General features: G+C 40.2%; 2 protein-coding genes across 3 annotated transcripts; one reads left to right on the top strand and one right to left on the bottom strand.

Moving 5' to 3' along the window:
- Nucleotides 1–18,686: 18,686 nt before the first annotated feature.
- LOC138953452 (spermatogenesis-associated protein 7 homolog) lies at nt 18,687–30,110 on the bottom strand. The gene is made up of 10 exons (XM_070325272.1): nt 29,956–30,110; nt 28,676–28,739; nt 27,341–27,430; nt 27,071–27,118; nt 26,516–26,628; nt 25,020–25,867; nt 23,751–23,795; nt 21,704–21,781; nt 21,120–21,177; nt 18,687–20,557 (listed from the first exon to the last, which is right to left on the bottom strand). Exons 2-10 carry the CDS (start codon nt 28,716–28,718, stop codon nt 19,901–19,903), a joined length of 1,980 nt encoding a protein of 659 aa, XP_070181373.1. The 5' UTR covers nt 28,719–28,739; nt 29,956–30,110; the 3' UTR covers nt 18,687–19,900.
- Nucleotides 30,111–30,198: 88 nt separating this feature from the next.
- LOC138953453 (E3 ubiquitin-protein ligase synoviolin A-like) lies at nt 30,199–50,835 on the top strand. Of its 2 annotated transcripts, none has more exons than XM_070325273.1 (14): nt 30,199–30,464; nt 34,722–34,814; nt 35,333–35,485; nt 36,230–36,278; nt 39,692–39,795; nt 40,231–40,357; nt 41,302–41,401; nt 41,863–41,928; nt 42,985–43,250; nt 43,890–43,976; nt 44,388–44,528; nt 45,427–45,607; nt 46,342–46,571; nt 47,568–50,835. In XM_070325273.1, exons 1-14 carry the CDS (start codon nt 30,336–30,338, stop codon nt 47,741–47,743), a joined length of 1,902 nt encoding a protein of 633 aa, XP_070181374.1. In that variant the 5' UTR covers nt 30,199–30,335; the 3' UTR covers nt 47,744–50,835. The 2 variants fall into 2 exon arrangements, with proteins under 2 accessions (XP_070181374.1, XP_070181375.1); XM_070325274.1 differs by having other exon boundaries at nt 30,210–30,464; nt 47,565–50,835.
- The last annotated feature ends 1,528 nt before the right edge of the window (nt 50,836–52,363 follow it).

Raw genomic sequence — 52,363 nt, 5'->3', positions numbered from 1 at the left:
CTCAGCGCAACGAATATCCCGCTCTTCTTGTCAATTCCACGGGCACTGCCTTTGCCACGGGCGGTGGAGTGACGATGCTACGAGTATACGGTCTTGCTGCGTTGCGTTGCGTTCAGTTTCATTCTGTGAGTTCGACAGCTACTTGACTAAATATTGTATTTTCGCCTTACGCGACTTGTTATTTCTTCGGACATCAAGGATAGGTTAAGATCTAGCAGAATATGAATGAACGACAGCCATGTGTGTGTGTGTGTGTGTGTGTGTGTCCTTAAAGCTAATAACGTCGGACACTATAATTAAAGACTGAGATTGTCGATGGAACCAGACGGAGCTTGACACTCCAACACTAGCAACCTGTCTCAGAATCAGCATGTAGCCTACAATACTCATTATACTGTACGTTGATACGATGGCCGCAATTTGGGGAAAATTTTGTGTATACAATTTTGTATTCATGATCTAGCCAGGTTTTGGAAATACTCAAAGAAGAGAATAGTCCACAATTCTATATATGAGGAAGTGAATTAAAGATTATTGTAATAAGTTAGTTTAAAACTTACAACAATATGTTGTTGTGATTTTTAAACAACACTAATGTTTGCACGTTCCATTTCTGCACAGTTTTATTAAAAACAGTCAGTACTTTAGAAAGGGACATAACTCTTGGACTCCGGATATAACATCACCCGCGCGTAAAAGTGACGTTATAACCGATGAACCGGATACAGCGTCACCGCGTATAACGTCGCTCAAAAACATCCCCCGAGGGGTGACGTAATATCCGGAGTCGACTGTATTTATTTCTGCCCAAACCATATGTAAATCTCACAGAACCCTTTAAAGTACACGTATTTAGCTGTTGATGTGCTCAAAGTGTGTTTAAGAGCTAGTTAGATGTGTTGATCCTAATTGGGAATTGTTTTTGCTTAAATTAACCTTTGCCGTGCTTCCTGGGTTCACCTGTACCCAGAGACACACTAAAATCATTGTAACTCTGGAACCATTAAAGGTATCGTTTTGAAATTTTAAGTATCTCTCACACACCTAATTTGCTCTCTGTCTGCAAATTTTTAGTGTGTACATGACAAAACATTAAAATTAATTGATTATGTTAATTAACATAAACACTACCGATTGCACGGGTTCACGCAAACCCATACTTTTAAAGAGTAGTAGTGATTGTAACTATCCCTCTGCCGACGGCGCGGGTTCTGCTACACCCATAATTACCAAAGCGGCGGAACAGTGTCTGTCTGCCTGTTTGTCTCCAAGAGACTCTCTGTCTGTCTGTCCGTATCTCTGTTGTCAGTTGCTCTGTCTGTCTGTCTGTCTATCCGACTGTCTGTCTCTCTCTCTCTCTCTGTCTCTGTCTTAGTCTCTCTCTCTCTCTTTCTTAGTCTCTCTCTCTCTCTTTCTTAGTCTCTTTCTCTGTCTCTCTCTCTCTTTTTCTTAGTCTCTCTCTCTCTCTTTCTTAGTCTCTCTCGCTCTCTCTCTTTGTCTCTCTCTCTCCGTCTCTCTCTCTCTTTCTTAGTCTCTCTCTTTCTTAGTCTCTCTCTCTCTCTTTCTTAGTCTCTCTCTCTCTCTTTCTTTTTCCTTTTTTTCTTTTTTTTTTCTTTCCCTTACACCTGTTCCTTGTCCCGGTGTGCTCTCACGCCGCCCCGTCCCTGCACTCGCTGCTCCATCCACATCTGAATTTCGTTCCGCTGCCAGACTTGTCGATTTTACAGACGCTCCAGGGAGGGATGTCGGGTCGTTGCGGTAGGCTACCCTCGGAAGATGACACTGCACTTCTGCTGAGTCACTTCGACGGTGTTCAGTAGTGGGTCTGTCCCGAGCTAACGGATGCAGCCCACTACCTACTATGCCCCCTACTAACGACATTGACTGCTAAGTCGCGGAGCCAGACTGAGTGAGGGTCCCCTCCAGAGAGCAGACCGCCACCACGTCCCTCCGTCGACCCCCCAGAACGTCACACGTTGAAGACTGACAGCAGAAGTACTATTCAGGGAAGGATGGAACAGGAACACTGAGACCAAGGTCACCATGAGAGCTCCGGGCATGAAGGGCCACAAGAGCAAGGACAATTTATAATTTTGGATGATTAATGAGATGAGGATGATTATAATGATGATGCTATGGATTTCCAATTTGGTTTGAGACTACGTGACAGGGCAGCACTCTACGCTTACTGTCATAATATATCCTGGTGTCAACCAGGCCCGAGAACTGCCGCACCTGCGGTGTTGGTCAGGTAAACAGAACCTGAGCACCCTCGAAGTCGCATTCGTTAAGTGAATGACACTCGGCTGTGTGATTCCAGCCTTCCCATAGGAACCATAGCACTTCCACTCTGGGTAGGAGCCGACCGTAGCCCGAAAAACCCACATGACCCTGATATGGGATTCGAACCCACGACCTCCCGGCCCACAGCCCGATGCGCCAACCACTGCGCTACGGGGGCCGGTCTCTTTCTTAGTCTCTCTCTCTCTCTTTGTCTCTCTCTTTCTTAGTCTCTCTCTCTCTTTCTTAGTCTCTCTCTTTCTTAGTCTCACTCTCTTTCTTAGTCTCTCTCTCTCTCTCTTAGTCTCTTTCTCTCTCTTAGTCTCTCTCTCTCTCTCTCTTTCTTAGTCTCTCTCTCTCTTTCTTAGTCTCTCAGTCTCTCCCTCTCACTCCCCCTCTCCCTCCCCTGCAAGAAGTCGGTGAAGGGAGAAACTCGATGCACCCACTGAAGTAGCGCTGTGGGTTTCCCTGAACCCACCCCGTCGTTAGAGAAATAAACGGTAAAAACCCTCTTTCAAATGTATGGGTTCAGACAAACCCGCATCGTCGGGCGTGCGGCATCCGGCAAAGGTTAAACAGATGTTTACGTTGCATAGTCTTATTTGCATTTTCATCATGATATACGGAACTTGGTCAGGGTATAAAGTGATCATAAAAGCGCAATATTTTGCAAAGACATAAATGCATAACATTTTACAAAGACTTTGTGACGTGCATGTTGACCACTTTGTCAGTGATGATTTGGTTGTTTGAAAAGTATTTATCCTCAATGAACTCATGTCAGAATAAACTATCTTGCTGAAACCGTCAACTGTTTTTTTCTCAAGTGCTCTGTATACAGTGGAACCCCACCCCCCGCGGGTTAGGGGGAAGAATTTACCCGATGCTCCCAGCATGTCGTAAGAGGCGACTAACGGATTCTGTTTCTCCTTTTACCCTTGTTAAGTGTTTCTTGTATAGAATATAGTCAATGTTTGTAAAGATTTTAGTCAAGCAGTATGTAAGAAATGTTAAGTCCTTTGTACTGAAAACTTGCATTCTCCCAGTAAGGTAATATATTGTACTACGTTGCAAGCCCCTGGAGCAAATTTTTCATTATCGCTTTTGTGAACAAGAAACAATTGACAAGTGGCTCTATCCCCTCTCCCCGTCGCGATATAACCGTCGTGGTTGAAAATGACGTTAAACACCAAATAAAGAAATAAAGAAAGTGGAACCGCCTTTTTATTTTTTTAACAATTAAAGGCAGAGTAAGCCTCCCGTAAACCATCACAGATACGGTCAGGCTTTTACACACAGTACAAACACCCTTTCATTTAAACACTCACCAATTGAGAACATCCTAGGTGCCCTCCGTAAAGAGCGAACAATTTTCAAAGAATTTATTTTTGCGTGGTTTATCTTACCCCTGAGCCATCGTGAACCCGTGTGATCCAGTTTTCCCTTTTCACAATGCAGTCGTCATAGTTAGTCATTTGAATGCGACTCGACGTGAGCTTATCTACAATAGCACGTTTTTTTATGCACGAAACAACGGCTGTGGTTCACAAGAACTCTAGCGATGGCTTTTGACTGTTGAGAGGAACGGCGATTTGCACTGATAAAACCGTCGTCTGCCACGACCCTTGCGTGACCCTGCTTCCGGGCTTTTCTTTTTTTAAACTTTCACAACTTCGAATTGTTCTGATCTTGTCTTGATGAAAAACGAATTCTTTTATTATTAAAGAATGTTTGTGTAACAAGCTGTCAATTTATTATTTAGATTTTAAAAGTTAGGTCTAGCGCAAAAACGAGGCGCCATTGTTCTTCAGGGCCAAGTCCACGAAAATAAATTCTTGGAAAATGTCTCACGCTCGACAGAAAGCAGCCAGGATGTTCCCGTTCGGTGAGCGTTCAAATGGAAGTATGCTTGTACTGTATTTAGACGCTCGGGGAGCTCTGTGATGGTTTACGGGAGGCTTACTGTGCCTTTAAAGACTCCCAACCTTTCCAGGCCTGATTTTCTCGGATTTGTGAAGGTCTTAAAAGGGGGGTTCCACAGTACTGTCTTCGGTTTGTCACCACTCATCACTCCTCACAAGCATTTAACCTTCACCGGATCACGCGTTGGACTACACAGTCCGGATGATGTGGGTCGTGTACGACCCATACTTCCCAAAGAAGGATTCAACGTAAAAAGTATGGGTTGAACACGACCCACGCCATCTGAATAGGGATAAACATTTTGCTGCCTCTTTGCAGAGTACATGTATGGGTCGTGTACGACCCACGCCATCCACAAGGATAAACAACGTAAAATTCCATACGCAATTCCAAAGATATGGGTGGACGACCCACATCATCCGGACTGTGTAGTTCAAATTACGTCATCGTTTGTTTGTTTGTTTACACTTTCTTTCTTTCTTTATTTGGTGTTTAACGTCGTTTTCAACCACGAAGGTTATATCGCGACGGGGAAAGGGGGGAGATGGGATAGAGCCACTTGTCAATTGTTTCTTGTTCACAAAAGCACTAATCACAAATTTGCTCCAGTACAATATATGACCTTACTGGGAGAATGCAAGTTTCCAGTACAAAGGACTTAACATTTCTTACATACTGCTTGACTAAAATCTTTACAAAAATTGACTATCTTCTATACAAGAAACACTTAACAAGGGTATAAAGAGAAACAGAATCCGTTAGTCACCTCTTACGACATGCTGGGGAGCATCAGGTAAATTCTTCCCCCTAACCCGCGGGGGGGTGGGGGGTGGGGGGTGTGGGGGGGGGGGTTTGTTTACACAGATATTCTTTCAAAAGTTGGGCAATGAGAAGGTCGTATGGTGATTAGAGATTACATGAAGTCTCAATTAAAAACTCCAAATAGTTTCAGAGATGAAGACGATTTTGTGAGGCTCTGGGTCGTCCACGACCCACGGTGAAGGTTAAATACACATGGAGAAGATGCAGCAAATGTCAATGAGGTCAAGGAAAGAACAGGCATGGGAATTGAAAAAAGTAAAAAAGGCTGAACATTTGTAAGAAATAGCAAAGTGGACAGCGCAAAGCGACAAGCCCTGCTAGGGGTGTTCGGGGGCATGCCCCCCCCCCCCCCCCCCCCCCCCTCCGGAATTTTTTTTTCGCTAAAGAACCCAAATGGTGCAATTTGGTGTCATATGACCTCCAAGTTTGCCATTAAATTCACTTTTTATAACCATTTTTGCCTCCCTCTTTTATTTTTTTGGCGGATACTTTTGCTTTTTCTGCGGAACAAAAAAAATACGGCGGAAATTTGCCTTTCGGCGGACAATTCCCATGCCTGAAAGAAGTGTATGTGCGTTGTCATGTGAGGGTGTGTTTATGTGGACAGAAAAAGACGTGTCATTGCAGGCCTCAATTAGAAAGTACATTTTTATTTTGTTTTATGTTTCACTTCTGCTTTCTCAGTCTATCACTTAGCTTTCAGTTTTTTTTCTCCAAGGTCAATGATGAATGCAAGTGCAACACGCTGGAATTCAAAATTATGTTGCAAAAAATTGCTTTCAAAATACCTTTATAAATGTTTAAAAAAAAGTGTTAAAGGCAGTCAGCCTCCCGTAAACTATCACAGACACCGTCAGGCTTTTGCACACTGTACAAACACCCTTTCATTTAAACACTCACCGCTTGAGAACATCCAAGGTGCCCCCCCGTAAGCGAGCAATTTTCAAAGAATTTATTTTTGCGTGGTTTCTTACCCCTGAGCCATCGTGAACCTGTGTGATCCAGTTTCATTTTTTTTCACAATTAAGTCGGTTTGTGATTTCAATGCGACTCGCTGAAAGCTTATTTGCAATAGCACGTTATTGTGTGCAAGTCACACGAACTAGAGCGGTGGCAGTTGACCGATCAGAGGAACTGGCGCTATGAACCGTCGTCTGCTATGAGAAAGAAGTTTGTGCACGATACGTTTCCAGGCTTTTCTTTTTTCAAACTTTCAATTGTACTGATCTAAGAATGTTTGTGTAACAAGCTGTCAATTTATTATTTAGATTTAAAAGTTAGGTCTAGCATCAAAACAGGGCTTTTCTTTTTTCAAACTTTCAAAACTTCGAATTGTATTGATCTTGTCTTGATGAAAAAAGAATTCTTTTATGATTTATGAATGTGTGTGTAAACAAGCTGTCAATTTATTATTTAGATTTTAAAAGTTAGGTCCAGCACCAAAACAAGGCGCCCACAAAAATAAATTCTTTGAAAATGTCTCACTCTCGACAGAAAGCAGCCAGGAAGTTCCCGTTCGGTGAGCGTTCAAATGGAAGTATGCTTGCACTGTATGTAGAGGCTCGGGGGGCTCAGTGATGGCTTACGGGAGGCTTACTGTGCCTTCAAGTCTATTCACTGTCAAATCACACTTTTACACTGGAACATGCACTTCTACCTTTTCAACGCTTATTCGCACGTCTACCAATCACTCTGCCTATTTTAGGTCAAGGTCAAGGTAATCAAAGAAGGTGCATACAGGGACCGACATCTATGCCCAAACCTTTTTGGATTTTCTTGAGTGTAAATGTTATATAGGATGAAAAACATTGCATTGGAAAATCAACCTTTGAACCAATCGCATCGAGTTCAAAGCAAAGGTCTGAATAAATTTGTTTGTTTATTTGTTGCTTAACGTCCAGCCGACTACGCAGAGCCATATCAGGACGAGGAAGGGGGGGATGAAGGGGGCCACTTGTCAAGCGATTCCTGTTTACAAATGCACTAACCCATTACTTGTGTCCCAGCAGGCTTTAGTAAAACTAAATTAATACCTACTGGAAGATTACCAGTTTCCAGTATGTTAAAATAGGCTTAACCTATCTACTGCTGGACTTACATCAGAACACTAACAGATTAAACTATACATGAATCGCGAGACAAGCGGCAAGAGAAGAGATTTTTGGAAAAAATACAGGTGAATGAGCAAGAAGGCAGAAAAAAGAAAAGAATTCATGAAGAAAAAGAGAGCATGACAGGAAAGAGGAACCAAAAATCTACCTAACAGCAAACTAGAAAGCTCCTGCGGTTCCAAAAACAGGAGGGGCCTTTAATTTCATAACCGCAGTGCCCCACTGCGGGAGTCTGAATAAAGATTATAGATATGTTGGCAGCTTATTAAAAAAATCAAATTGTGCTAATGTGCTTAGAACTGCAGTGTTAAAAACAACAAGTCGCGTAAGGCGAAAATACAACATTTAGTCAAGTAGCTGTCGAACTCACAGAATGAAACTGAACGCAATGCAACGCAGCAAGACCGTATACTCGTACTCGTAGCATCGTCAGTCCACCGCTCACGGCAAAGGCAGTGAAATTGACAAGAAGAGCGGGGTAGTAGTTGCGCTTAGAAGGATAGCACGCTTTTCTGTACCTCTCTTCGTTTTAACTTTCTGAGCGTGTTTTTAATCCAAACATATCATATCTATATGTTTTTGGAATCTGGAACCGACAAGGAATAAGATGAAAGTGTTTTTAAATTGATTTCGACAATTTAATTTTGATAATAATTTTTATATATTTAATTTTCAGAGCTTGTTTTTAATCCAAATATAACATATTTATATGTTTTTGGAATCAGCAAATGATGGAGAATAAGATGAACGTAAATTTGAATCGTTTTATACATTTTTTGGGTTTTTTACAATTTTCCGATTTTTAATGACCAAAGTCGTTAATTAATTTTTAAGCCACCAAGCTGAAATGCAATACCGTAGTCCGGGCTTCGTCGAAGATTACTTGACCAAAATTTCAACCAATTTGGTTGAAAAATGAGAGCATGACAGTGCCGCCTCAACTTTCACGAAAAGCCGGATATGACGTCATCAAAGACATTTATCAAAAAAATGAAAAAAACGTTCGGGGATATCATACCCAGGAACTCTCATGTCAAATTTCATAAAGATCGGTCCAGTAGTTTGGTCTGAATCGCTCTACACACACACACGCACAGACACACACACATACACCACACCCTCGTCTCGATTCCCCCCTCTACGTTAAAACATTTAGTCAAAACTTGACTAAATGTAAAAAGCAGCCAAGAAGTGTCTCCTGGCGCCCTAGTAAGGTTCATCACTTACATAAACAAGGGAAGCAACCCTGTGGAGATAACCCAAACTAAGCATCATAAATGCTCTTACTCTGCGTATTGTCCAACAGTTAAATAAAATTAAACACTTCTTTTTGCAAAGTGAAGGCAGTCCACTGCACAGCAGCATATTTGTAACGTAGAATCTCAATAGTATAATTTTAAAAGCGATTTAAGAGCCTTTTGCCATAGGTATTAATACTATTATTAGCACTTTAACCTTTGGTATATATGCAACAGGGGCAAATTATTCAATAGACCGACAGACGAAACACTCGCAACAGCATACAATACAGTCAGAGTGCATCTTTGACAAGCCAATGTGTTCGGCTGGCACCAGACCTACCCAGGCGTTTAACATTGCACCCACAGGATTCACCAAGTCCTTAGTCTGGCCAAGGGGCAGTTGGTGGACGATTTTAATTATTATAACAAATCATAGATAGGCAACCTTTATTTAGCGCTCGTGAAGAAATGTTGTCGAGGGTGACAAGTACTATCTTCTGTTAAAATGACTTGTTTCCAGCTTTCTCTCACACCCGAAACGAGCCCCACGCTAAATGTCACAGACCGGCCAACCCTGTGAAGCCTCAAATGTAGCAATTTAGAATTATTTTGACATTTCAGCAAAGGAAAGTGTTTAAGTAGCATTTTTGAGTCACTTGAGAAAAAGTGACTCTATGTAATCGGTCAGTGTTAGTCTGTCCGGCCGGCCGTCCGTCCGTAGACACCACCTTAACGTTGGACTTTTCTCGGAAACTATCAAAGCGATCGGGCTCATATTTTGTTTAGTCGTGACCTCCAATGACCTCTACACTTTAACAATGGTTTCGTTGACCTTTGACCTTTTTCAAGGTCACAGGTCAGCGTCAAAGGAAAAATTAGACATTTTATATCTTTGACAAAGTTCATCGGATGTGATTGAAACTTTGTAGGATTATTCTTTACATCAAAGTATTTACATCTGTAGCCTTTTACGAACGTTATCAGAAAAACAAGGGAGATAACTAGCCTTTTCTGTTCGGCAACACACAACTTAACGTTGGGCTTTTCTCGGAAACTATAAAAGTGACCGGGCTCAAATTTTATGTGAACGTGACTCATTGTGTTGTGAATAGCAATTTCTTCCTGTCCATCTGATGCCTCATATAATATTCAGAACTGCGAAAGTGACTCGATCGAGCGTTTGCTCTTCTTGTCTAAAAATGTATTCCACACCCGCATTTATGCAATCATGCAGCAGCACAATAGAAATTTTTTTGAAAGTTTCCTGAGAATGCAGGAAAATAATATGCCCATCAAGGAGTATCTGCAGCAAGTTTTCAGTGTGTAGATGTTACATGACCAATTTTGTGACAGCTACACAGAGAGAGGGAACTGTTGCAACTTGCATGCTTGTGATGCTATTTGCTTTGCAAAGCAATTGCTCTTAAAATGTAGCATGCTACGTTTAAAGCATAGCAGCTCTGATGTCACATTTTAATACAATCATTTGAACTCTGACGTTTCTAAAAACTGTCACCCTTACAGGACAGAACACAAACTATAAAGCAGAAGCAGAAGCTCTCATGCAGGCCGCCTCCTTGGTTCAGGACTCCGCAGACCCTTGCTACCAAGTTGTCTTCCTCTCGGATGCCCTTTCAGTCCTTCAGGCCCTAGAGAACGACAAACTCCCACAGCTGGCCAAAGCATTACAGATGGTCAGACAAACCAGAAGAGTTGTCCTCCAGTGGATACCAGCACACTGTGGGATACCAGGAAATGAAAGGGCAGATGAGCTGGCGAAAGAAGGAGCCGTGGAAGACCAACCTGAAAACAGTGTCAGCTTTAGTGAGCAGAAGACAATCATCAAGGCATTGATGAGGCCAGGGACAAACAGAGATGACTACCACACAATGTCCAGAGAGCAGCAAGTCAACCTCATCAGGCTGCGTACTGGCCACAACAGGCTCAATGCTCACATGAACCGAAAGTTCAAGCTGGCGCCATCACCAACCTGTGCCTGCGGTCAAGAAGACCAAACAGCGGAACACATCTTACAGCGATGTCCCTTACTAGATGAGGAACGAAAAGAAGTGTGGCCGTCACCAACTCCCTTGCAGACCAAACTATACGGCAGTCGACAGGAGTTGGAGAAAACGACAACATTTATCACCAGTGCTGGACTGATTGTGTAACCTCTGCGAACGCCAAGAAGAAGAAGAAGACAGGACAGAACCAGACAGGATTGCAGTGAAACGGAATTTGACAGGTGCATCCGGTACAGTAGAGGTCAGTGGGGTGCGTTACTGAAGCGTGTTCAGGGGTTGAAAATCACCTATTTCTTGTCAATTCACTCACAAATGTACTAATGTAGAGCAAAAACGATTAGGCATGTTACCATTTGAACACAAGATTGAACGAATTATCTTAAACAACTTTTCTTCTTTAGAACTACGCAAAAGTTGCTTTGATCTTTTCTAAATAATTAAAAATATCGAAGCCGTATAGCTTAGTAAGTACATGTCTCTGTGATGGAGATTTTTTTTAGGGTTTATCTTTCAGTTTCAGGCGAACAGATCGACTAAATGTTTTTATTTCGCTTCACGCAAATTGTTTTTATATGTGACCAATATGTTTTACTTACTCTCACTGCACTCACACATACGCTGCCACGCAAAATCAACACCATAAAGAAACTTTAAACGGACGCACTGTATTTACTACACATACACTTGGGATACTGTCAGGACTATGAAAAGTTCTGCATAAGCACTGTGCATGGTGGCATCTAAGGGTGTTTCATACTCCTCCAACAGAAGACCAAAGGTGTACATCAATCACATGCTTCAGGTGCTGACTGCAAGCTTCACAGCCTTGAGAGTATCCCTGGCTTGCAATCCTCTGTCCTGATCAGTCAAGCTGAAACACAAGAAACCAATGAGTAAGTTGCCACTGCCACAGGGTCATTGATATTAGGCAAAGTGGGTATTAACTACACAATAAGATCAGATCTGTTTCTTAAAGGTCCTTGTCTACATTTTTATACCGAAATCGCCATTTGACCATTAAAATGCAGAGTCTATTATCTACAATACACCCCCTTTCGATCAGGAAAGACGAAGCCAGTGTAGCCGTTTGAAAATTCATTGTAGTATTCCAGCGTAGTACTCATAGTAGGATATCCTTATTTGGAAAATGCCAAGCGCAAAACTCCTCAAATCCCGTGCATTTCGTGCGTTTAAAAAAAAGCGTGGACAGCGCTCCAGTGTCAAACTGTTGCTGCACTTGTTTGGGCGTGGCTATAAGCATATTGACATGCAGGGTTCGACACTAGCGGGGGCGGGGGGCGGAACGCCCCAGAGTTTTGTGTTCCGCCCCAAACATTGCCGAAGCTTGGGGCCCACTCCGCCCAAGGATAAATTCCAACAATGACAAACCGAAAATTCTAATGCCAGAGCCAATCACTAAAAATCGCCAGTCAAAGTCGTCACTGAAATTTGCGTTACGATCAATGTCGAAGGACAATGCCGCAAGGGAAATAACTCCCAGATTGCGCTCTTTAGCGTGAGAGATAAGTATCGCCTTCAAATTCCAAACGCAAAATGTGGCGACACTTCCCTGGTGTAAAAAGACATGGAAATGAAGATGAAGAACAGGGTGGAGAGAAACGAAAAAGGAGACCGATGCAGCCAAAAGCGCGGAGCGCTGTCGTAATTTCAATGTCAAAATAATGGTTGAAAGAATTTCCCTGGCTTCAGTACGATGAAGTAAAACAGACAATCAATGCATTGCCGCCCGTGCAGATCTTATAGTGGAGAACCACTTGGAAAAAGTGGGGATTCTGAAGGTATATATACCTTATATCTATATATACTTAGCATGAATAAGAGTGGGCCCCAGATTTTTGTTTTCCGCCCCAGCAATTTCCATCTCTGGGGCCAGTGTGGCCCCAGGCCAAATAAGTTAGTGTCGACCCCTGACATGAATTTGATTGGTCAGTATTTTTAGACAAAGCACATGTTCTCAGCAAACAGAAAACAAAATATTGGAAGCGTGAGTCACGCTACCCAAAAATAAAATCTGTTTTTACATATTTTTTTCTATAACTTTTTTCCCCATGGTTCATTCATCATCTGACATAACTTTTTAGCAAAATCTAACCATAAGATTATTGAATAAAAGCAAAAATGTAGACGACCACCTTTAAATGCTCTTCACATCCAAAACAGACCTGAAAGTGACAAGTTTGGCTAGTAACATTTGCTCTCTGGCTATTACATTTTCAGAATCACTAGCCAAAGGTGAGTACACCATTTGTTGGACTTTCAGGGCTGCAAAACCAGATATATTTTGGAGAAAAAATTGCCACACTCCTTCAACACTACTCAATTGCAGAGCTAGACCACGAACTAAGCAGCACTAGAGAAACTTATTAACAGATTCGCAGCACCAGAGAAACTTATGAACAGATTCACTCCTGTCAAAAAATAACCCAGGGTCAAAAAATGACCCAGGTGCTTCAAGAGGGGGAGGTGAAGCTGGAAGTGGTGATGCAAATGCATTTGTTAACTATGGCACAGATCCATAATGCTGTCAAACGGTCTTTAGGCCAAAAAAAAAAAATTGTCTGTTTAGGGTAACCCGACCGACCCTATCGATTTGGCGCCGACCCAAAAACTTTTTTTTGATTTCAAAAAAAAAAAAAAAAAAAAAAAGAGGTAAAAATGCTAAAAAGAGACATTTGGCGTTTCTTTCTCTCCCTTTCTCTCTGTTTTATTTATACGTTAGTTTTGAAACATGTATTCATCAAATATAAGAAGTGAATGTTCAGTCAACATAGCATTTACACACACAAAAAAAAAAACAAAAAAAAACAAAACAAAAAACCCTACCTACCTACCGACCCTACTTTTTTTGGTCATGTTACCCTAAACAGACAATTTTTGTTTTTGGCCTTAGCTGAAAGAAAATTGGCAAACGGTTTTACCTGACCTAGCTGTAGGCCCTAACCAATTTAAAGTTTACAAAAAGTGTAATCACTTACATTATAATTTATGCAAGATCAGACAATTACAAAGGCAGCACGAAATGTAATGCTACATACCTTCTTGAAGCCAATATCTCCTGCGTACTGCCTGAAACATCTCCTGCAGATGTTCAGTCCATATTTGCGGATAAGTCCATGGGTGTTATTGCACACTCGGCTGAAAATACAACAGATAAAATGTCTTCAAGAAGAACACGAGATAATAAACGAGATGCTGAGGAAATAATGTATTGGAGATGTGAACTGGACATTCCAACTCACTCAGTCACTGTCTAAAGTGTCATGTAGGCTAATTACAAGGAAACACGAATAAGCAGAGCGGAGGTAGGAAGGAAGAATATGAACACTTAATTAGGCCAAATGTCAGTCGAAGGACCCTTCCGATGATTTAACACACATAGAAACAAAAACACGAGAGACATTAAGATACCTCAATACGAAGCTTACTGAATACAGCGGTATCTCCGTGAATCGGATCATTTCGCATGATACATGTACTACTATGAAAGCACACTGACTGCACGTGGTTTGTGAACATGTGCGGCCACCGTACTAAACAGGTCGGCAAAATTCAGCAGTTTTCTAAAAGGAATTACACAGTAAGTGTGTTTATATGAATGTAAGATGTATGTGTTTGTTGAAGAAATGAATAAAGAAAATAATCTTTACCAATAACGTGAGCCAGGACCGTATCTTCGAGGGTGAGAGTACCAAGTCGATGCAAAACCCATGATGGCTGTCGTGAGAAAGGAAGCTACGGTGAAAGCGGAAGCCGGAGTTTCGTATTTTTACCCACCATGCATTTCTTTGCTGGTGTCTATTTGCCCAAATATGTCCAACTTCACTGAAACTGTGCATGAACAATTTGGTTACGGCTGCGATATGCTGTGGCTATTTAGCAAGGGCGGATCAATTCACTTTGGAGGGGGAGGGTTACAAAATGACTGCGAAGATACAAGTTGACGGCGCCAAAGGCGCCTAAGCCTCTAGGGGAGTCCGGGGGCATGCCCCCCGGACATTTTTTTTTATCCAAAGAAGCAAAATAGAGCTATCTGGTGCATCCTGAGCCAATAAATTACCTCTTTTTTGGGGGGTGGGGGGGTGGGGGTTACGTAACCTGTGTAACCCCCCCCCCCCCCCCCCCCCCAGATCCGCCCTTGTTTAGGTTTAGTGACTGTAAATAAATGTTGTACCTATATATGTAGATGTATACATACAGGTGTCTCTGTTCCTCCTTCAGTCTCCCTCTCCAGCCCACTGTGGCAGTTTGTTTGTCTTAACACCCACCATCGACCCAGACTTCAACATTACGTGTGTATCTGCGGTGTGTGCGCGCGTGTGTGGGTGTGAGTGTGTGCATGTGTGTGTCTGAGTGTGAGAGAGGGAGAGATGTTAATTCTCTTTTGTGCGTCGTTGTCACCTTCACTTTAGTTGTAAAGCAAATGAGTTTATGTCCTCATGCACTGAGGCTGATGCGGGGTCTATGCATGTCGACCAAAAGAGTGGGATTCCCTGTAGGTGGACTTCCTGTTGGGGGATTCCCTGTATACAGGGAATCCCACAATGTAGAGTTCCTGTGAGGAAGTAGGATACCGCTCGATCTCGTGCCAAGCACGTGACTGCCGTAAACCGAAGCATTACTTCCCCTTCCACAATGGCGGTTCCACAGGAAACTTTGTTAGAATTCCTGAATTCGCATGATTTATTTTAGCTGTGTTTTCTTTCATTTAGTTATCAATGTAAAACTTTTCTTAAATCAAAATTGCAAACATCAAATTCCACCGATGTCGCTAAGCATCATGACTTTTAGCAAGATCGGCGAAACGCTTACAGGAACTCCCACCTGTGGGATTCCCTGCATACAGGGAATCCCCCTACAGGAAGTCCACCTACAAGAAATCCTACTCTTTTGGTCGACATAGACCCCATCAGCTGCACTAAGAACTTGAAGCAAAACCTCATAAGAGAAAATCATGCATAAGAGGGAAAGATATTTTTTTTATATATATATCGCACTCTTCAGATAAAAGCACACATTTAAACATTCTCATCCAATGATTTTTATTTTCAGCATGAAAATAGTTTCACACATTTATTGACAGTGAGGGTTTTTTTTAATCACCAGAATTATCCATAACTGCACGTAACTGAATGTTTATTTTCATTCCCCAAAATTAATGGGAATGGTTTATAGCCAATCATCACTATGTGCTATATAGAAAGCACTGACAGTCTTGAAATTCACTTTGAATTTCAGAAAAATTCAGAATACACAACTCTACCTCAAATATTTACTGTATATAGAAGCTAGCTATAAATATGCTGGTTTCACCTGGTTGCAAACAAAACGCCTGTTTCATGATGCAAGGCAAACCAAAATCACTCACATCTCTCCGAGTAATTCATAAGCAAAATTAATGAAAGGCAACAATAAATAAGCAGACAAACTTCAACAAATAATTGGTGTTTTTGTACCAGTTCAATGCTATTTTGACAGACACGTACAACAACACATTCATTTACTCATAAAGTTTTATTGGGCATAACTGCTGTATAAAACATGAAAGTTCATTCTTATCTTGTGGAGACACTGTGCCCTTTAGTTTAAAAAAACCAAAATGTAATGACAAAGCAAACTACAGAGAAAAAAAATCACTCTGTATTATGTACACCATTACCAAAAAAGTGCACTATGACACCAAAAATTAATTATGAACGACAATTTCAGAATGTGAGAAACATGCTCGATACATGACACAGATAATAAAAAACAAGTCGCGTAAGGCGAAATTACCACATTTAGTCAAGCTGTGGAACTCACAGAATGAAACTGAACACACTGCATTTTTTTTACAATGACCGTAGTCCGCCACTTGTGCAAAACGGAGTGAAACTGATGAGCCTGTTTAGCGCGGTAGTGGTTTTGCTGTGCTGCATAGCACGCTTTTCTGTGCCTCTCTTCGTTTGAACTTTCTGAGCGTGTTTTTAATCCAAACATATCATATCTATATGTTTTTGGAATCAGGAACCGACAAGGAATAAGATGAAATTTAATTGTTTTTAAATCGATTTCGGAAATTTAATTTTGATCATAATTTTATATTTTTAATTTTCAGAGATCGTTTTTAATCCTAATATAACATATGTATATGTTTTTGGAATCAGAAAATGACGAAGAATAAGATGAAATTGTTTTTGGATCGTTTAATAAAAAATAATTTTAATTACAAGTTTCCGATTTTTAATGACCAAACTCACTCATTAGTTTTTAAGCCACCAAGCTGAAATGCAATACCAAACCCAGGCCTTTGTCGAAGATTGCTTTGCCAAAATTTCAATCAATTTAATTGAAAAATTAGGGTGTGACAGTGCCGCCTCAACTTTTACAAAAAGCCGGACATGCAAAGGTATTTATCGAAAAAATTAAAAAAACGTCCGGGGATATCATACCCAGGAACTCTCATGTCAAATTTCATAAAGATCGGTCCAGTAGTTTAGTCTGAATCGCTGTGCACACACACACACACACACACCACGACCCTCGTCTCGATTCCCCCCAGTCTATGTTAAAACATTTAGTCAAAACTTGACTAAATGTAAAAAGACTTGTGCACTGCAAAAAAGAAAAGAACCTTAACCGCATGGGCTGAAAATGAAATGTTTGCTGCAGTGCAAATAAGGGATAAAAATGCAACTTACATCCAAATAAATTAAAACTTACATAAATTGTGTAAATACAATGAAAAAGCAACCAAAAGATAATAAATTGTCACCCCTTCTCATGACACGAATCCAGGAAAAATATGCAATTTGACAAGGTTACGTATTGTCATGCGTTTATTCATAGTTTCTTGATACTTTTCTTCAATGTGCATGGAGACTTTACCCTCCATAAACTTCTCACTTTATTTCATGTTATTGAGACAGTGAGAACAAAGCCATATATATGAGGAAAAATTCCCGCTCATTTTCTGCATCTTCTGTTTTTAGTATATTTCAATTCCATTTAAACATTAAATAATTGCACAAGTCAGAAACTAAAACTACATAATATAATTTAATTATAAAACAACTAAACTGAAAAAGTTGTGAATATATGTACATAAAAGATATACTTCTCAAACACAAACCTTGTTCAGTTGTATTTTTCTTCTTCTTTTTCTTTCAGTAAAAAAAAAAAGAATCATTCTTATTATGGATGTACATGAACCTATTACAAACAGGAGTTATTTTTTCAAACATTGAAATCTAAATGAAAGGAAATACTGATAAGATCAATAATCTTTTAAATATATATACATAACTAAATAAATAAGTATTTTTTCAATACATGTAATGAAATTCATATGAAAGGAAAAGTTTCTGGGCGGATAGAATAAATGGACATTACACATACATATCACAGTGAGCAATGGCAACCACATGCACATGTAAAACCCGATGTTCAGCACAAGAATACATGTTCTAATGCTATTCAGAAAGGAAAGCCCTTGAAAGTAAAGGTCATTTAAAAAGAAGATACAACAGTTTACGTTTCCCTGTTGTCTACTGCCTGTGTATCAGGTCTACCATGAGAATAATTTAAACACCAATAGGTAATACATCTGTATATTTGAAATAAAATCTGGAACAAATGTAAACGTTTGTGATTACAATGAAATATATTTTTTACTCTTGAATATGATCATGCCTCTGTGCAAAAGGTCACCAGGATGATACATACATGTATATGTCGTGCCGAATTCACGGAATTGCCGAATTCGCGGAATCGGCAACATTTTTGCCGATTTCGCGTAATCGGCAAAACGCTGCCCAATACGTGAAATCGGCTGCGTTTTGACGAAATCGCGTAAAGGCTTCTAAAATTTGCCCATTTTGCGAAATCGGTAGCGACTTTTTGGTTTTAAAGTTCTCAAAAGCCTGGGATGTCATCAAACTTAGACAACTAGATACTCCAATGGATAGATATCGCAATAATCGATGAGTTATGGCAAGTTATTGCAGAAAGTGTAGTTTTCGTGCATTTCCGGAGTTATGCTCGACACAGACCAACATAGACCATACACAACATAGTAGGGAGGTGAAGCAATGTTAATGCAATGTTATGGTGACACAAAAAGTAACAGACTGGCTGTCGCTTTTGCGAAATGGGCAAATTTTTGAAGCCTTTCCGCATTTTCGGCAAAACGCTGCCGATTTCACGTAATGGGCAGCGTTTTGCCGATTACGCGAAATCTTGCTGATTCCTCGAATTCGGCAATTCCGTGAATTCGGCACGACATATATATATTGCAGATACATGTTTGTAAATTATTTCAATAAATCAATCTGCATGTATACACAGAACAGTGCAAAGCATGGTCAAAACAAAGTCAGCACAAAATCACAGATATGCATTGCCACAACCGCTTTATAGACCAACAATATGACAAACTATCCTGAATGTCACGAGATCTGGAACTGGAGACAAAAGTTTGTACCTTTAGTGTATTAAAAACATGTGAATATTCATGTAATTTGTAGTAGACATTGCTGTGAAAAATAAAGAATGTCATAGAAAGATATATATATATCAAATACTAATACAAATATCACATTGCTGACAAATTCAACTTCACAGCCAAGATATATGAGACTAATCTACATCAGCAGCACGGTTTGAAAAAAAGGCAAAAATGAGAGACAATAGGCAGAGTTTGATCATCTTTGAGCACAAGCGCAAGAAGAATGACTAATGACCATGAAAAGTAAGAACGACCATTGATTGCGATGGATGTTGTTGAAAAAATAAGCAATCAGAACAGGCCTCTATATTTATATACCCCAGGGATAACACATTTCTGTATCAAAGCTTTGTTCCAAAAACAAACATGACCATAAAACATTTCTTATGTGAACAGACCAATGTACTTCAAAACAGCTTAGTGAGAACACAATTTTTTTTCTACAATATTTTCAAACACAAGCATAAACCTTTGAACACAGTCATTTTGAGCTGAAAGTGTGTAACAGTGATCAGTGAGTAAATAACAATAATGTGTGAATGTTTTAAAAACTTTGTAACCATGTGGATTCATTTCTAACTGAAATTATTGTAAATCAGGATGGTCTGGAGTTGTCTGGACACAAATTTGAGAATCGCAAATTCCTAGTCCATGACAAATAAAGACTCGATCAGTTTGCAACCAAATCCAAAGTAACATGTCAGTACGTGCTCATTTCTCTCAGAGTTTCCTGAGTCATCAGTCTGTGCCACCTCATCGACAAAACCAGTGCCTCTGATCATATCTGACAAAGCTGAATAATGTAAACTGGGAAAGAAAATCTCAACCCTAGAGCTTATAAAAAGAAAGAAGTACCGCTCCAGCCTTTAACAAATTTCAGAGGTCATTTGTTAAGAATCATAGGACTGGTATTTTTCTTTGACATTCATGGTAGTAAACAAGCAAAAGTTCTGCTCTTCACCAACATACAACAGAGTTGCTAAGTTTAATAAATCCTCAGAAGTCATCATCGGACCCTTTTGCAGTTACATCGTCTTCATCAGCATCATAGTCATCTTCATATTCATATTCTTCCTCCACCCCTTCTTCATCCTCTTCAGTCTTTGCCTCAGTGTCAGTGACCAAAACCTGACGACTAGCGGTCTCTTGTCCGGCAGTACTAGCATCCTGCCTTGTGAGACGTCTAGGCCTGGCTGCTGGACGAGGTTCTTCTGAAACAGAAGCCTTTTCTGACTCTGCAACGGAAACCTTTTCTGACTCCTCAGTTTCAGTGTCAGCGTCACCATTGACTAGAGTGGAGCCATGGGCTTCTTCCTTGTCATCCAGCCCATTGGATTCAGAGTTCTGGTATTCTGCGTTATCCTTGACCGTGAGCTCCATCTGGTACTGCTGTAGTGTGTTTGATAGATCCTCGCCCTCCCCAGGCTGGGAGTGGATGGTGCTGAATACATCAGTGGTGCGATTGAAGTTGTACGTGTTGTTGGCATCCGACAAGGTGGAATCGCCTGATGCCATTGTTCCTGTTGTCATGTCGCCGTTATATATTTCTGTTTGGTCCAGGTCCTGGTTATACTGTACTCTCTTTTCCACAGGTCCCACGTGTTGTACACCAAGGTCTCGACGTATGTCTGTGATGATGGCTCTCAGCCGCCTCTGCACACACACATTTGATTAAGTGTCATTTTCACATGTCTACCCATCGAGAGAAATTCTTGTGCACAGTATGCACGCCCTGTTTGTTAAAACAACTAAAACATGAACCTTGATTACAGATTCGACTACTGACTGAGGATGTATGTCTGCATGTTGCTTTCAGCACTCCTGTATGTTGGACAGAATCACCATGCTTCCTAGAAATATGGCTATCCCGGCACAAAATGTATACACATATACACTCTTGACAAAAACACATACACACAAGTATATAGACACACATACACACAGTTCACAGTTTTCCATCAAGTAAGCTCCAATTTTCCAAACAAAGAAATTTGACTATCTTTCTGACAATTTAGTCAAACAATAAATCATAAATGATATTGTGTCAAGGTAAAACTGGGTTTTTACCTTGACACTATATCATTTATGATTTATTGCTTGATTAAATTGTCAGAGAGAGGCTGGGTTTTTATTCACAACTTATCATTCCATGATCCAGAGCAGGCTTTAATTCTGATATAAAGATAATCTGTATATAGGTTTAAATTCTTCTCACCTCGTCCAGTTCATCTTTCTTTCTGTCCACATGGTTGTCAAACACCTTCTGTAGCACCCTGGAGAAAGAAAAGGTTGATGAGCCATTGCCACACCTAAGGTCTAATTCAATACATCATGAAAATTTAAAGGATAGTGCATTTTCGTTGGCAATTGTGCAGCGCAGTACAGTGCAATGTCTAATCATGCCTCATTCTTCTTCTTCTTCTGCGTTCGATGTTGATGGCCGTGCTAAATCCTCAGACCAGTGGTTGCCAGGAAGTCCGCAGTATCATTAACTTGTGTGAAAAAAATTTGGCCAATGATGCAAGACCTTTTTTAACAAATCAGGTCTTCAAAAGGGACGGTCTTACAATGAAGGTAAATTTATTGACTCTACAAAAAGATAATCTGAAAAAGCAAAGGTCTTAAAAAAGGTTGGGGGGAGGGGGGATCAGTGTTAAATCAGGGGGTCTTAAAAAGGGGTGAGGTGGGTGGGGGGGTCTTCACTGTATATTGTCTGATAAAGACACAGAGCTACCAACATATGCAGTTCTATATATTAGCCCACATAAGAGACAGATCTGTCCTATGCTCAAACAATACCTGTCGCTGCTGATTCCTTGATTGATGATATCCTGAGTCACTTCATGGGCAAATGCCACATATTTCTGCTCCTCTTCTCTGCAAAAAATAAATAAAAAATCACAATCTGCTAAATCAACAATGAATAAAATTCGATGTCAAGGTGTCAACTTAAGTTCCTTATGCTTCAAACAATTATTTTACAGTGTTGTGTATAAACCTAGCTGTTCTTCGTCTTGAGGAGATTAAGTTCAAATATTTTGTGAAAACTTTTCTACGTCTAACATCAAATCAGACACAAGGCAAAAGGTCTACTCTTTAAATGATAAAACCAACACAAAAAATCAATCACACACATGTCGTTAGAATGATATTACTTCATACTCACCAAATGTGACATTTATCAATTGCATTACTGTTACTTTCATGTGGAATTTTCTTAATGCATGTACTTTAAAACATGGGTCTCTGCTGCATAAAGACTTGAAGGTGATGAGTGAATAATTTATCTTTGGTTGCTGTGCATGCATGCACATTGTTTTGTTTTGATGTGCTCTGGTACATGGTGTGTGTGTGTACATATAAGTGTGTCTGTTTGTTTTTGTGTGTTTATGCACCTGTGTCACTATGTGTGTGTTGTTAATACATATGTAGTCTCTGTATGTGCGTCTTGCATAGGTCAGTTAGATGTAAAGACCAAATGAGATTCCAGGTAATTAACAGAAATAAAAAAGAACACACCAAAAGGCGAAAAAAAAAGATTAAATAGTCAACTTTCACAACCTTCAAAACATCATGTGTGAGTCCATGAGTATGTAGTTAACGATAAAGTTACGTAGTGTGGGGTGCATCGAGAAGTAGGATTTCTACAGTAGCATATTGTTAACTACTAAAATTTAAAAGTGAAAAGTGCGGAGAGCTTGCAATCAACCATACACAACCAGAATTCATGTCTTGATATTGAGTTTTATTGATAAAAATACTATTTCTCTTTCTCTGTTTTTATAATGTATATACTGAACAAAAACTCTAAACTCATTTGAACAATATAAATGCCAGTATAAAATGCTAACAACACTAGAGTGTTATATCCTTCTGGAACAAAAACACTGTAGTGTAAATTTGTCAATGAAATGCACAAAGATATGGCTATCTAACAGATTTACAGGAACAATACAATTACTTATGTGTAAATTCCAAGAAAAGCTGCAGCATAATGAATGTTTTATATTCAACAAAAACAACAAATAAATATAAAATCAATGTTTTAATGCTAACTTTAACATCAGTCACCGATGAACATATTTTCTCAACCAAAAACGGCCACACATTCTGTCATTCTTCAACCATAAATATTTAACACACAAAAATACTTTACCAAAAGTGCACTACCCTACAAAAATAACAGGCTCCACCTACTCACAGTGAAACATGAAATATTAATCATCATTAAAAAATTCACAGTTATTATTAACAAAAGTTTATGACCAATAACAAAGAAAAATGTAGTAACACACAATATCTCCAGGCTAGAGGAAAAGTATGCTGCAAGCCTAGAAGAGCATGGAAAAAGAATGAGAACCATCACCAAAGATCAAACAAGAGATCACACACAAGATTGTGCAGGCTTCATCTACAGAAGATCTCGTAAACTCAAGTCCAAAGAAAGCAGCTGAAGCAAATGAAAGGAAACAAAATGTTTGGATTATATCAGAAATACCGGCAACATGTACTGAAGAATTCCTCATCACATGTCTTCCCCTTCAATGCTTGCAACTACAGGTGAAGTTTCTAAAAGCAAGTACTCTGCCATCATCACATTTTTTTCTCTCTTTTTTTCTCCATTTTTTCTTTTCTGATGTCTTCTGAGGGATGGTTACAAGGTTTTTTAGAAAAAGAAGAACACACTCAATTATTGAAAGAAATAGAAAAAAAAATTAACAGACAGTTCAGATGCAAGAAACGAAATCAACAGACAGTTCAGTTAGGAAGTACACATGTATACAACCATAACATGAACAGATAATAGATGGGAAGGAAAAGACATGAAAATCGGAAGACTACTCACGCCTGACCCAGGCGACGACTGGTAGGCGATTTAACACCAAAAGACCTGCCAGAAAAAAAGTAGGCACTTTACTTCAAACGCTGCAAAGTACATGCACCTGCAACCTACACCCACAAGATTAGCATTTCCTTCGTTCATAGCTTCCTCTCTTTTTGTAACTTGCAATCAAATTCTTACAAAATAAAACTGTCTGCACAATCTTTTACATTTTCCCATTTCAAAATAGAAAAATTCTGAATGCCACAAAGTATCCACACCCAATTTGTTTAGTAATCGCCCATAACCCAGTAATTCACTCCATGTGATTCAGCTCAGTAATTCACCAAAACTGCACGATGACATGTACCACACACAATTATCCAACCCTTCACATCAAATCACAACCAGTTAATGAGATTTCATCAAATGAAAATGTTGCCACTCGCTTGAGGAAGTTTATACAAACGACCTTCAATGCAAATTCAGATGTCGAAATCCTACAAATAGACCTGCCTGGCGATTCCTATTGAATGTCCATCTACATCTATCAGTGAGGATGCAAAACATACAGCATAATCATTCTCAGCTCTCTTTCACACAAAAATAGTTGTTTCATAAAAATGTGCATAGACTGATTAAAACTATTTGATTGACAAAACTATCAGTTGTAAAATTTTTGATGTTTTCACAACAACATTAGTTAATAAGGCACCATCCCAATGTAGCTTCATCATCAGCAAAATATTTATATAAAAGCTTCCATACTCCAAATGGAAGAGTTTGTAAACAATGTGAGTTATAGTTATACCTTAAAAAAATGCATGTGATAAAAATTAGTTAAATTTCAAAACATATTCCTGCATGAGTTAAATTAATGTAAGAAAAGTCAGAAAGGCCAAGAAGAGAGGAAGACAGAATTTGAGCTGCTCTGTATTTCTCACACCGAAAATGAGATTGAAATTTTTTTTTTTTAACCATTTGAAAAGACAAACTAGCGTTTTAACACGTTAAAACAAAATACAAGATCTGGAATGATTTTAATCCTATGTACGGAAATGCACTGAAGGCAGTTTGGAATGAATACAGAGAAATACTGTTTTTGTTTAAAGGAAGCACTTGCCATTCCCCAAAAGAATAAGAGCAAAATCAAGAATGCACAAGGAAACAAATCTTTCACCTCACCGACACAAACTAAAAAACACACAAAATTTACCAACAACATCATACGTTCATCATCACTATCAGAAAAGAACCCAAACAGAAACCAAAACCCTGGAGAGAGAAAGTTACTTTGCTGAGGATCCCGTGCGAGTAAAGCGCAAGGTGTCCGTTTTGCCCAGGGTTCCTGTCTCCCCAAGCGTGTCACCACCATCATGATGCGCTCTGTCCTGAGACTGGACGCTGGTCCCGTTACTGGTCCTGATGTGCGCTCGTGTGGCCTGGTCCTGCACCCAGCTGAGGTGGTCCTTGTCCATGGAGATGTCCAGACGAGGTATTCCCTTGCTGCTGGCACTGTTCTGCCGAGGGTCATGACTCTGCAGGCTCATGTCCATCAACATTGTCTCTGTCAGCGTCCCTGTAGCGCCCATATCACCCCCACCTTTTGCAGACCGTGCCCTGGGCTTCGCCTGGGGAGCCTCTTTCACTATAGTATCACCGTTAATGGCTGAACCCGCCTCTCTGTGCGTTCCTTGCTGTGATTTCTTCGGTGGGGGAGTGTAGTATTTGTATCGCTTCAGGCTGGATTCCCGGTTGCTCTTTAGTGTGCGTGGGGTGAAGGGCTTGGTGGGCTCTGTGAAATTGTGGGCGTGCTTTTCAATTACGTCCCCATTGTACGTGGCCTTCATAGGGTTGGAGCTGCGCGAGGTCTGTGAGAAGTTGCTCACGAGGGAAGTGGTCGATCGTGCTGAAGCAGGGCGAGTACGATTCATGTGCGACAAGCCTCTCATGGCCTGAGCCACCCCTCGCATGGTGGCAGACTGTGGCCTCATTGTGGTTGTCTGGAAGTTAGCCGACTCCGACTTGGAGCCGTCTGTTGCGTTGACGCTGCCAATGTTATGGTTGGCTTTCAGGGGAACTCGTAGAGTTGTCCGCATGATTTCCCGCACCTGCCGCTCCTCATCATCCTCTGGCTCTTCCTACATTGCAAAACAGAACAAAATCAATGAAAACTTAATGTAATGCATACTTTGGTTAATACAGTAGAACCTGTCCTGGGAATCACCTCTCCATTGCGACCACTAAAGTGTTCTTCCCAGGACTTTGATCGTTTACATACATACGTTTTTATACTGATGCAGTGTTCTCATGACCCAAGGCCAGTCGGATGTCCGATAGCTTTGAAAAGTAGGATATTGTCTTCTGACACAACAATCTTTGCAGCCAGGATATCTTGAGATAAATGTTTTGACCTTTATTCCGCTGTGTCTGGGGAAAATACTGCACATACCCATTGCAACCACCTCAAAGGATCCCCAATGAGAGTTTTTTCTCTCCATATAGTTCACCCCTTTCCATAACAACCACTCACTTGTGTTGTCGTTATGACAGGTTCAACTGTAACAAAGCAGGAGTGAAAGCATTTCTGCATTTTAAAACCATATGCAGCGGTTTTGCTGCTTAAAGGTAAATCATAACATTTTAAACACAAGAGAACCTCATATGTATATGGGCATTTTTTCTTCTCATTAGACCAACAGCAATTCCATTTCCCAGCAGAGAAAAATAGTGTGGGCACACACATTTAATTGAAAAATTAAAAAAACAAAAAGTAGATCATTGCTTACCCACTGCCTCTCATCATAAATGTCGTCCTCAGCAGAGTGAGATCTGTAGCTCACCCGGGACGCGGGTCTGGACCCATACGTCTCAATCGCTTTTTTGGTCCGTTTGTCTCGCACTACAGAAAGAAGTCGGATTCAATAACCAGTTTTCACATGTTTTGTTTCTGAGTTAAACCTATCTGTCAGTTTAGCACTTAATTCCATTGTTTTACATTGGACGGCTGCATATTTGATCAGTGAAAACAACACGGATAGATTTATGTGACAAAGGCCACTGCGAACATTACTTTTAAAATTATAAGAAAACTTAACTTTAAAAAAAACAAAAAAACTTAACATTCTCTGCTTACAAAATACCTAATGACACAAATAGCAACACCAAGTCAGTCAATCTGCTTAATACATTTTCTACAAAAACAATGTAAAAGAAATGCTAGTACCAAAAGCATTTTATTTCATTCAGCCGAATAAATTCTTACTTCTTAAACACTTACACAAGATTTAAAAGAGCAATAACCTGAGGAGCAACATTTTTTAATCATAAAAATTCCAACTTACATTTCTGGCTTGACTGCATGGACTTAGGGGGTCCATTGTCAATTGCAGCTGAAAACAAAAAATCGAACATAGTAACATGAGTTTCAATGAAACTGAATGTAGCAAAGACAAAACAACACTTAAAAGTCTATTTCACAATGTTTGTATACAAAACCAACAGTTCTTACAGTAACTGTTTACAGTTCACTGTGATCATAAAACCTACACAATGGCATAACAAGAACCTATGGTTCATAGATAGGTCAATGAATCCAATACTGGTCAACTTACGTCTGGCTTTGCTGATCTTCTTGTAATGGTTTTCCATGTGACTAACCACCAGCATCTGGGTAGTCAGTTTAGCTGAAGTTGGGGCAAGAGCTGCAAAAGGATATAAATGTGCAAATAACAGCAGTAAAAATTGATATGCATTAAACAGTGCCTTTATGACTACAGTAAAACCTGCATCTAGCGGACCCTTATTTCGGCGGACACCTTTGCATAACGGACAATTCAAGTGAGGACGGATGTATTTTACTCTCAAGAACACCTTAAAAGAGCGAACACCTCAAAGGCGCGGACGCGGACACCCTTTTTTGGTCCCGATTGGGTTCGTTACTTGTCAACAACGGACAAACCCTTGAAGCAGACAGCTTTTAGCAGACGCTGGTCCGCCATCTTGGTTCTGCAAATACAATCTCGCTGGCGATGTGAACGCTCGAGAAGCTTATTTTGTAAGCCAATGACAGCACTTGAAAGATGTTGATTTTTGTATGGTGCACGCTCATTGGTCGATGCCGTGAACTCACAAACATTTCGGGTTTCTACTTTCTGTACTGTGATGCATCTTCGTCTCATCCTTCGTCTTCGTCTCATCATGCCAAAACGAAAAAAAATTGACTTTAGAAGAGAGAGTCGATGTCATAAAGACCGTTCGAAAAGTTGCTGATGAGCTGAATTGCGGAAAAACTCAAATTTCTAACATAAAAGCTGATCGAACACAAATTCTCAGTCAGTGGGACTCCGGTGCCAGATCGACGGCAAAATGTGTTTAGAGAAGAAAAACAACCTATGATGAGTTGAACGAAGAACTCTTCGAGTGGTTTTCAACAGCTCGATCAAAGAATCTTCCAGTGAATCATGAATGGCCCATTGCTTCGGATAAGAAACCGATTGCACCTACCTCTCTACCTCTACCTCTACCCCTCTCTCTCCTTTTCTTTGAACAAAAAACAAAAAAACTTCAGGGCTTCAAAACTTTGAGTTTTAATAGTCACTGTGGCAAAAAAGAATCAGTGACTGTTGGGGGTTTTTTTCCCCAAAAAAATTTTGGCGCATTCATATTCATAAGAAAGGACACCTTGCTACAAAGGACAGTGTCAAGGCTCCCCAAGAGCGTCCTTTGCTCGCAGGTTTTACTGTATTCTAACCAGTGATTTATAATCACATGGTAAACATTCCAAAAGTGCCTGACAATTTTATTCTGTATTTCTTCAATCATTTTATTTTTATCACCTACTATTTTCAATTACATTTTTCTTGGTTCTTTACAAATAAAAGGAGTTACACACTCAAAGATCACCCACATAGAGGCGCACACACACACACACACACACACACACTTACGGCCGCTCTTGACCCCCAACTGTCCTCTCAGATTTGTTGCCATAATGATAATCTCTTTTGTCACCTGAAAATGAAACATTTCAACACATGTACTTAATAACCCACAAAACAGTAATCCTGAATGCACATTTATCCCTGAAAGTGTGTGTGTGTGTGTGTGTGTGTGTGTGTGTGTGTGTGTGCATGCGTGCATACATGTGTGCATGCGTGCATACATGCGTGCGTGCATGCATGTGTGTGTGAGAGTGAGAATGTCTGTTTTTGAATACTACTGTCTGGTTGTACATACTGCAACTCTTCATGCAGAATACGAAAAGGGGAAAGAGGTTCACAGAAAACCAGCAAGATGCAGCACTGAACTGCCAACACTCCAACCTTTTACACCAGACTAATGCAGTAGGGGTCGAAGTCGACCAAAAGTGGGTTCTTCTTCTTTCTTCTTCTTCCATTCATGCATGGCCTCACAATTTGCAGTCATTTTAGCCTGATTGCACATGATGGATAAAACACATATATTTTTGCTGGCACACCTGTGGCAAAGCTCGGAAGTTGTCAAACTGGCACAACTCAGTCTACATGCAAGTTATGAAAGTGGTTAAAATATACTTAAACATGTACTAATTAACTTATAGCTATAGTTCATCACTGATTTAATTAGACTGAGCAACATAAAACAATCAAGGTGATGACACAATATACTGTTGCATTTCATTCATGCATACTAATTCCATTCAGTACATAGTATAACAAATCTGATTTCATGCCTTTGCAGTAACTCCTGCATGTCACAAAAAGGGCAGAAACAAGTCAAATTCCAAACATGTATATGAATGCTTTATATATATAGCAGCTTATCCAACCCTAGTATGCTGTATATGTGGGGGTGTATATACAACTACCGATGCATGTTTCTTCTGAATTAAAACTGAACTATACACTCGCGATGATGAGTGCTGTTTTTGTCCCCAAAAAATTATGCACAATCAACAGTTTTAAACAATTGCCTGCAAGTTCTGTGTTCAAGTTCACTCTAGTCTAACGCATAACACATTTAATGAACAAATCATTCACATTCAACAAACCTGTATTTCACTAGATAAGATGCAGCAATAACTGATGCAAATATTTACTCATGATTACTTCTTTCAAACGGAAGGAAAAAATATAAACAAAATGTGCTGAGCTCCAATGAACAGCCATCACATTCACATGCAGACGTAAAAATCACACAATTGTTAAATTGCGATAATGCATAGCCTTAAACTATCTTAAATCATCACCTATGTTGCGTCATGGCACTGTAATATCCTGCAGGGGTAACTGGGCGAAAACATATTTCAGTTCCAAGCAAATCTGCTTAATTTGATCCCGTCTGGACTCGCATAAGTCGCCGCCATTGTGGTTGCTATACACTCACATTAGCGCCACCTCAGTCAGTGACCTCCCTTCAGGGAAATCCTCGAGTATCTTGTGGACTACGTCATCAATCCAATGAGCATGGGACACGAGAGAACCGATAGCTATTTTTACCAGGTGGCCTATTTCTGACGTAAACAGAGCCAAACGCCATTTTGTTACAGCTCGCCGATATATTCCACGTTCAGACTGCCATAAATCCGTGAAGCTGGATTCCACGTTTACCGCCAGGACATCTGCCAAGATGCGGTCGTTTGTGCTTTCGGGGATTAGTTTTGTAATGACTGGTGCAGTCATTGCAAATGCCTATTACCAGAAGAAACAGTTTTATCCTTCAGTCGTGTACATCACCAAATCCAACCCTAGTATGGCAGTAAGTCCAATTTTCGACGCAGTTTTCTGAATCAGTTAACTTTGTCACTGTTTAAAAAATTTTGAGCTTTTTCTCAAGACGTGTAGATCTACACTTTATTGATTTTCGCGTGACAACAGAGATTTTGTGTGTGTTAAAGTTGCACTATCAAATCAGTACAGATGACCACAGACCAGCGGCAGCCTATACAAAATTTGCTGCATAGGCTAGATAACAAAAATAAAAAAAGTTTCTGAATAAACTTGTGTACATGCATATTTATGGTTGCACTGAATACTTAACTATTTTGACACAGATACGATAAACAGATCATTAATTGATCACACACAGAAGTTGTAGAACATCAATGTTTAGGCGACACATTGGTCATCACTTATTCATTGATGCATTACAATTGTAAATCGGTAACCATTTTTTTAAAGGGCAGCTGTTGGGTTGTGGCTCTCAAAATCTGTTCATCAGAATGAGTTCTCATGTAACTGAAACTATACTTAAAAGTTACTTGGTGATTTTAACAGCTTGATAACACAATGTAGGCATGCTACAATGCCTTTAATCGAACAAAGTTTTCATTCTGGGCCGAGCCAATGCAGCCCGCTCAAAAAGTACTTCCCTTGGACGCGTGACGTCAGCCGAGGTATCGGCCGGGTTGAACGGCGCTCTCTTTATACCGTGTAGTGAGCGCAATCGGGTTGTCTAGTCAAGCCCTAAAGCATACTTCACGGCCGGGTAGGTGAAGAGAAACTTAGGATGGGGTGTCTTCTCCCAGGCCAAAATTTCGCAGTAAAAAACGGAGTTTATAAAGTGTCTTCCGTCCTCCTCCTGCTTTTTGACTCACATGCGAAGCAAAAGTGAGTCTATGTACTCACCCGAGTCGTCCGTCCGTCCGTCCGTCCGGAAAACTTTAACGTTGGATATTTCTTGAACACTATTCAGTCTATCAGTACCAAATTTGGCAAGATGGTGTATGATGACAAGGCCCCAAAAAACATACATAGCATCTTGACCTTGCGTCAAGGTCGCAGGGGCCATAAATGTTGTCTAAAAAACAGCTATTTTTCACATTTTTCCCATTTTCTCTGAAGTTTTTGAGATTCAATACCTCACCTATATATGATATATAGGGCAAAGTAAGCCCCATCTTTTGATACCAGTTTGGTTTACCTTGCTTCAAGGTCAAGGTCACAGGAGCTCTTCAAAGTTGGATTGTATACATATTTTGAAGTGACCTTGACCCTGAACTATGGAAGATAACTGTTTCAAACTTAAAAATTATGTGGGGCACATGTTATGCTTTCATCATGAGACACATTTGGTCACATATGATCAAGGTCAAGGTCACTTTGACCCTTATGAAATGTGACCAAAATAAGGTAGTGAACCACTAAAAGTGACCATATCTCATGGTAGAAAGAGCCAATAAGCACCATTGTACTTCCTATGTCTTGAATTAACAGCTTTGTGTTGCATGACCTTGGATGACCTTGACCTTGGGTCAAGGTCACTTGTATTTTGGTAGGAAAAATGTGTAAAGCAGTTCTTAGTGTATGATGTCATTGCTAGGTTTAGGTCAAGCATGTGAGTCGTATGGGCTTTGCCCTTCTTGTGTTCAGGTGTTCCCACTTGAACCCTGTTTTTGTTCAACTTATTGGCATATAATGTCACGCGTCGAGGGACACAAACACACACATGCACCCACAAACACACTCACACACAGACACACACATGCACCCACAAACACAAACACACACACACACCACACACACACGTGTAATCACACACATACACAAACACACACACACACACATACGTGTTATCACACACACACATACGTGTTATCACACACACACACACACACACATACGTGTTCACACACACCCACACACACACACACACACACACACGATAACCATCACAATCACAGTTTGACAAATTCATCTTTGATTTTTTTTTGCGGCCGAACCCCCCTCCCCCATTTTCCACACTAGATCCACTGTTTCATCTTTGTCTTCGTCTCTCTTCCCTTTATCTTATCTCGTCTACCTACTTGAGTGAGTAACTGAAGAGGTATTGTCATTATCTCTTTCCTAGATTTTCCCACCGACAGAGTTGGTTTTTGTCTTGAATTCAGTACCTCACACGTACACGGTAATTGGCGTGACACCTCAAGCGGACCTTCTTCAGTGTAAAGTGTCTGCTGACCATGGACACGAGGGTCTGTGGTTGAGCAAATTTATGGTTTAAACGGGTGGACTGGGGGAGTAGCAATAGCATGTGAACCACTTTAGAAATAACTTGTGAAGGTTGCTGTTGGTCAGATCAAAGAAGAGAAGATGGGAACATGGTTCCTGAGAAGATACCACCACCCTAATACTTTACTTTGTGCAAGAATCAATCACGCGTACAGCATTACAAATGCCCAGCTGTAGTCTACATTGTACTGTAAACTTCGCAGCGGCCTTATCGTGTTCCTCGGATGACGTCACTGCCAGGCTAACGCTGCGGCGTCTCTTGTGCTGACAGAGTTGTCGGTCGCGGATTTTGAGTCGTTTCGGCCTGCCAACTGCTTCGTTTTCTTTCGGATTGTGAGAACTAGCAGAAAGTTTCACTCATTTTCATGGTTTCAAACTAATGATAAAAGTATCTTCTTCTGGACCAAATCAACAGTCTTTAGTTGAATCAACTCGGAAAACTCATAAACGCGTGTTTGCACGCGACTCCGCGCATTTTTGAGGCCAGGCAACCCGACAGCTGCGCTTTAAGTCAGTAAAATGACCCGTTAAATGTTGATGGATCCAGGATGTGTTGATCACTGTCAAGTCCTATACTAAATGAAACTAAGCAGCGCTGAAAGTCCACAAAATGATGCACTGGCTTTTGGCTAGTATTTCTCATAATTTACTAGCCAGAGAGCAAATTGTACTCGCCAAACCAACCATTTGTTTCAGCAACTTTACTCGCATTTGGCGAGTAGATTAACAATTCCACTCGCCATTTACATGTTTCTACTTGCCATTTTGCAATGAATTGGTCATATATCGTCACTGTAATTAAAGGCACACTCAGCCTCCCGTAAACCATCAGTTTCTGGTCACAGACACTGTCAGGCTTTTACACACAGTACAAACACCCTTTCGTTTAAACACTCATCGCTTTAGAACATCCTAGGTCAGTAGGTGCCCTCCGTAAAGAATTAATTTTTGCGTGGCCAGCCGGATTTACCATTAATTACCACAATCGACGCCTCCTTTTGGCACTAGACCTAACTTTTAAAATCTAAATTATAAATTGACAGCTTGTTACACAAACATTCTTAAATCATAAAAGAATTATTTTTTCATCAAGGCAAGATAGGACAATTCAAAGTTTTGAAAGTTTGAAAAAAGGGAGCCTTCTTTGAAGCCAACCGCCGCCGACAAGTTTGTGTGACTCGCAGCCATTTGTTGGATTTCATATTCAGAGGTACACAATAACGTGCTATTTCAAATACAGCGAGTCGCATTGAAATCACAAACTGATGACTAATTTGTGAAAAAAAAGGAAAGTCGATCACACGGGTCCACGGTGGCTCAGGGGTTAGATAAGGCCTAAAAAAAAAATAGGTGTGGTTACGGTAACCCGACCTACCCTATTTTTAGGGGCCGACCCTATAACTTTTCATTACATTTGTCAAAAAACAAACAAGAAAACGAGTGCGTAAAACGCAATGAAAGCGAAAGCGCATGAGTCGCACACTTATTTCCCTGTCAAGTAGGTTTAATTTGTACACATTAGAAAAAAAAGTGATTGCCTACCTTCCTACCCTATTTTTTTTTTGCTATGTTACCGTAACCACACCTATTTTTGGGGGGGGCCTAAACCATGAAAACTGGTGTGTGGTTTACGCAATCTAAATAGCCATTCAAACTAACTGTGTCTTTTAATGCTATTAAATGCTATTGCAAGTGTGTTTAATAAGGTTAGAACTTCTTTTTTCATGAGAAGGTATAAATCGTTCTGTAAACCTTTTGAATTTGAGGCAGACTGGGGCTTTAATTTACAAACCTTGTATCTTAATTTTTGCTGTTTTGAAAAAAAAAACTTTTTTGAAATTTCACGGCATCAAACATAATTTCAATTCATGGGTTGATATTTTCTTTAGAACAGTGCAATAGCAGTCTAAATGTGTGTTAATGTCAATTCTTCAATATTCGATACAACTGAGAAAATATTGAGGGAAAAGCAAATAGTACAAATATTCTTCTTCTTTTTTTTCAGGTAATTTATATACAAGCATTTGTCTTTGTTATCCTGATGGGAAAACTGCTCAGAAAGATCTTCTTTGGCCAGCTCAGAGCTGCAGAAATGGAGGTGAGTAACTATCAGGCCTCAAAAAGTTTGGTCCAGGAATCATCTGTTGGCTGTCACCCCTCTTTGAGGGAAAGCTACTCAGTCTCAGCTCTTTCTTGTTGTTAGACGGGATGAAACATTTTTTTAACTTTATTTTTACCGAGACTGCTGCAGTTTCTGATGGAATCTGGGGGGGGGGGGGGGGGGGGGGGGGTGGTATGAGAGGATTGGGCACTGACTCTTTATTGTTCAAAAGTCTGTGTCACTGTCAGATGTTATTCACTAAACCAGTACATGTAAAAGTGATGATATTTGGTGTTTTTTTAACAGTGGTTCTGTGTCACGGTTTGTGAAGGAAAAACTACGGCTTCCAGGTGTCAGTGTACTATGTCATAATTAACATTGAGGTAATTAGTTAACGTATACCCACAGTTATTTTGTTGGTAGAAAAGATGGTAAGAGCAGAAAAGAAAACTTCACTGGAGTATTGTTCACTTCTGCCATGTTGTGTTAATTGACGTTTTCCTTTTGTTTTGCAGCATCTGATAGAGAGATCGTGGTACGCAGTAACAGAGACTTGCCTGGCGTTCACTGTGTTCAGAGATGACTTCAGTCCTCGCTTTGTGGCACTCTTTACACTCCTCCTCTTCCTCAAGTGCTTTCACTGGCTGGCAGAAGACAGAGTCGATTTTGTAAGCTGCTTGTGTTTTACTCACAGTTTTGTTTTGCAACAGAGTGGAACTCCCCTTTAGTTTTTGAACCATAAAAAAATCCACATTAAAACTGCATGGGTCTTAAAATAGATGGAGTCCAGAATGAAAGTAAAGTTATAGACTCTATGAATAGAAAATCTGAAAAAAGTAAGGTCTTGAGAGGGGGGAAGTCTTAAATCTCCGGCTATTTATATTGGGAGGTTCCAATGAGCTCGCATGAAGTGATGAACATAACTAGTTTGACACGTTATAGTGAAAAAAAATATCTGATGAAAAAATGCAGAACTTAGCGGATTTGATCAACCCCAAAATGCTACAATGAAGAATGTTTCATAGATTGCAAGTAGACATTGATCTACATACATATTTATTGGAAATAGCTACTTTTCAAGTGTAGTAATTGAGTATAACTGTTTTAATTAGAATAATAGAAATAAAGCCTGTGGCCTACAGTGTTATGTATTACTCTTAGTCTTCAGTCATTTACAGATACTTTTTTGATCTGATGCATCAGTCTGACCCCTGGCCTGTCGTCCATCAGATATTTTTAACACATAGGTGTAATGACAAAACAATGCTTTTGTAGCCAGGAAATTTGGACCTATACATATTTTCAATCTTGGTCCAACTGACGTATTGTCCTCATTCATCATTTTTCTGTAACATGTAGAAAGTGCACTGTCCATGAAGTTACTAATCAGCATTTTATACTGTGATTTGCAGATGGAAAGAAGCCCAGTGATTTCTTTTCTCTTCCACGTGCGAGTGATGTGTGAGTAAATAATTTATCTTTTATTTATGTACTTACTGAACTAACTTGCACTTTGTTTTGGTGTGTGTATGTATTATATCTGTGTGTTTATATATATATATATATATATATATATATATATATATTTATATATATCTATATCTATATATATATACGACTTGTGTCTGTGTGTCTGTGTATCTGTGTATTTGTGTATTTGTGTATTCGCCATGCACGGCCAAAGTTCTCGATGGATCTGCTTCAAATTTGGTGGGCTTATTCAGAGAGACCCCGGACACAACCTCATCGATGAGATATTTCAACACGTGCTCTCAGCGCGCAGCGCTGAACCGATTTTGGTTCCACCTCAGCTATTTTGGTTCCACCTCAGCTACCTGGGCCCCCATACCGACACACCATAGCCGCTACACCACATCACAACGCCAAAGTTCTCGGTGGATCTTTTTCAAATTTGGACACCGTATTCAGCTACACCCCGGACACAATATCATCGATGAGATATTTCAACACGTGCTCTCAGCGCGCAGCGCTGAACTGATTTTGGTTTTTGTGTTCATTTCACCATTATAAGTAACTCTTCCTTATCTTCTCCAGTGTTTGGCGTTTATCTCCCTTCCTTCGTGTGGCTTTCCCGTTTGTAAGTTACTATTACTATTTTTAGAATGTCACTGCGCTGTCCACTGCGCTGTCCACAACGCTTCCCTTGCACCCGTAAGTTGTTCTTACTGTCAAAGTGAAAAGGTCGAATCAATTTATAGCCACGCGAAAAATACACTCTCACCTATCTCTATATATTTATAGATATAGATATACATATTTATATATACGGCTTCTCTGTGTGTGTGTTTGTGTGTGTGTGTGTGGGCAAAAACCTGTGGATTGTAGAGTTCTGTTTGTGATGGGGTCTAGCGGCTTTTGTCTGTCTGTATGTTCTGGCATTTGAGAAGCCACAACAGATAATATAGGGCTAAGAAATAAGCTCTAAAATTCTCAATCCCGTTTGACAGGACTTCGCCTGCAGAGGTGATTGTGATGAACCGCCACGCTGTCTGTCTCTGTCTCGCGATTCACCCCGGCGAAGCCGGGTATTCCTCTAGTATATATATATATATACCTCCTCGGTCACCCTTGAGGAGGGTCTGATGCTCCCAATAGGCTGTCTGTGAAGGGATACTTTTTATATTTAGTCAAGTTTTGACTAAATATTTTAACATCGAGGGGGAATCGAAACGAGGGTCGTGGTGTATGTGCATGTGTCTGTCTGTCCGTCTGTCTGTGTGTGTGTGTAGAGCGATTCAGACTAAACTACTGGACCGATCTTTATGAAATTTGACATGAGAGTTCCTGGGTATGAAATCCCCGAACGTTTTTTTCATTTTTTTGATAAATGTCTTTGATGACGTCATATCCGGCTTTTCGTGAAAGTTGAGGCGGCACTGTCACGCCCTCATTTTTCAACCAAATTGGTTGAAATTTTGGTCAAGTAATCTTCGACGAAGCCCGGACTTCGGTATTGCATTTCAGCTTGGTGGCTTAAAAATTAATTAATGACTTTGGTCATTAAAAATCTGAAAATTGTAAAAAAAAATAAAAATTTATAAAACGATCCAAATTTACGTTTATCTTATTCTCCATCATTTGCTGATTCCAAAAACATATAAATATGTTATATTCGGATTAAAAACAAGCTCTGAAAATTAAATATATAAAAATTATTATCAATTTTTTTTTTTCGAAATCAATTTAAAAACACTTTCATCTTATTCCTTGTTGGTTCCTGATTCCGAAAACATATAGATATAATATGTTTGGATTAAAAACACGCTCAGAAAGTTAAAACGAAGAGAGGTACAGAAAAGCGTGCTATCCTTCTCAGCGCAACGAATACCCCGCTCTTCTTGTCAATTCCACGGGCACTGCCTTTGCCACGGGCGGTGGAGTGACGATGCTACGAGTATACGGTCTTGCTGCGTTGCGTTGCGTTCAGTTTCATTCTGTGAGTTCGACAGCTACTTGACTAAATATTGTATTTTCGCTTTACGCGACTTGTTTTCTCTCTTTTTCTCTGCTAAGAGATTTTAACAAATCTCGGAAGAAAGTCTCTGCTGACTTTCAATTGTTTCTTTCACAATTTCTGATGTTTTATAATGTGGTCACCGTGAAAGTTGCATCGCCTTTAAAGCGATCCAATTGAACAAGTCTTGCAGAAAACTTCTTCTTTACCAAGTCCTGTGTTGAACAGCAGTGAAAAGTTGACCGCTTTTCCTGTTTAACCTTTTCACAATTAGATCTAACTTGTTCGCGTATCCATTTCTGGATCTGCAGGCTGGTACAGAGTTATCTCCCTTTAGGCTTTTTCAAATTTCCCTTGTTTTAACCTAATTTCTTGGTTAAAACTTGTCTAAATTTCTAAATTCTTTCTTAATAAATATCAATTTCACACTTTGGCCTTAAATCAAAGTGTTTCCCTTCACAGATATCCCCTTGGGGTTGTCAGATGAGAGTAGTCTCCCATGCCAACAGAAGCTACCATTCAGAGAGTAGTTTGCTTCTTAGTTGGATAGCATGGGTTGACAACTCTTGCCATTAGTACCACTTGTCCACTGATGAGTCACAATAGTGTCGAAACACCTGTCTGGTCTAGGTACGAAAACAATAGTCCTCCTCAGGACTAGATTTCCTAGTGATTCGTCCCCCACAAAGGGAGTTTGCATTGTAAATTTTGGTCCGCCTTGAGGAGGGTCTGATGCTCCCAATAGGCTGTCTGTGAAGGGATACTTTGACGGGCGTGGTGGTAAGACGTCGGCCTCCTGATCGGGAGGTCGTGAGTTCGAATCCCGGTCGCTGCCGCCTGGTGGGTTCAGAGTGGAGATTTTTCCGATCTCCCATGTCAACTTATGTGCAGACCTGCTAGTGTCTTAACCCCCTTCGTGTGTACACGCAAGCACAAGACCAAGTGCGCACGGAAAAGATCCTGTAATCCATGTCAGAAGTCGGTGGGTTATAGAAACACGAAGATACCCAGCATACCTCCCCCGAAATCGGCGTATGCTGCCTGAATGGCGGGGTAAAAACGGTCATACACGTACAACTCCACTTGAGTGAACGTGGGAGTCTAAGCCCATGAACGAAGAAGAAGAAGAAGAAGGGATACTTTTTCTCTCTCCTTTTCTCTGCTAAGAGATTTTAACAAATCTCGGAAGAAAGTCTCTGCTGACTTTCAATTGTTTCTTTCACAATTTCTGATGTTTTATATATATATATAGATATAGATAAATATGTCTTTATACTTGTGTGTTCAATCCTAGTTGGATTTTATTAGTCATGCACAGCATTAGATTTCAGATCATTGTATTAATGTATAGCTGCCATTGTTATTCTTTCTGAGGGTGCTTTTATTTGACTTCTTGCAGCATTGTTGGCCTTCCTGGCTTCACTCGACATGTATTTTGTGAACTACGCCTACTACTCCACTCTGCTGAAAGGACCGACCGTGCAGCTCGTCTTTGGCTTTGAGGTCAGTTCAATTAGGTTCTGAGATCTGTCAGTGTTCTATAGGCTCTAGATGAGTTCTTCTGCATTTGTTGATATCTAGACAAGTTACATAAAGGAATTGTTAGAACTAATTTCTTTTCTTTCAAATTAATGTTGGTTTTTATTTTATTTGTTTCATTTTCATTAATTTATCATCCCATTGCTTGGAAATTTGAGTTGAAACAGTTAAAGCTGCTGTGGAGTCTACTTGTTCAAAAACTTCTCACATTCATGAAATAAACTCTTACATATAATACAGTTTTACCTGAAAATCGAATTTAAGGATATCTTTTCTGCTCTCTCACACTCTGAGTCTGTTTCTCTCTCCTCCAAAAAATGTTTTATGTTTTGATACACTATGGTATGCCCTGTTGCAGATCAGACTCAATGTTACAGTGAAGTGTGTTATATGTTGCAGTATGCCATCTTGATGACGGTGGTGGTCATGACGTTCATCAAGTACATCTTACACACAATAGACATGCAGAACGAAAACCCCTGGGACAACAAAGCAGTCTACATTCTCTATACTGAACTTGTCGTGGGTAAGTTGGATTGACAGATATAGCTGTCGGAAGATAGTGCCAGTGTTGTTCCCAGACTCAGAGGCCAATAGGTCAGTTGGACCTGGATTGAAAATAAGTGTATGTCCAAATCATCTGGCTACCAAAAAAAATTGTTCGGTCAGAAGAGCTCCTACGTGTCAAAACTATTGAATGGTCGATCAGCTAGGGGGCAGATTAATAAAAGTAAGCATCAGTGGCCGAGGCTTGTGAACAATATTGATTGTATAGATATCTTTAGTGCCTAAGGGTATTCAGTCCATTTCTATTTATCTGAATGTAAAGATGACAGTACTGTACAGATGAAAGAGGAAATAACACACTGTTCAATGGTTGCTACTGCCTTAGGCACCCAACCCAGTAAGTAAACTGTTCTTGAACTGTGAATGAAGTATAAAAGTACAAGGCATTTATTTGAAGCATTTTCTCGGCCAAACCCGTCTAATAAATTGATTTTTTTTAAATAACTGGTGTGCTCATCTTATATTAGATGTGTTCTCAATATCAGAAACACCTCCTGTTGTATTCTCTCTCAGTCTCTGACACAAACATTTGCACAGCGATGCACAAACACTGAAACAGGTGCACATGCAAAATCCATTTGTTAGGATACTAATCACAGTATCACAATTAAGTTCTAATTTCATGTGTAATTTTATACAGTGGTACCTATGATGATAGGACAACCTTGGGACCAAACAAAAATGTCCCGACACTGCAGGTGTCATGTTAGTAGACAAAAAACAACAACGAAAGGTGTCCTTATTTGAGAGGTGTCCTCTGATAAAAAGGGCCTCTGAGAGGTGTCCTCTGATCAAAGCGGCCTCACATCCCAGGTACCACTGTGCATTGCATGCAGCATGTTTTGGTGGTGAAAACTCCAAGGTTAGAGTGTGTGTTGATGTCTCTGCTCTCTCGCTGTGCAGGTCTGACTCGTGTGGTACTGTACTTCTGCTTCATGGCCATCATGATCAAGGTGCACACCTTCCCGCTCTTCGCCATCAGGCCCATGTATCTCGCCATCAGGTAACATCCATGTTCTGTCTGTCTTACACACTGTTTGGTGACGTTTTCTAACCTGTGTTGTTGCTCTTGTTTGTTGGTTTTGGTTGGTACCTCTCTGCTGTTTGTTGATTTTCATGCACAAGAGGGAACTTGCAGTGCAGATGTATTGTTATTTTATAAATTTTTAGGATCCATCTCGGTCAGGAGTAAAGATGTGCAGGTCATCATTTTAAACACCGTGTGTATATATATGTGTTACAACTGACAGATCAACTTGTTTAAAATATTTATATATATATATATATATATATATATATATATATATATATATATATATAAATAGAATAAAAGCAGTGGAGTGATTTTAAAATGTGTTCATCAGTGAATTTGTGGATTTTAATTTTGTTGGCTTTTTTTTTTTTCTTCTGGTGTGCAGTATTGTTTTGTGCAAAAAGGTTTATGGGTTTTCTATGATCTTGCAGGTCCTTCAAGAAGGCACTTCATGATGTCATCATGTCTCGCAGAGCCATTCGAAACATGAATACATTGTAAGTATGGTTGAACTAAAACACAAATACTACAGTTGAATGTTTGTGTTGAAGAAAGAAAGGTATAAATGAGTGAGTTGTGTGGAGTGTTTCAGTATGCATTGATGCAGTTTAAAGGCACAGTAAGTCTCCCATAAACCATCACTGAGCTCCCCGAGCCTCTACATACAGTACAAGCATACTTCCATTTGAACGCTCACCGAACGGGAACATCCTGGCTGCTTTCTGTCGAGAGCAAGACATTTTCAAAGAATTTATTTTCGTGGACTATCCAAACGAACAATCGGGCGCCTCGTTTTGGTGCTGGACCTAACTTTTAAAATCCAAATAATAAATTGACAGCTTGTTACACAAACATTCTTAAATCATAAAAGAATTCTTTTTTCATCAAGACAAGATCAATACAATTCGAAGTTTTGAAAGTTTGAAAAAAGAAAAGCCCGGAAACGTGTCACGCAAAACGTCCTTCTCGGAGCAGACGACGGTTCTGCATAGCGCCAGTTCCTCTGAATGGTCAAGCGCCACCGCTCTAGTTTGTGTGACTCGCAGCCGTTTGTTGCGTTTTAGATTCAGAGGTACACAATAACATGCTATTGCAGATAAGCTTACAGCAAGTCGCATTGAAATCACAAACTGACGACTAAATTGTGAAGAAAAGGAAACTGGATCACACGGGTTCACGATGGCTCAGGGGTAAGATAAACCATGCTAAAATAAATTCTTTGAAAATTGCTCGCTCTTTACGGAGGGCACCTAGGATGTTCTCAAGCGGTGAGTGTTTAAATGAAAGGGTGTTTTTACTGTGTGTAAAAGCCTGACAGTGTCTGTGATGGTTTACCGGAGGCTGACTGTGCCTTTAAGGCGAGATCTATTACACAGAAATATGTTTGCAATTTTCTCAGGACAGCACATGATTTTGTCAAGTGTTTTTAAGCTTTTTGTGGTACAAGTAACATCACATTTTAAACAGAATTTACTAATACTCAATAGAAAATGTTCTAAATGCTCTTTACATTTTCTGCCTCTTTGATTTAGCCTGACTTTTGCCTGTATCAGGTATCCAAATGCAACAGAAGAAGAACTGGCTGCAGGGGATAACGTGTGCATCATCTGTCGTGAGGACATGACAACAGCCTGCAAGAAACTTCCATGCAACCACATCTTCCATTCCAGCTGTCTGCGCTCCTGGTTCCAGCGCCAGCAGACCTGTCCCACCTGCCGTCTCGATGTTCTGCGAATGCCAAGGGCCACCACCCCCCAGACTCCAGTGGCAGGCGCTGAAAACGCCGCTCAACAACAGCAGCAGCAGTTCTTCCAGAACAGTGAGTCTAACAAGTTTGTTTTTCAGGGAATTTGACTGAATAGACAATTTTCGGAAATAACTGTTAGGATTTGCAAACGTTGTAGAAGAGTTGCGTCCCTTACAGGAAACACTCCCCTTACTTTGGACAAACAGGAAACACAGGCTCAACCAGTTTAAACCAACAATCGCAGGGAATAACTAACTCTGATGTGTATTTAATGCAATGTCAAATCGATATGATGCCCTTTTCTTTTGAAAATCTGCACATCAGAGCCAAAATTCACTTGATAGCTTGCAGCGATTGCTAAGCATGAGTGTCAATTTGTTCTTCTGTTCACAGATGGTTATAGCCAGTGCTATTCAGTTTTGCTGTTTGAGTCAACTTATCTGTCAGAATTGCTGACAGTAATCCTCATGCTTATAACATCATGCAGTTTTAATGAAACACAGACACATAAATCAGAGACTTAATTTGACGTGCCTGATACTGAGGGTAATCTTGGTTTCAGCCCGTAAATGTAGTTCTTATTTAACCTGTGTTCTCAGCTCACATTGCAGCATATCTTTGTTCATGCTGCACCCACTGCTGACTGCAATTTGAATTATGTATCCAAACTGTCTCATTGTGATTCAAGCATGGAAGTTTTCTCTGTTGCAGTGCAAGGTTTTGGAGGTTTCCCTTATGCGTGGCCCCAAAACCAGGCAGCCCAGGCCAACGGACAACCCCCCCAGCAGGCTCCGCAGGGTGAGTGTCATGAGGATTATTGTTCACATTTCACTTCATTTTGAAATGAAGTTTAATTTGAAGCTACTGACATTCAGTAGTGAAAATGAAATACATGTACTTAGAATAAATCGGGCAGCCAAATCATTTTTTTCTCAGCAGTCATCATAGCAGAAGGAACAATGCGTTAATGAATGTTATACAGGTACATGCATGTACACCACACACATACACAAACACACACACACGCACACACACACACACACTTTGTGCAGACATTCGCACAGAGAATGAAATAAAATACATTTATCTCACTATGTAATGCATGTTTCAAAGACAGTTCTGGACAAACACTGTTTTCCAAGTTAACATCCCCCTGTACATAGTTTAGAAAGAAAAAGTTATGATTATTTTTGGCATTTCTTATTATAGAGAACGCACAACCAGGCACAACAGGGGCTTCAACTAACACCACTGCTACACCCTCGGCTCCTGCAGCTTCTGGCACAACACCGCCCCCTCCTCCATTCTTCCCCTCCATGCCGTTCTTCATGCCACAGTCTATGCCATTCTGTGAGTGGTGCATAGAAATTCATTGTCTTTTATTGTGTAATTGCTTATGGTTATTGGGTGTAGAAGGGGCTCTGTGTGTGTTTGTGTATGACTGCCAGAGTTAAAAATAACCTTAAACATGGTGGTTTACTGTATTCAGCTCTGTGTGTTTGTATGAGTGTATGTGTGCACGGGTAAGAGAGAGAGGATTGTGTTCAGCAACTTTTACGTCTTGGTGTAAAGAATTACCAGATTGTTGTATTTGTGCAAATAGAATGTGCTGTGCAATTTATGCTTCAGCTAGGGATGTTTTCCCACTCTAAACAGTTAGCTTTTGGTTTTGATCTTCTTTACATCCCCTGTAAATAGGGGGGGGGGGGGGGGGGGGGTAGGTTTTAGTGTTTGTTTGCCTGTCCTTCTGTCAGCACTCAGATATCTTTTGTCTATGGGCTGATTGAGCTGAAATTTGGTGTGCAGCTTGGAAGTGGGGGACACAGGGTCGTAACCGAAAAATAGGTTCCTTCCATTAAAAGAAGAGAAGATACGCCCGCGACACTTCCTAGTACATATATCTATTGTGTATGTTATGCGCAAGTTATCACAGATGTAAGTAAGTTCAGTATCCTTGTTTTCATGCAAGAACTGCCCCCTGAATACTCTACACCCAGGCTTTGAGTGTAATCATAACTATTTTCACAGCTTTTTTCCCCACTATCTTCCAGAGAGAGAGAGAGAGAGCGAGTTAGAAAAGAGAAGAGAATGAGGGGTGTCCTGACGCATAATAGTCATCTCTTGTTGTTTTTGGGTGGGTTTTTGTTGTTTTTGGGTGGGTTTTTGTTGTTTTTGGGTGGGTTTTTGTTGTTGTGTCTTTCCTTTCAGTATAACGTTATTATTCCTATTATTATGTTTCCTCTTGCAGATGGTTTTCCACCACCCCCTTCCAACCTGAGTGGACTAAGCGAGGAAGAGTTGCGGGGTATGGAAGGAAACGAGCGGGGAAACGTGGAAGCTCGAATCCAGTGGTTACGAGACATTCAGGCTCTGCTTGATGGTGCTATGGTGCTTATCGGCCAGTACAATCAAGTGGCGTCTAGCATGGGGTGAGATACTCATTATCTGTGATATAAAAGAGGAAGAGAGAGAAAAAAAGTGTGTGTAGGTTTGTTTTATACATTTTTGTCTCTCCCACCACTGCCTTTATCCGTTTGTAGCCCTGGCTTCCCCCTTTTACGTTTCTGTCTGCTCTTACCTACCATCTGGCCTTGCATTGCCAAAAAGGCTTTAGTCTAGTGTTTGTGTAGGGCGGGGGTGCACAGTTGTCTTTTTGTTTTGTCTCACTCTCACTACTTTTTCACGTATGTTGCTTATTGATGTATATTTTCCCATGTTTTGTAAGGCATCATTTATTGTGAATTGTAATTATTTGTATGTTATCTCCCCTGCCCCCCTCCCCATAAGCCATTGTAAAGCGTTTCGAGTTGTGGAGAAGCGCTATATAAATGTTCTATTATTATTATTATTATTAATATTATTATTATTATATGACTGTATATTTCTATATCTTTTTGCCTTTCTCCCCTCACCACCTTTTTTTGTAGCTGTCTGCTCTCCACTTATTTCTCTTCTCTGCCTTCCCCCTGCAAACCCCCCCTCCCCCTCCCCTCCCCTCCCCCAGCTTCCTTTCAAGTTGTGTCTGCTCCAGTCTGTCGCTACTCTGGATGTTAAAAGTAACATAAGTAGCAATCACAGTAACGAAAACAACACGCACACCCAAAACAGATTCTGTTTTGATTTTTGTATGGAAATGAAAATGTTCCGTCTGTGTCTCTTTCAGCATGTCTGGCATTCAGACATCTCAGCAGTCATCAGCACCACCGCCATCAGCAGCAGCAGCAACAACGACAACAACTACAGCAGCATCTCCAACGTGGCAAGTCAAACCAGAAGATAGTGGTGCCAAACAGAAGAAAAGTAAAGCGGATTCTCAGGCCGGTGACATGGCAAAAAGTAATTCTCCATCTTCGTCTGCTGCTGCTAATGGCACCAACACAGAAGAAAAATTAGGTAAAATTGATTGAATTGGCAGTCTATTGTGTTGCTTTGTTGAATGTTGAATGTTTTAACTGCATTTTTCTCATGTTGCATGTGCATCTTTTCCAATTTTCTTCAGTGGTTGGGTTGATTTTGATCTGCTGGGTACAGTGATACGATTTTGATATGATTTAAAATGGTTATGACTATCTGAAGAAAAGCTGGGGGAAAATACCTTCAGCAAAAAAAGAAACAACAAGAGGCGAAGCCTTCAAGGCTCACGTAAGAAATCGACAAACAGTAACACAAACTCGATCACTCCGTCACACATACACACACACAGTAAGCATAGGTGACACGGTGCAAGAGTGCGAGACACTAGATCTAGATCTGTCTGTCTGTAGCCTACTTACGGGGACACGACTGCCAGATGGCCAGATCGACACTGCGCTTTCGACAGCGCTTCCTCGCGCAGACACTGGAAACACACTGTGCAGATTAACCTGTAGGAAATCTCCTTTGGTATCTTCTTTATCTTTTTTTCTGGAGCTACGAAACCAAACAATGTGAAATCGTCTTCTCCGAATCGGCGAACTGCAGCTCGGTGATAACTATATCTATACCACAATCCTTCACGCAATCTGACCTAACCTTGACCCCTGACCTGGTCTACATACCACACATGACACAAACCAGTCAGCTGTTTTTACCCCCCCAAAACCCCCCACCACCCGTTTTCTTTGGATACACACTTTAACTACATACGTGCCGACAAAATGTTGATCATTGCTTCAATACTTTGAAGCTGTTGCTTGAATAATAACCAGGTAAAATTAGTATTTCGGTGTTCAGTCAAATGTTAAAGTTTCTACCACAGACATACATACATACGCACGCACGCACAGACAGACAAAAGTTAGCATCGCATAGGCTACACTTATGTGAGCCAAAAATGTTGAAGATGTACAGTGCGCAAAGAAACAAAAATGTTCCTCTTCAGTCACAGATTACTGCTCACTTCCTCAGCAGATTTCTCTGGGCTAGAGGGCGCCACAGGCTATACGCCACCTCAGGAAGTTCCTGCATGGGAAGACCCACGGGAGGAAGAACACGAAGATGAACTGCACGAGGTCAGGCGCCGACGACTCCAGCGTTTCTCGCAAGATGGTCACCCAGCAAACGCAGATAACATTGACCTGGACTGATTCACAAAGGCTCAATTGTGTGAGAGTGTGTGTGCGTGTGTGTGTGAGAGAGTGTTTGCTGTTCCAAGCTGTATCTGGGTGTGGGGTTTTGATTCAGGGTGCTGTGTGAATGGATGGAAGAATGTCGAACAGCACAGTTTCACTGGGGCTCCTGGGATGAAATCCTGTGTAGATCATAACTATGCTATGTAAAACTCTTTGTCATTCACGTTTTGTCACAGTGCCTGATAATGTGTCCCATGAATGTGCATAGTGTGGAAGCTTCTTTTTCTTTCTGTTTTTGACTTTGTGTTGCAGTGAGGGTCTTGACCTTTTCTCGTCCTTCTGTTTTGTGTTTTGTTGTTGTTGAAACACTCACTTACATTGACAGGGTGAAGCAACGTGTTTATGTTCAGTTATCTGTTGCTGTTTTGTCTGTAAAGTGTCTGTAGCTTGCTTGACTTTCTGTTTTAAAAGCAGTATTAGGCTGGAAAAGGGTGCACATAAAATACAGCTCAAGTTGCACCTTACAGCTCGCATACTAGAACATGTATTGAATCTAGGCTAGCCAGTATTAGTATAACTTTAGCGGCACCATGTAACAGGCATGGGAATTGTCCGCCGAACGGCGGATTTCCGCCGAACGGCGGATTTCCGCCGAAATTTTTTTTTGTTCCGCCGAAAATGCAAAAGTGTCCGCCGAAAAAATAAAGGGGGGGGGGGGGGGGGGAGGCACACAAAAAAAGCACCGGTTACTTTGGCCTTTGCGCAAAAGCCCGCGAAAACTTTCCGTACTTTGTTCACGCACTGCTACCGCCCGCCTCAGTTATTGAACTTTTATGTTTGAAAGTAAACCAGATTGCACAGATTGTGTTACAAGTTACATTTTCCTGTTTGTCTCAACAGATCAATTTTTTTACAAATTTAAACCATATTATACATGTATATATTTTTTTTCTTCAAAAAAGCAAAAATTCGTACATTTTTGTACTAAAAACTCTGATTCTAAAAACAGAATTTAATGGCAAACTTGGAGCTCAGATGACACCAGATGTCACCATCTGGGTTCTTTGGAGAAAAAATTTTTCCGGGGGGACATGCCCCCGGAGCCCCCTAGTAAGGCTAGGCGCTTCACGCCGTCGACTTGACGCTTTGCGTCTTCAGTTATAAATTTTCCGCCTTTTTTACAATTTTCAATTCCCATGCCTGATGTAAGTGTAGATAATCTTGAAGTAAGCCTGTATACATAACCTATTAACCCACATTTACTTTTTGGAACTTGCACTTTCATGAAGGACTTTGAGTATTGGTATGCTGAAGCTGTCAGAATGTTTCATTGTTATCTATTATATTATGATTAAACAGTGTACGGCTGTGTTCTGAGATTAGCTTCATTTTCCCCCGTTATAAGGCAGTCTTGCAGTCAATACATTTCCACTGATTGACATCCTTTTTGACTCACATGCGAAGCAAAAGTGAGTCTATGTACTCACCCGAGTCGTCCGTCCGTCCGTCCGTCCGTCCGTCCGTCCGGACGTCCGGACGTCCGTCCGGAAAACTTTAACGTTGGATATTTCTTGGACACTATTCAGTCTATCAGTACCAAATTTGGCAAGATGGTGTATGATGACAAGGCCCCAAAAAACATACATAGCATCTTGACCTTGCTTCAAGGTCAAGGTCGCAGGGGCCATACATGTTGTCTAAAAAACAGCTATTTTTCACATTTTTCCCATTTTCTCTGAAGTTTTTGAGATTGAATACCTCACCTACATATGATATATAGGGCAAAGTAAGCCCCATCTTTTAATACCAGTTTGGTTTACCTTGCTTCAAGGTCAAGGTCACAGGAGCTCTTCAAAGTTGGATTGTATACATATTTTGAAGTGACCTTGACCCTGAACTATGGAAGATAACTGTTTCAAACTTAAAAATTATGTGGGGCACATGTTATGCTTTCATCATGAGACACATTTGGTCACATATGATCAAGGTCAAGGTCACTTTGACCCTTATGAAATGTGACCAAAATAAGGTAGTGAACCACTAAAAGTGACCATATCTCATGGTAGAAAGAGCCAATAAGCACCATTGTACTTCCTATGTCTTGAATTAACAGCTTTGTGTTGCATGACCTTGGATGACCTTGACCGTGGGTCAAGGTCACATGTATTTTGGTAGGAAAAATGTGTAAAGCAGTTCTTAGTGTATGATGTCATTGCTAGGTTTAGTTACCCTAAAGGTCGAGGTCAAGCATGTGAGTCGTATGGGCTTTGCCCTTCTTGTTTTCATAGAACTGTATTTGGTTTGTAGTGTCCAGAAAAGTGTACGGTAAAATCTGTTTAAGGTTGATGATAGGTATTGTTGGTTAAATGTGTTGACTATGCGTGCAGATAACACCACTTACTTTTACCTTTTCCACCTATATTTGTGTACATCAAGAAATATTTAGTTCTAGATGCACATTGAACTTAACAATTTCTGAGATAAAAGTAAGCTTCTGTTTAAACCTGAAGTGTGTGTCTAAGCGTGAGTGTATCTGTGTTCTTGTTTGTCTGTTTACAAGATAGTGTATAAAAGATAGGATGCCTTCAAGGGTTTTGTGTCTCTGTTTTTGGAGTGAGAATATCAGGAATTTTTCCTTATCAGCATTTGTCGTTGCTGAAGATTTGTCAGCTTATTCAGCCAAACCTACCTGTCTGGAAACAACTGCCAAATACAACGGACTAAAGAAACAAGATTTTTCTTTGTACCATAGGAACTTTTCTTTCAAACGTGAATAGACTTGACTCAGGTTCATAACTTGTGCCAAGGTTTCACGTAACATGAAAAAAGTGTAGTTATGAATAATAGACAAATTCCGGAAATAACTCTGTCAGACTCTTTCACAACTCATACAAACCTGACAGAGTTATTTCCGAACATCATCTATTCTGTGGAGACAGACTTTAAGGTCTTCTTGGATTTTTGTTAGAGGTTTGGCTTCAAACAATAGCTTTGTATCTGGAGAAAATACGCTTGTAGATTTGCTTGCTTTTACACCATTCTGTTCTCTCCAGTTAATGTCATAAGAAGAGAGTAGCTGACATTGTACAATAAATGGTTTTGAATTATTTGTTGATATGTAATTTATCTGGTTGAACAGTTGATCATTGGAGCTGTAGGTTTCAGTGAGGTTTTCACTGTAGTTTTTGTTTTTATGTTCACCGAGCATTGGGGTTATACAAAAAAATACAATCCCACTCCTCACTTGGTGATGGCAATATTTTCCAACACACTTGCTTGTCTTGGTTCACTGAATTTCTTTACCACTAATTTTGTATGTTGGTTTCGAAGGTGATGTTTTACTATTAACATAAACCTTACTTTACCCTCCGTGTAGATTGAGCATCTTCAAGTTGGCTTGTCAATCATCTTTTGTTTTGTCTAGACAGCACAGGTGAAGGTTAACAGACTTGATGTCTTCACTTCAGTTTTGTTCCCCCACATGCATCTTGTGATACATTTTGGCAGTGCTTTTGTTTCTTGGGTTTTCATTTAAGATTGGTTGCCTTGTGCTCTTTAAGTGTTGATATTGTGGATTTTGATTTCTTTTATGTATTGAATGTGATTGAGTGTGTGCTGATGAGATCTTTACAAATCATTAATACATGTATATGCAGATACGTGTGTGTGCGTGCGTGTTGTTTGTTTGGTTTTAGTGGTTTCACTTTTGTTTAGTTTGCTTTGTTTTGTTCACTTGCCTTGCATAGCTGGTCATTCACACAGATAGACTATGCAACTCAAGGGCATTTTATTGTAACATTAACTTTCCCCTGGATTGGGTACATCATTTTTTTTTACATTTAGTCAAGTTTTGACTAAATGTTTTAACATAGAGGGGGAATCGTCAGCGGAAATCTAACCCGTGGTTCAGTAGCATCTCTGAGCAGTTTGGCAAACTAAAACGTGAACGTCGTCAGGCGGAGAGGTGCTGGCTTAAATCCAAACTCACTGTTCACAAAGAGATTTTTGAAACCATCAAACGCAAAGTAAATGACTTAGTTGAAGGCGCTAAAACTGCTTTCTTTTCTGCCCAGATTATAGGTAGTAGAACATGCAAAGAACTTTTTCAAAATTTCAATTCTCTGCTTGGAAAACAGACGGTTTCCAGCCTCCCTACCACCCATGACCCCAAGGACCTGCCAACTGTATTTTCTGACTACTTCACTGAGAAGATCGAAACCATCAGAAATAGCTTTCCTCCACCAGTGGCTTCGCCTCCGGCTACACAATTCTCTGGTTCTTTGTTGGATAGCTTCACTCCTGTATCTGAGCAGTTTGTTTTGAAGATTTTGAAGAACACAGTGGCAAAGTCTTGTGAGCTAGACCCCATCCCCACCAACTTGTTTTATGAAAACCTTGACCTTTTTCTTCCCATCATAACCAACATAATCAACTCTTCTCTCACTTCTGGCACTGTGCCAATGGACTTAAAAACTGCAGTAGTTAAACCTTTGATCAAGAAACCATCTCTGGATAAAAATCAGTTGAAAAACTATAGGCCTGTTTCCAACTTACCATTCATTTCTAAAATTCTGGAAAAAGTAGTGCTTAGTCAGCTTCTCTCCCACCTTGAAACCAACAACCTCTGCAACCCTC

This window comes from Littorina saxatilis, linkage group LG17, assembly GCF_037325665.1.
Source record: "Littorina saxatilis isolate snail1 linkage group LG17, US_GU_Lsax_2.0, whole genome shotgun sequence".
NCBI lineage: Eukaryota > Metazoa > Mollusca > Gastropoda > Littorinimorpha > Littorinidae > Littorina > Littorina saxatilis.
This window is presented reverse-complemented; position numbering and strand designations above follow the sequence as displayed.

Coding starts and splice junctions, on each gene's coding strand:
- LOC138953453 (XM_070325274.1), top strand. CDS start 30,336: ATGCGGTCGTTTGTGCTTTCGGGGATTAGTTTTGTAATGACTGGTGCA. Junction 35,486..36,229: donor CAGAAGACAGAGTCGATTTT/GTAAGCTGCTTG, acceptor TGTGATTTGCAG/ATGGAAAGAAGCCCAGTGAT. Junction 39,796..40,230: donor AGCTCGTCTTTGGCTTTGAG/GTCAGTTCAATT, acceptor TATATGTTGCAG/TATGCCATCTTGATGACGGT.
- LOC138953452 (XM_070325272.1), bottom strand. CDS start 28,718: ATGGCAACAAATCTGAGAGGACAGTTGGGGGTCAAGAGCGGCC. Junction 27,119..27,340: donor GAAGATCAGCAAAGCCAGAC/GTAAGTTGACCA, acceptor TTTTGTTTTCAG/CTGCAATTGACAATGGACCC. Junction 21,782..23,750: donor AGTCGTCGCCTGGGTCAGGC/GTGAGTAGTCTT, acceptor TATTTTTTGCAG/AGAAGAGGAGCAGAAATATG.